Raw genomic sequence first — 72,089 nt, forward strand, 5'->3', positions numbered from 1 at the left:
TTCGTCCCCTCACTCCTACTAACCCTCTTATACATATTCCAAAGATTCAAGGGTGATTCCAAAGTCATTACCCCATATTTCAACATCAAAAGTTAGTTCTAGTGAAGAACAACACCTCTTTGAGGTTGTGAATTCATTGAGGATTGTTGTGAGCTGTGTTTTGCAGAAATTTCACGTGGTTTGATATATGGGCACTTGAGGTGCGAGTTGTTATTGTAATATGATAGTGATGCGCATACGGCAGTGTAAGGCTTGATTTTAATGTGCATGTGATGGTATAACATGGGAACTTATGTGCATGTTGCTTGTAAGGGAACTACGTTAAGCGACGCGTCATCATAGGGTGGAATAAATGAGTGAAGCTATTTCGGGAAAACTATTTTCAAAACCTATTTCAAATGTTTCATGATGTTAATTGTTTCGTATCAGTTACTTCTCCGCTTTCCCTTCTTTATCCTTATTAACTTTTTATAATGTTTATTTACATCCTATTTGGTGTCTTGACCTGGCCTCGTCACTATTCTACCAAGGTTAGGCTTGATACTTACTGGGTACCGTTGTGGTGTTCTTATACTAGGCTTCTATATAATATTTGTGCAGATCCAGGTACGTCTGCCCGTGCCGGACGCTAGAGTTGATTTGAGTTGCTGCTAGGAGACTTCAAGGTTTAGTTGCTCTATGTCCACAGGCCACAAAGTCGCCTTCACTTATTCTTATTTATTGTTGTATTTTTTTTCAGACAATGATGTACAAGAAGTTTATATGACTCTGTAAAGCTTATGATTCTGTTCCACCATTCTTGGGGAGTGTGTTGTTAAGATTCTATTTTTCAGAAGTTTATATGAGTTATTCAGACTGATTTTTAGTATTTTGTTAATTATTTCTGTTCAGCTGTATCAAATGTTAGGCTTACCTAGTCGTAGAGATTAGGTGCCACCACGACATCCTACGGAGGGAAATTGGGGCCGTTTCAAGGTGGTATCAAAGCTCTAAGTTCATTGGTGTTACGAGTCATAAGAAGGTTTAGCAGAGTCTTGCAGACCGCTCAGAGACGTCTGTACTTATCTTCGAGAGGCTACATAACTGTTAGGAAAACTTCACTTCTTTGATTCCTTATCGTGCGAATTGGTTGACTTCCAAAACTGAATCTTTGACTTTTTATTCTCTCACAAATAGTGAGGACACGCATTGTTAGATCCGACGACTAGACACTTGTGCCCCTGCTAGATCGCGAGTGGCTGGGGCCGGGGCAGAGGCCGAGGAGGGCCACGTGCACAGCCAGAGCACCTGCCCGAGTTGCGACGAAGGAGCCACTAGTAGCTCCAGTTGGGGGACAGGCACCCGAGGCGCCTGTTGCCACCCTAGCACTTCAAGAGACCCTCGTACAGTTCTTGAGCATGTTCAGTACCTTAGCTCAAGCGGAGTTAATCCCACTTGCAACAGCCACATCTCAAGCTAGGGGAGGAGCTCAGACTCCCGCGGCCCATACCCAGAGTAGCAGTTCCAGGTCGATCAGGTCCTAGAGGTTATACCAGTACAGTCTGTTGTTCTGGTTCAGCACATGGTTAGGGCAGCAGCATCTGAGAAGGACTAGCTTAGGCTTGAGAGGTTCAATAAGTAGCAACCTCCTACTTTCAGTGGTTTAGCTTTAGAAGATGCACATGGTTTTCTTGAGGAGTGACACTGTATTCTCCGCACCTTGGGTATTATGGAGATGAGTGGGGTTGCTTTTACTACGTTCCAGCTGTCCAAAGCGGCATATCAGTGGTGGCGAGTGTACGAGGAGGGTAGCCCAGCCGATGCAGCTTCACTTATATGGACTCAGTTTTTAGAGTTGTTTTTGAGAGAGTTTGTTCATCACAACCTTCGGGATACATGGCGTGCAGAGTTTGAGCAGCTGCACTAGGGTACTATGACAATGTCAGAGTATGTTGTCCAATTCAATGATTTTTCCATACAGGCACCTACCTTGGTATCTATAGTTAGAGAGTGAGTCCGTCGATTTATGGAAGGGCTCAACTATGGTATTAGGTTCAGCATGGCTTGAGAGTTAGAGACAAATACCCCATATTAGCAGGTGGTAGAGATTGAACGAAGGTTGGAGGGTATGCGGGGCTATGAGAGGGAGGACGCCAAGAGGCCTCATGGTACGAGAGGATTTAGTGGTGGTCACGTTGCAGCTACAGCCCGCCATGGTAGAGCCTATGTGAGCTAACTCGTTCACTCAGCATTTCCATTTTCCAGTGGTGCTCCGGTTGTTCCAAGGTTTGAGGTTGCACATTTTGCTCAGCCACTTTCTAGCGCACCTCTTGCAAGGGGTGCCTTCAGCGATCAGTCCAACCGACCAGGCCCGAGCCAGTCCTAGCACCCACTCCCACTGAGAGCTTGCTTTGAGTTTGGTGATAACCGTCACATGATTAGAGATAGACTCATGAGGGGTGCACCTCCATAGACTACTCAGGCTCCATAGATTTAGTCAGGTCCACAGACTTCTCAGGCCATGATTGGTGCCCCAATTGCCGCTCCATCCACACAGATGACTAGGGGTGGGGGATGGGCGGGTAGAGGTCTCCCTAGAGGTGGAGGCCGAGCCATATTCTATGCTTTTCTGCGTAGGACGGAGGCAGTTGCTTTAGACTCAGTCATTACAGGTATGGTTCCGATTTGCCATAGAGATGCATCAGTATTATTTGATCCGGGATCCACTTATTCATATGTGTCATCTTACTTTGCTCCGTATTTTGATATATCACGTGTTTTTTTGAGTGCTCCTGTTTATGTGTCCATGCTTGTGGGAGATTCTATTACTGTGGACCTTGTGTATTGGTCATGTTTAGCTGTTATTGGTGGTTTTGAGGCCAGAGTTGATCTATTATACTTAGTATGGTAGACTTTGATGTTATCTTAGGCATGTATTGGTTGTTACCCTATCATGCTATTATAGATTGTCACGCCAAGACTGTGATGCTAGCTATGCTAGGTTTACCCCGGTTAGAGTGGAGGGGTACATTAGATTATGTTCCTAGTTAGATTGTATCATTTCTAAAGGCTCATCAGATGGTTAAGAAGGGGTGTGATTCTTATCTACCCTTTGTGAGAGATGTCAGTGTTGATACTCTTACCGTTGAGTCAGTTCCAGTAGTGAGAGACTTCCCAGATGTATTTCTAGAGGATCTTCCGAGCATGCCGCCCGATAGGGATATCGATTTTGGTATTTACTTGTTGCATGGCACTCAACTCATTTCTATTTCACCATATCGTATGGCCCCAGCTGGACTGAAGGAGTTAAAAAATCAGTTGCAAAAGTTTCTTTATAAGGGTTTTATTTGGCCTAGTGTACCGCCGTGGGGTGCTCTGGTCTTGTTTGTGAAGACGAAGGATGGTTCTATGTGCAAGTGTATTGATTATCGGCAGTTGAACAAAGTTACGGTGAAGAACAATTATCCATTACCACGTATTGATGACTTATTTGATCAGCTATAGTGTGCCAGAGTGTTCTCAAAGATTGATTTGCGGTCAGGTAGGTTATCATCAACTGTAGATTCGGGATCCGGATATTTCGAAGACTGCTTTTAAGACTTGGTACGGTCACTACAAGTTCCTTGTGATGTCGTTTGGTATACTCCTAATGAACAGTGTATTCCAGCCTTATCTTGATTCATTCGTCATTGTGTTTATTGATGATATCTTTCTGTACTCCCGCAGCCAGGAAGATCATGAGAAGCACTTGAGGATCACACTCCAGACCTTGAGAGATAAGAAGTTGTATGCAAAATTCTCAAAGTTTGAATTCTCGCTTGATTCTATGGCATTTTTGGGTCATGTGGTGTCAAGTGAGGGGACCAAGGTAGATCCGAAAAAGATTGAAGTAGTGCAAAATTGGCCCAGCCCATCTTCAGCCATTGAGATTCTGAGTTTCCTTTGTTTGGCCGGGTATTATCATTATTTTGTAAAGGGCTTCTCATCTATTGCTGCACCTATGACTGATTAACCTAGAAGGGTGATCCTTTCAGATGGTTCGAGGAGTGTGAGGTGAGATTTCAAAAGCTCAAGATTACTTTGACAGCCCCAGTGTTGGTGTTGTCTATGGGCTCGGGGTCTTATACTGTGTATTGTGATGCGTCACGTATTGGCCTTGGCGCGGTGTTGATGCAAGACGGTAGGGTGATCGCCTGCGAGTTTCGACAGTTGATGACCCATGAGAAGAATTATCCAATCCATGACTTTGAGTTGGCAGCCATTGTTCATGCATTAAAAATCTGTCGGCATTATTTGTACGGTGTTCCTTATGAGGTATTTACCGACCACCAGAGTCTACAGCATCTGTTAAAATAGAATGTTCTTAACTTGCAACAGCGAAGGTGGTTAGAGTTGCTTAAGGACTATGATATTACCATTCTATATTACCCCTGGAAGGCCAACATTGTGGCCAATTCTTTGAGTCGAAAGGCATAGAGTTTGGGTAGTTTAGCATATCTACCGGCAGCAGAGAGGCCATTAGCATTGGATGTACAGGCCTTAGCCAACCAGTTTGTTAGATTGGTTGTTTCGGAGCCTAGTCGAGTTTTTGCCTATTTGGTTTCTCGGTCTTCTCTATATGATCATATCAGAGAGCGTTAGTATGGAGACCCAATTTGCTTTTCCTTAAGCACACGGTTGAGCACAGCGATGCCAAGGAGGTTACTATTGTAGTTGACGACGTGTTGCGGATGCAGGTTCGATTATATGTGCCCAATGTGGATGGGCTACGTGAATTGATTCTTTAGAAGGCCCACAGTTCGCGGTACTCCATTTATCCGAGTGCCGCTAAGATGCATCAGGCCTTGAGGTAGCACTATTGATGGAGGAGGATAAAGAAAGACATAGTGGAGTATGTAGCTCGGTGCCTCAATTGTCAGCATGTGAAGTACGAGCATCAGCGGCTGGGTGGTTTGCTTCAGTAACTTGACACCATGAACTTCATTGTTGGGCTCCCACAGACTCAGAAGAAATTTGATGCGGTGTGGGTGATTGTGGACAGATTGACCAAGTCGGCTCATTTCATTCCGGTAGTGATTACCTATTCTTCAGAGTAGCTAGCTCAGGTTTATATCTGGGAGATTGTCCGACTTCATGGCATACCGGTATCCATCATCTCTAACTGGGGTACGCAATTCACATCGCATTTCTGGAGAGCCGTACAACGTGATCTAGGCACACGGGCTGAGTTGAGTACAACATTTCACTCTCAGACGAACGGACAGTCCAAGCGTACCATTCAGATATTGGAGGATATGCTTCACACTTGTGTTATGGATTTCAGGGGTGCTTGGGATCAGTTCGTCCCACTTATAGAGTTTTCCTACAACAACAGCTACCAATCGAGCATTCAGATGGCTCCTTATGATCCCCTATATGGGAGATGGTGTCATTCTCCAGTTTGGTGGTTTAAGCCAGGAGAGACTAAGTTATTAGGCACAGATTTGATTCGAGATGCTTTGAAGAAGGTCAAGATGATCCAGGATCATCTTCGTACAACCCAATCTAGACAGAAGAGTTATGCACATCGAAAAGTTCGCGATACTGCATTAATGGTTGGAGAGTGAGTGTTGCTCTGGGTTTCACCCATTAAGGGTGTGATGAGGTTCGGCAAGAAGGGTAAGTTGAGACCCAGGAATATTGGACCTTTAGAGATCTTTGAGAGGATTGGGGAGGTGACCTACAAGCTTTCTTTTCCACCTAGTTTATCTGCGGTTCATCTGGTCTTCCATGTTTCTATGCTCCGAAAGTATTATGGTGATCTGTCACATGTTCTAGACTTCAGCACAGTCCAATTGGACGAGGATTTAACTTATATTGAGGAGCTAGTTTCTATCTTGGATAGACATGTCCGGAAGTTGAGATCAAAGAATATTTCTTCAGTGAAGGTTCAATGGAGGGGTCATCCGGTCGTGGAGGCGACCTGGGAGATCGAACACGACATGTGGATTCGTTATCCTCATCTATTCACCACTTCAGGTATGTCCTTCTGCACGTTCGAGGATGAACGTTTTCTTTAAGAGGGGGAGAATATAATGACCCGATCGGTCATTTTGGGTAATTGTGCTCCGTTACCCCTTTCTATGATTCACACATGTGTGTTTATGATTTTATGACTTGCGGGGTCGGTTAGTTTCATTCCTGGAAGCTTTCGGGTTGATTTGCACCTATTGGTTCTTCACTTAGAAGTTTAAATAAGAAATGTTGACCAAACTTTGACTTTTTGAAAACGACCCCAGAACTGTGTTTTAATGGCTTTGATAGCTTCGTATTGTGATTTCGGAATAGGACGTATGCCCGGAATTGATTTTGGAAGTCCGTAGGTTGATTTATGTTGATTTGCCGAAATTTTGCAATTTGAAGTGCTAAGGTTTGACCATAGGTTGAATTTTAGCTATCGAGCTCGAAATTTTATTTTGGTAATGAAATAGGTCTGTTATAGTATTTGGAACTTGTCTGCAAAATTTGGTGTCGTTTGGAGTTGATTTGATAGGATTCAGACGTTTAGTTGTAATTCTAGAAGTTCTTGAAAATTTCTTCGAATTCATGCGTTTTAGAGTTCAATTCATAGTTTTAGATGTTATTTTTGTGTTTTGATAGTGCGAGCGAGTTTGTATGCTGTTTTTAGACTTTTGTGGAGGTTTGGTTTGGAGCCCCGAGGGCTCGGATAAGTTTCGGACATGTTGCAGAGTGGTTTGGACTGAAATTTGCAAAAGAATCTGGTGTCTCGTGCTTTGGTGTGGCAATTGCGAACACCAAGGTCGCATTTGCGAGCTTAGCAGGGGGGCCTCAGGTATCGCAATTGTGATACATGGCTCAAAATTGTGAAGTAGCTACACGTAGAGGGTAGTTCGCATTTGCGACAAAATAGTCGCTTTTGCGATGGAGACAGGCTTTGCAAATGCGACCTCCTCATAGGACGGACAGTGGCCGCATTTGCGAGAAATACTTCGCAATTGCGAGGGTTCGCAATTATGAACCCATGTCGCAATTGCGACATCTGCAGCCGAACAAAAGGGCTGGAAGTCGGGATTTCATCTCTCATTCTCACATTTTTAAACCCTAGACTCGGTAGGAGGCGATTTGGAGAGGGGATTTTCACCTACCAACTTTGTGTAAGTGATTCTATTCTATTTCTAATCATATTCCATCAACATATCTGTCACGCCCCAACCTTGGGAAGCACGACCGGCGCTCAACCGAGTGAACCCGGTCGAGCAAGCCTGTTAGATACATTCTACCCAACTCACCCATGATCAAGAGAAGACATGATTTCATTAATTAGACAGTAGTAAGATCATATATACAATACTAAATCGTCTCATTGGTTACATCATTTTTAAGTTTCAAGATACTCACATTCTTATGATTCGAGTGGAACAAGAGATCAAATACAACATAATCTTTTTGACTTTTCTAGCACCCATGTACAACCCACATAGTGTCTACGAAACCTCTAAAAGATACAAAAGAGTTTTATGATAGTGCCGGCAATAAGGCTCCGGCTATACCTCGAGATATGATAATAATATGAACAAAAGGTACAATATGTGACCCCGGGATGAAGTGGGGCTCACCAAGTCTGCTGGGAAGAGGATGTACCACTATCACTGATCAACACTGCTTGCTATAGAACCACATGCATCATTTAAAGATGCAGCGCCCCCGGTAAAAGAGACGTTAGTACTGTCGAATAGTACTAGTATGTAAAACTAAACACCATCTTAATAGAATGAATAATAATACAAGGGGGGACAAACAAAAATTCAATAAGAGCTTCAAATAATACCAAAACATCAAGTTAAGGATCACATAAGTTTTCAAGTCAATTTCCATGTTATTAGGTTGGGTGATCTTTAATGCTGATATACCATAATTTACAATACCACCGTATTCTTACACGGAGTCCGATCACAACCCAATCGGCTAGGTTATCTCATTTGAGACATCAACCATAACCACAATTCCATTATAATTTACAGCACAGTAACCACCATGTGTGCGCCATGGCGTCCGATCACTGCCCGATCGGCTAGGCCGTCTCACCCGAGACATTACCTTTTTCAGTCAATCATCACACATCATACTTCTTTCATATCCTTTAGATTCATTGGTACTAGTGGCCACAATTATAAAGTCATTCTTGGCACTTGGCCGTATTTCATAATTCCAATTCCCCTTTCCACATTCAAACATCATTATCATTATCAACAACAATAAGGCTTCCCATTCAAGACATTAAATTCACATATGAGCAATTTGGAAATCTTAGGCACATAGAGGCTTTTCATACAATTTGGCATAACAACCTTTAGTTCGATCTTGACTTGAAGTCTTAACATTTTTAACACATATTCCAAATTTTGAACACATCCTCAATGATAAGGTGATATGATGAAATATTTATAATACATATTGAGCATATATCCTTCAACCCAAGCACATTCGGAATAGCCAATTCTATTATGATCAATTGGGACTTACACCAATTACATGAACACTGTGGGATTCGATTATAAGAAGAAGGAGGTTTAGCCAACATACCTCAATTGAGCTTCCTTTAAACATTAAAACGTTTCGAAATTCTTAGCACTTCGATCTATTTTAGAAATATAACAAGTTGGACCAAAATTAGGAAGATGATCATGATTCTAGCTCATTGGAGCATATTATCAAGCACTAGGTGTGCATTAAGGTTTTTAAGGCCCTTTTATGAAAGATTCCATCATCCCTCAACCCATTCTCTATCATTTTTAGCTCACAACCTTCCTACATTATTTGATAACACATGCATGCAAGATAGCAACTCCCACACCCAAAAATTGTCTTTCTAATTATCCCCTTTTTAGTAGATTTTCGAAATTAAGAGCTAGGGCATAGATTCTTACCTTTAAGATGAGGACTTTCTTGATAATCTTCAAGTATTGAGCAAGAATTGTTGGATATTAGGTTGAAGGTTACTTCCCCACTCTAAGAACTCTTTCTCACACTAAAAATATCAGAAATATGCTAAAAATGGACTATGGCATATGTTTTAATAAAATAGGGTCGGGTTTAAAAACCCCAAAAATGAAGCCCCAGGACAGGATCTGCGGTCGCATATGTGACCGCATAATGCTTATACGGTCCGCAGAATAGGCCGCATAATTGCCCCCCAGAACTGGGCAAATCTGACTCGATTTGCGTTCATTATGCGGCCCGCAGACATTTTCTGTGATTGCATAATGCGTCGCAGAACCTCCCTCCAAAAAATCTCAAAGCTGGATATGCGATCAAAGTGCGGCCCATGAAACGGTTGTGTGGCCGCATAACTGGCCGCGAAATTGACATAAAAAATGGCCCAAATAGGTGCTTCACTCTACGGCCATTCTGCGGCTCGCAGAGTGATTATGCGGCCGCATAATGGGCCGTAGAAATGCCCAACCCTGCAAAATATTTTCCTTCAACTCCTTAGTGCACTGTTCAATCCAAAAAGTCCAAACCGCGGCGAGCAAGCTAGCCGCGAAGAATTTCTACTATTATTAACCTCTACGCCTACTCCGGCATCACGGAACCCCGGTTTTTAGGAAACATTTCATGGGGCCTTACAATATCTTAGGTTTTAACATCAAATCATGTGAATCAAAGTGAAAATTTGCGAAACTTTGTCAAGTTTTTGAAAAATAAGAAATTGAGTTTTGAGAGTTGATTTGGACTCGGATTTTGAAACTAATCACATATATGAACTCGTGGGGTCATGGGTAGTCAGAATCTACCATGGGACACAGGTTTTGACAGGGCGACCCCTAGGTTGACTTTTGTTGACTTTTTGTAAAAAGTGTAAAGATCTTAGCTTTATCTATTGCAATTGGTTTCCATAGCATTGTTTGATGATATTAAGTCGATTTTGGTTAGATTTGAGCCTTGTGGAAGCAAATTTTAAGGGAAGATCTACTTCCGAGTGTTGAATTGGGCTAGTTGAAGTAAGTATCTTGCCTAACATTGTGTAGGGGAACTATCCCTTAGGATTGATATTGATTGATTTATTTGTGCTATGTGAAAGAGGTGTACGCAAGGTAACCAGTGGGTACAAGGGTAGTATGTGGTAATCGACCGACTTAGACCATTTAGACTATTTCCATGCTTTAATCTAATTGTAGTATCATGTCTAAATTCTCATAGTCAATCCATTCCTATATGTGTTAGTCTATCCTTACATGCCTTAAATTTATTTCGTTAACACTTGTTCTACATCCTATTTTATAAAATTCTCTCAGGCTTTAGTTTAAGTTGATGCCTCTATTATTGTTCATCTTATCATTTCCCTTGTTGATTTCCATTATTTGAAGTCATTATTACACGTTATCCCTTCCCTTGTGCGTTATTCTTATTTAATAGCGTAGTTATACATTATCTCTAATTATTGAGTTATTGGTATTGAAGTTGTGAAAGTCGTTATCACGTTGAGGCAAAATTGTTATTGTTGAAACATCTTCCTTGTTGGCCATTTTACATTCATTGTTGTTGTTGATATTCTTGTACACGTTGTGGTGGAGCCGTGGGTTATTGTTGTGGAAACATTGATATTGTTGATTGTTGGCAAGTTGTGATATATAGTCACTTGAGGTGCGACTTGTTATTATAATATGATATTGACGTGCATGCGGTGGTATAAGGCTTGGGTTTAATATGCATGCGGCGGTATAAGGTGGGAACTTATGTGCGTTTTGTTTATAGGGGAACTACGTGAAGCCACACATCGTCATAAGGTGGCCTAAAGTGTGTGTGTCTATTTCGGTAAAACAATTATCAAAACCTATTTCAAATGTAAGGCTCACGCGCTGGTATAAGGAAAGATTGTGATTGAGATTGTGAATTGTGAATACAAGGCGGTACCTCGGTTGTGAGTCTTGATATATATATATATATATACATAAGGCGGTACCTCAGTGGTGATTCTTATTGTACACGAGGCGGTACCTCGCTGTGATTCTTGTTGTTTTATTCTTCCTTGTTCTAGTAGTTGTTGCATGTATATGATCATTTCAGTTATCTTTAGTTTCTTCTTTATGTTATTTCCATGCTTGATTCCGGTATTAGTTCATGATGTTAATTGTTTCGTATCAGTTACTTCTCCGCTTTCCATTCTTTATTCTTATTACCTTTTTATATTGTTTATTTACATCTTATTAGGTGTCTTGACCTGGCCTCGTCACTATTCTACCAAGGTTAGGCTTGATACTTACTGGGTACTGTTGTGGTGTTCTCATACTAGGCTTCTGCACATTTTATGTGCTGATCCAGGTACGTCTGCCCGTGCTGAACGCTAGAGTTGATTTGAGTTGCTACTAGGATACTTCAAGGTTTAGCTGCTCCACATCCGCAGGCCTTAGAGTCACCTTCCCTTGTTCTTATTTATTGTTGTTTTTTCATTCAGACAGTGATGTACTAGATGCTTTAGCTTACTCTACAGAGCTTATGACTCCGTTCCACCGTTCTTGGGGAGTATGTTGTTAAGATTCTATTTTTCGTAAGTTTATATGAGTTATTCAGACTGGTTTTTAGTATTTTGTTAATTATATCTATTCAGGTTTATCAAATGTTAGGCTTACCTATTCGTAGAGACTAGGTGCCATTACGACATCCTACGGAGGGAAATTGGGGTCGTGACAACAACATAACTTAATCAATAAATCCCTAACTTTACAGTGAAATAGCATGTAAAGTGTATATGGTCAAAGTCGAGCTCGACTTCAACTTGGTAGATTAGGTTTTGAACATGGCGACCACGAACTGAAGATCGACCTCGTGTTTCACCGAGCTAGAACCCGAGGTCGGAAAACCTGCCTTCGAGGAAAATTGAGTCCGGTGTCGACCTTAGCCTCGAACGAGCTCGAGGATAAATAATAGAAGACCGAAATATCCGTGACCGGACGGATATTACAGCGAGCATCTGGCACATATCAATAAGGAACTGGTAATCAGCAAATTAAGAGATTTTTACCTTTTATAGAAATATACCTAGAATATGACTCATCTACTATATAAAGGGGGTCTGATTATTCATTCAACACATTGTAACATGCATCACAATGTAATATATTATTATTTCTAGTTCTTATTATCTTGTCATTCTATTTCCGATGTCGATAAAAGCAGTTCTAACTCGAGCATCACTAACCTTCAAGGCTAAGATTGTTCAATTGGCATGGTTTGCATTCCTTTTTTCATTGCTTATTTCCACATCAATCTGATTTCTCATTTTGTATCAAGTTAGATCACGTATCCTTAAAACCACGTACAAATTCAATTGTTATCCAATTTTGAGGGTAAACAGTTTGGTGCCCACCGTGGGGCTAAGTATAATAGTGGTTATTTGATATGAATTTCCATAACACACACTACTTTACACTTGCTCTTTGAAGTGTCCTTGATTCCAGGCTAAAACTAATGTCTAACTCTCAATCAACACCCCAGTATGTTGACAACAAGTCCGGTAATCAAGGTGAAAATAACAACATAGCACCTGGAAACAAGATGCAACCTGTTGATCCCATTGGAATTCCGATCGCAGACCCGATTGACGCTAATTCACATGTGGCTATCGATGCAAACTTGCCTACCAACCCATAATATAGCGTTCGTGGGGGAGTCCGATTGGCAACTAGAAACACACAAAATGTTGAATGAGATGGGATTAGTCGATGGTTGATCTTCAAAATGTTGCAGGCTCAACAGGTGGCAATAGCTCAATTACATAACTAGAGTCGTGCACCGAGATGGGTCGAGCCCGATCTGCCCGGGAAATCACCCGAAGGGATGGACCAGTCATAGAAAGGTCAAATGAACATGAATCGGGGGCTAACCCCGAGATTATAAAGATGCTCGAGGAGCTGACAAAGAGGATAGAATCATGGGAGAAGAAAATCGAAACTAACGACAAAAAGGTGGAGACCTATAACTCCATAGTAGACAAAATCCCAGGAGCACCTCCCATATTGAAAGGACTGGATTCCAGGAAGTTCGTGCAAAAACCTTTTCCACCGAGCGCAGCTCCAAAGCCGATCCCCAAAAAGTTATGTATGTCCGAAATACCTAAGTATAACAGAACGACTGACCGAAACGAGCATGTGACCTCTTATATATGTGCCATCAAAGGGAACGACTTGGAGGACGACAAAATCGAGTCTGTTCTGCTGAAAATATTTGGGGAGACCTTGTCAAAAGGAGCTATGATATTGTATCACAATTTACCTCCTAATTCTATTGACTCATTTGTTATACTTGCAAACTCTTTCGTAAAAGCACATGCTGGTACCATTAAGGTCGAGGCTAGGAAATCAGACCTTTTCAAAGTCAAACAGAGGGATAACGAGATGCTCAGGGAATGCGTGTCCTGATTTCAAATGGAATAAATAGATCTGCCACCGGTCGCGGATGATTAGGATGTTCAAACTTTTACTCAGGGACTCAATATTCGAAGCCCGGTGGCTTCACAACTGCTGAAGCAGAACACCAAGGCTATTGGAATACAACTTGAATATTACATCCCGCATTTCGTACGTTAAAGTTTCGCCGTAAGTTAATCGACCTAAGCTCGGGAATGAGATTATTTTTTAGGTTATAAGTATTTATGTTATTTGCAACAAGTTATAAGTGAGTGCCGTGAAGATTAGAGGGTAAAAAAATCATAGAATGAGTATTCGTTGAAATTTGTCAATTTGGGATAAAATACGGTCCAAGCTATAATACCCCGTATTTATGGACTAGTGCCATACAAGGTACCACAGGACCATGGTAGTAAGGTGTATGAAGTGTATTAGTATTTAAGTAAATTGTGTGCTAGAATTAATTATGTGAATAATTGATTAATTGTGGGAATAATATGGGAAAATAAGGAAATAATTATGGTATTAAATATGATTAAGTGGATAAGGATTTTTAATGGGCTGCCACATGGAATTAAGTTGGCCAAGGGTGGCACCAATGTGCATAGATGAGTCATAGCACTTGATGTGCCTTGTTTACACGTAAAAGTGCAAGGCATATCCCTTAAGCTTTCAAGTTATTCTTCTTTGGCAATTTGAGATATAGAAAGGATGTTGAAATCTTTCCTTCTATTGTTGGGGATTCTCTTACTTTAGAACATATCCAAAAACGTACACACATAATACTCCATATGTTCAACAACATGAAGTATGCCATGATAATAAGAAGTGCTTAGTTCTTGTTCAAAGATTTAGAAGGAGCAAAACTTAATCTTGGCAAGCTCAAGTAAAAGTGTTTGATAAATTCGTCAAGTAAGGTATGTTAAGGCTGTCCCTTCTTTCCTTTTGGCATGATCCATATGATACAAATGAAATGAGTAAATGCACAACTTTCATAAATGACTCTATTCATAGAAGTACTAGGAGTGTCTATGTTCTTGATTCCCCATGTGCCTTATTATTATATCTTCTGTTCATGGGTCTCAGAAAAATACGTAGTTGATAAAGTATATGCGAAGGCATATTGATCTTATGACATTTCGAGAGATCTTATAGACTTACTTCTTATGCAGTGCATTCATTTATACATGTATATTGACCCATGACCATATGGAGTTATATACGCATATATTATATGTATATGGGATATGGGAAAAGGTTATGGCGTTTTATACGCACCACCACCTGATTAGTTGGTATATGTTGATGATTTCTCCTACAGAGGCCGACATGATATGATGGTGTCAGGTTCCAACCTCGGGAAGCATCACCGGCGCTTAACCGAGTGAACCCCGCTGAGCACGCCTGTTAGACACTTCCTACCCAACTCACCAATGATCCAGAAAAGACGTGATTTCATTAATTATACAGTAGGAAGCTCATTCATGCAATACTAAATTGTTTCATTAGCTACTTCACCTTTCAGTCTCAAAATACACATATTCTTATAGTCTGAGTGGAACAAGTGATCAAACACAACTTAACTTGCTGAACATTTCCAACACCCATATACAACCCACGCAGTGTCTACAGAGCCTCTAAAGATACAAAAGAGTGTAAAGAAGGTGACGGCAACAAGGCCCAGGCTATACCTCAATAAGTACAACAATATAAACAAAAGATGTATTACATGACCCCGGAATGAAATGGGGCTCACCGAGTCCGCTGAGATGAGGATGCAGCACCTATCTATGATCAATACTGTCTGCTATGGAACCACCCGCATCCATTTAAAGATGCAGCGCCCCCGGCAAAAGGGACGTTAGTACTGACGAATAGCACTAGTATGAAAACTAAACACAATTTCAATAAATGAATAGTAACACAAGGGAAAGAGTCAAGAAGCAATATGAACTGTAAGTAAGACTAAAACGTCAAGTTAAAAATCACTTAGATTTTCAAGTCAATTGCCACGTTATTTGGTTGGATGGTTTTATGTTTAAGCCAATATACCGCAGTCCACAATACCACCGTATTCTTACACAGAGTCTGATCTCAGCCCGATCGGCTAAGCCATCTCATTTGAGACATCAACCATATTCACTATTTCATTCACAATACCACTGCATTATTACACGGAGTCCGATCTCGGCCCAATCAGCTAATCCATCTCATTTGAGACATCAACTATGTTCGCAATTGGACTCACAATATCACTGTGTTATTACATGCAGTCTGGTCTCGGCCCAATCGGCTAAGCCATCTCATTCGAGACATCAACCATTTCAATCGATCATCTTACTTCGTATTCCTTTCCCATATTTTCAACACATTGGCACAAGTGGCTTAAATTATAAAGTCGTTCTTGGCACTTGGCCTTATTTCATAATTCAAGTTCTTTTCCACAATCCAACATTATTATTATCATCAATTACAACACAACTTTCATTCAAGACTCCTGAGTTCACATATGAGCAATTTAGATTTCAAGGCACATAGAGGTTTTTCACACAATTAGACATAATAGTCTTTAATCGAATTTGACATGAAGTCTAGGCATATTAGCACGTATTCTAAGTATTGAACATTTCCTCAGATGAAGAGATAATATGATGAGGGCATGGGAATATATATTACACATACATTTTCAAAGCAAGCACATTTGGGATAGCAATTTCTAGGACGTTCAATTTGGTACTTATGTCGATTGCATGAATACCATGGGATTCAATTCTAAGAAGATGGGGTTTAGCCAACATACCTCAATTGAGCCTCTTAAAACTCTAAGATGTTCCGGAATATTAGCAACTTCAATCTATTTTAGCAATATAGCAAAATTGAACCCAAAATTAGGAAAACAATCATAATTCTAGCTCACTTGAGGTTTCTATCAAACACCATGTGCGCTTTAAGGTTCCGTGGCCCTTTCATGAAAGACTTCACCAACCCACACCCCATTATTTTCTATCTTTAACTCACAACCTCCCCACATACCTTATGAACACATGTATGAAAATTAAGCACCCCATCCCCATGAATTACCTTACTAATGGCCCATTCTAGTTACATTTTGAAATTAATTGGCCGCGAAATTGACATAAAAAATGCCCCAGAAAACTGCCTCACTCTGCGACCATTCTGTGGTCTGCAGAGTGGTTCTGCGGTTGCAGAATGGGCCGCATAAATGCCTACTTCTGCCCCACATTTTCCTTCAACTCCCCAACGCGCTCTTCAATACAAAAAGTCGGAACCGTGGTGAGCAAGCTCGTCGCGAAACATTTCTACTATTATTAACCTCCATGCCTACTTCGGCATCACAGAATCCGGGTTTTTAGGAAATATTTTACGGGGCCTTACATCCTCCCCCACTTAAGATCATTCATCCTCGAATGAGAATCAGGGTCCACTATTAGCACCTTATGCAACTCAGTTTTTCATTCCCCACACTAGCAGACCCAAATTTAACTAACTCCCCAATTTCCCAAATATTTCGCAAGAGTTTCCTTTGTAACTAGGCCTATCCATTTGTCAGAGAGCCCCAGAAACACATCTTACAAACATATGCACAACCCCAATGATGTAACAAAACTCATAACAATACCAACCGTGGCTTCATAAGCAATATATAATCAAAAGGAACACATTTACTTTAAATGAATAAGTGATACAAAATTCATAGGCGACAATGTTCATAAAAAGAAAGGATTACACAGCTGTTCAAACAAGTAAGGATACTTCCTCTTCATCTCCTCCTCGGCCTCCCACGTGGCCTCTTCAACCTGCTGGTTTCACCATAACACTTTCATAGAGGCAATTTCTTTATTTCTCAACCTTTAGACTTGTATACCAAGAATGGCAACTGGAATTTCTTCATATAACAATTCTTCACTAACCTCAATGGTCTAAACCGACATAATGGCTGGCGGATCCCCAACTACCTTCTTCAACATTGACACATGGAATACCGGGTGGACTAATGATATTTTGGGTGGTAGATCAAGCTTGTACGCCACCTGGCCAATTCTTTGAATGATTTTGTATAGCCTGACATACCTCGGACTCAATTTCCCCTTTTTCCAAACTGCATAATACCCTTCTGGGGGAAACATTCAAGAATACCCAATCATCTTCTTTAAACTCTAAGTCTCTGCGACAGGCATCCGAATAGAATTTTTGATGACTCTGGGTAGTTTTCAACCGCTCCTTTATGGTCTTAATCTTCTCCATAGCCTAATGCACGAGGTCTTGCCCTATCAACTCAGCTTCCCCAATCTCAAACCACCCAATGGGAGATCTACATCTCCTACCATACAATGCCTCAAATGGTGCCATCTGAATACTCGCATGAAAGTTGTTGTTATAAGAAAACTCTATGAATGGCAAATGATCATCCCAGCTACCCTTGAAATCAATAACACAAGCATGCAACAAGTCCTCAAGCAACTGAATAGTCAGCTCTGCTTGCCCGTCAGTCTATGGATGGAAGGTTGTATTAAGATTTACCTGAGTACCAAAACCTTGCTGAAATTTCTTTCAAAATTTGGCCGTGAACTGAGCCCCTCGATCGGAAATGATGAAAACTGGAGTGCCATGCACCCTGACTATTTGCTTGATATACAACTGAGCATACTGTTCCGCTGTGTCGGTAGATTTAACTGGCAAGAAGTGTTCTGATTTCGTGATTCGATCCACGATCACCCAAATTGAGTCAAACTTGCGCGGAGTGCGCAGTAATCCTACTACAAAATCCATATTAATCATTTCCCACTTCTACATTGGAATTTCTATGTTCTATGCCAACCCACCATGCCGTTGATGTTCGGCCTTCACCTGCTGACAATTAGGACACCTTGCCACAAAGTCCGCCACATTCCTTTTCATGTCATTCCACCAATAGATTTCCTTGAGTTCATGATACATCTTTGTAGAACCTGGATGCACGGAATACCTAGAAGCGTGAGCGTTGGTCATGATTCTTTTTCGGAGACCATCTACGTTCGGAACACATAGCCTCCCTTGGTACCTTAGTGTACCATCATCCATGCCAAGAGTAAAATCCATAGTTTTATTTTTTTGAATCACCTCTTTCAATTGCACCAAAAATGGATCGTCGTATCACTTCTCTTTGACTTCCACAACAAACGATGATTCAGCCCTATTTTGCACAATTACCCTTCCTTCAATAGAGTCTACAAGACGAACTCCCAAACTGGATAGCTGATGAACCTCCTTGGCCAACGGCCTTTGACATGCCTCCAAGTGAGCTAAACTACCCATAGATTTCCGGCTCAGAGCATCTTCCACAACATTGGCTTTCCCCGGGTGATATAGAATATCGATGTCGTAATCCTTGAGTAACTCAAGCCATCTTCTCTGCCTCAGATTTAGCTCCTTTTGTTTGGAAATATATTGAAGACTCTTGTGGTCCGTGAATACATCCACATGGACCCCATACAAATAATGACACCAAATTTTCAATGCAAAAACCACCGCCACAAGTTCTAAGTCATGTGTTGGATAGTTCTTTTCATGATTCTTGAGTTGCCTAGAAGTATAAGCTATAACCTTGCCATATTGCATTAATACACACCCAATCCCAATTCTCGAAGCATCACAATATACTACAAATTCATTTGTACCCTCTGGCCGGGCCAACACCGGCGCCGTAGTCAATCTTGATTTCAACTCCTGGAAGCTCCTTTCACCAGCATCAGACCATTGGAACTTAATCGCTTTCTGAGTCAATTTAGTCAATAGAGAGGCAAGAGTAGAGAACCCCTCCTCAAACTTCCGATAATACCCTGCTAAGGCCAAGAAACTACAAATCTCGGTTGGCATTGTAGGTCAAGGCCAATTCTTTACTTCTGAAATATTTTGTGGATCAACCTTAATTACTTCTCTAGAGACAACATGACCCAAGAATGTGACAGATTCTAGCCAAAATTCACACTTTGAAAACTTCGCATACAATCGGTGCTGATGAAGAGTCTGCAAAACTGCCCTGAGATGATCGGCATGGTCCTCTCGACCTCGTGAATACACAAGAATATCGTCAATGAATACTATCACAAAGGAGTCGAGGAAAGGCTTGAAAACCCGATTCATAAGGTCCATAAAAGCTGCCAGGGCATTTGTTAGCCCGAAAGACATTATCAAAAATTCAAAGTGCCCATACCGGGTCCAGAATGGTGCTTTCGGAATATCCTGCTCCGTGATCATCAATTGGTGGTACCTAGCACCCTGTAACTGATTAAACAAATAATCTATTCTTGGTAACATGTACCTATTTTTGATTGTGACTTTGTTGAGCTACCGGTAGTCAATACATATCCTCATCGATCCATCTTTCTTCCTTACAAAGAAAATCGATGCGCCCCATGGTGACATACTCGGTCTTATGAAACCTTTCTCTAACAAATTCTTCAATTGCTCCTTTATCTCCTTTAACTCTGCTTGTGCCATCATGTAGTGTGGAATAGATATAAATATGTGTCTGGCATCACATCCGTGTCTGGCGGAATCCCATGGAGCTCGTCAGGAAAGATCTTTGAAAATTCATTCACAACTGGCATAGATTTGAGTGTAGGTGCCTCGGTAGTGGTGTCCGTAACTCAAACCAAGTGATAGATACACCCCTTCTTAATCATCTTCATGGCCTTAAGGTAAGAAATAAACCTACCCTTTGGCATCACATTATCCCCCTTCCACTCAATAACTGGCTCATTTGGAAATTCAAACCTCACATTTCTAGTTTGGTAGTCGAGCTTAGCAAAACATGCATAAAGACAATCCATCCACATAATTACATCAAAATCGACCATCCCCAATTCAATGAGATCGGCCAAGGTGTCCCAACCACGTACCGTGACAACACAACCCCTATACACCCTTGCGGCCACAATAGACTTGCCAACCGGAGTAGATACAAAGAACAGCTCATGAAGCTATTCCGGTTCTATCCCAAATTCCATAGCAACATAAGGGGTAACATAGGACAGGGTGGAACCGAGATCAATAAGAGCATATACATCCTGAGATTGGACAGTCAATATACCTGTGACAACATCTGGAGAAGCCTCTGCAATCTGCCGACCACTCATAGCATAGAAATGGTTGGGTCCTCCTGAACTCTGCTCACCACCCCTAGCTGCACCATCTAGTGCTGGAGAGCCTCGAGCTGGAGGGGGTGCTGAAGATGCAGCAGTTGCAGAATTGGATGGCTATGTTGTGCCCCTTCCCGCACCCTGACAGGATGAACGACACTCCCTCTAAATATGACCCCTCATTCCGTACCTGTAATATACCGGTATGTCCTGGTAGCAGATCCCCATATGCATCCTCCCACGCTTGGGGCATGGAGGCCTCCGCTGCTGCTGGAATCTCCCTCCTTATCGGCCCTGATGATGGGATCCCCTTGCTACCCTGATTGGGCCTGAAGCGACTCCCCTGCTGCTGACTGTACCCCGCTGGTGGTACACTGGCTGAAGACTGAACATAAGACTGGGATGGCCCTGATGACCCTTCCCTAAAAGCTGATCTCCCACCACCAAATGAATCCCCAGGTTTGCCCGCAGATCGGTCCCTACTGCTACCCTCTCGCTCCATCATGTTCTTGAACTTTCGTGCCTCTGTAGCTTGAGCAACTGCCACCATCTTACCATAGTTCATATAAGAATTTAAGGCAGTTGTGGCAGCCTCATTAATAACAAAAGGGATAAGGTCCTGCACAAATCGACGCATTCTGGCCTCCATGGTGGGCATCATGTGAATAGCATATTTTGACAGGTGCGCGAACTCCATGTGATACTCCCCTCCTCCCGAGAGTCCTCCCACAACTCAAACCAAGAATATGCCTCCCCTTTCAGGCAGTAGGCGGCCAACTCCACTCCCTTTGTCTCAGTAGCGCGCATAACCCAGAGAGACTTATGCATCTCGTCAATGAAGTCATGTGGGTCCTTCTCGGGATTAACACATGTGAATACCGGAGGATCCAACTGCAGAAACCTGTTCACTCTAGAACTAGTGGAATCCTCTGGTTGGCTAGAAGATGTGGGTGTAACATTCGACCTTTGGGCCTGAGAAGCCACTATCTGAGACAACATTTGAATAGCTCCCCTAAAATCCCCATCAAAAATACCAGAATCGAAAGTTGGGGCTGGAGGTGGAACCGGAATATCGGGTGGAAGAACCGTCGCACCCTCAGTTTCTATACGTTGATGATTTCGCCCACAGAGGCGGAGATGATATGATGGTGTCATGTCGTAACCTCAGGAAGCGCGACCGGTGCTCAACCGAGTGAACCCAGCCGAGCAAGTCTGTCAGACACTTTCTACCCAACTCACCCATGATCCAGAAAAGACGTGATTTCATTAATTATATTGTAGGAAGCTCATTCATGTAATACTAAATTGTTTCATTAGCTACTTCGCCTTCCAGTCTCAAAATACACATATTCTTATAGTCTGAGTAGAACAAGTGATCAAACGCAACATAACTTGCTGAACATTCCTAACACCCATAAATAACCCACATAGTGTCTACGGAGCCTCTAAAGATACAAAAGAGTGTAAAGAAGGTGCCGGCAACAAGGCCTCGACTATACCTCAAAAAGTACAACAATATAAGCAAAAGATGTATTAGATGACCCCGGAATGAAATGGGGCTCACTAAGTCCGCTAAGATGAGGATGCAGCACCTATCTGTGATCAACATTGTCTACTATGGAACCACCTGTATCCATTAAAGATACAACGCCCCGTCAAAAGGGACGTTAGTACTGTTGAATAGTACTAGTATTAAAGCTAAACACCATTTTAATAAAATGAATAGTAACACAAGGGAAACAATCAAGAAGCAATATGAACTGTAAGTAACACTAAAACGTCAAGTTAAAGATCACTTAGATTTTCAAGTCAATTCCCATGTTATTTGGTTGGATGGTTTTATTTTTATGCCAATATACCACAGTCCACAATACCACCGTATTCTTACATGGAGTCCGATCTCAGCCCAATTGGCTAAGTCATCTCATTTGAGACATCAACCATATTAACTATTTCATTCACAATACCACCATGTTGTTACACGGAGTCCGATCTCGGCCCAGTCCCCTAAGCCATCTCATTTGAGACATAAACCATGTTCACAAGTACACTCACAATACCACCGTGTTATCACATGGAGTCCGATCTCTGCCCGATCCGCTAAGCCATCTCATTCGAGACATCAACCATTTTAATCGATCATCTTACTTCGTATTCCTTTCCCATCTTTTCAACACATTGGCACAAGTGGCTTAAATTATAAAGTCGTTCTTGGCACTTGGCCTTATTTCATAATTCAAGTTCTTTTCTACAATCCAACACTATTTTTATCATCAATAACAACACTGTTTTCATTCAAGACTCTTGAGTTCACATATGAGCAATTTAGATTTCAAGGCACATAGAGGCTTTTTACACAATTCGGCATAATAGTCTTCAATCGAATTTGACATGAAGTCTAGGTATATTAGCAAATATTCTATGTCTTGAACATTTCCTCAGATGATGAGATAATATGATGAAGGCATAGGAATACATATTACACATACATTTGCAAAGCAAGAACATTTGGTATAGTAATTTCTAGGATGTTCAATTTGGGACTTACGTCGATTGCATGAATACCGTGGGATTCAATTCTAAGAAGATGGGGTTCAGCTAACATACCTCAATTGAGCCTCTTAAAACTCTAAGATGTTCCGGAATATTAGCAACTTCAATCTATTTTAGCAATATAGCAAAATTGAACCCAAAATTAGGAAAACGATCATAATTCTAACTTACTTGAGCATTCTATCAAACACCATGTGTGCATTAAGGTTCCATGGCCCTTTCATGAAAGACTTCACCAACCCACACCCCATTCTTTTCTATCTTTAACACACAACCTCCCCACATACCTTAGGAACACATGCATGCAAAGTAAGCACCCCCATCCCCATGAATTACCTTACTAATGGCCCATTCTAGTTACATTTTGAAATTAAGAGTTTGGGAGATAGAATTTACCTCTTAGGAAGAAGACCTAGGTGCCTTTCCTGATAATCTTCAAGGTTTTAAGTGAGAATTGAAGAGCAATTTGGTGAAGATCACTTTCTCCCTCTAATACCCTCTCTCTCACTCTAGAATATCATAAAATAAGCTCATAATAGTCCTAGGTAGGTGTTTTAATGGAATAGGGTCTGGTTTAAAAACCCCAAAAATGAAGCTCCAGAACAAGTTCTGCGGTCGCATATGCCGTCCGCGAAATTGGGGTGCCAAAACTAGAGAGGAACTAACCAGGTCTGTGGTCACTATGCGGCCCGCAGACCTGTTCTGCGGTCACATAATGCACCGTAGAATGATTCTGCGGTCGCATAGTGTACCGCAAAACCTCCCTCCAAAAAATCCCAAGGAGGGATATGCGACAAGAGTGCGGCCCTCGAAACGGTTATGCGGTCGCATAATTGGCCACGAAATTGACATCAAAACCCCCCTAGAAAACTGCCTCACTATGCGACCAATCTGCGGTCCGCAAAGTGTATCTGTGGTCGAAGAACGGGCCGCAGAAATGCCTACTTCTTCCCAATATTTTCCTTCGACTCCCCAGCGCACTGTTCAATCCAAAAAGTCTGAATCCGAGTTTTTAGGGAAAAATTTACGGGGCCTTACAAATGGGATGCCCTCAGAGGCTCGATGATGTTTTGTACATATATACCTAAGCATAATATGACACTTATACGCACATGCATGACTTTATAAATATTGCAGGATTCACAAAGTTATTCAGACTTACAGGCGGATGTCTTTTCCTCCATGTTTCTTTTATGTCTTTTATGTACTGATTTTTATGCCTTACATACTCAATACATTATTCGTACTAATGCCCCTATTTCCTGGGGCATGCATTTCATGCCTGCAGTTGCAGGTAGGCAAGCTGACGGTCCCCCTTTTTAGGATCCTTGATCAGCGAGAGTTGGTGTGCTCCACTTGATTCAGAGCCGTTATTAGTTTTGGTACGCTATTTTTGTATGTAGATATAGGCACGGTGGGTCCTAGTCCCGTCCTTCAAATAGTTGTACACTCAATTAAAGGTATGTAGACAATCATGTATCGTTGGATAGTATGTGGCCTTGTCGGCTTCTAGTTTTGGATATATAGTTGTCTATAGCAGCCTTGTCGGTTCACCCTACCGTATTCTGCATGTATATGTATATATGTCTTTTGGACATATTTTCCTCACATATGTTATTCACGCGATTCAGCAAATTATTGATAGGTGTTATTCATGACCTACCCTTAATTCATGTTTATATCTTAGATGCATGATTAAGGGTGCTCGACAGGTAGGACTCGGGCACTCATCATGGCCCATCAGTTTGGGTCGTGAAAAAAGTGGTATCAGAGAATTCTATCCTAGGGTTGTCTACAGACCGTGTCTAGTAGAGTCTTGTTTGTGTGTGTGTTGTGCACCACATTTATAAATAGGAGGCTACAGGACATATAGGATGTTATCCGCTTTTCTTATCTTTGATTGTGCGATAGATTCATTTCCCTAACGATATGTTATGTTTTTAGCGATGCCTAAGAAGGTTACAGCTGCCCATAAGGGCAAGTCCGTGGCTGATGAGACTACTAATCGAGCGCCACGAGTTAACATGGCTCGGGGAGAGTCTCATAGTGAGATTCCATCTCAGACTTCACATACCCCGCCCTCTCCAGAGGAGCGCCAAGGGGCACCAGCTCCCGCGCCTGCCCTTGTGCACGCAGCTCCTCAGTCAAATGAGACGGGGCAAGAGTTGAGAGATTATATTCAGCTATTGACTCGCTTAGTAGCTGCACAATCTCGGCGTCGGGAAGGAGGTATTGGTCATGCAGATAGGGCCATCAGTGCGAGGGTTTGTGATTTCCTAAATTTGGACCCTTCGGTATTCACTGGAGCAGATCCAAACGAGAACCCTCAGGTATTTATCGATAGGATGCAGAGGACTTTTAGGGCAATGAAGGCCACTGTGACTGAGTCAGTTGAGCTAGCTTCCTATAGACTTCAGGATGTTGCAGTTAATTGGTATGGGTCTTGGGAGTTGTCCAGAGGTAAGGATGCCCATCTAGCGATATGACATGAGTTTACAGAGGCTTTTCTTCATCATTATCTGCCACCAGAACTTAGACAGGCCAGAGTTGATAGGTTCTTGACCCTTCGGCAAGGTAATATGAGTGTTCGGGAGTACAACCTTCAGTTTGATTGTTTGGCTAGGTATGATCCCACTATTAAAGCTAATATGGAGGATCAGGTTCACCGGTTCGTGATGGGGTTGGAGCCGCACCTACTTAACGACTGTATGTTAGTCTCACTTCAGCCAGGAATGGATACTTCTCATATTCAGGCATACGCTCAAAGTGTAGAGGGGCATAAGCAGAAGCAGAGGGCCGATCATGAGCATGATAGGAGCCATAGTAAGAGAGCGAGATCTTCGGGTCCTTCGAGTAAGTTTTGAAGTGGTCAGAGACAATAATACCCCAGGTATCCAGCCTAGCCATCGGCCAGCGCACCCCCCAGTTTTTCGGTAGGAGATTTGATCGTTCCATATATTCAGGGCCTAGTTAGAATTCCAGGGCCTCAAGTTCTCAGTATAGGGGTGAGTCAAGTCAGATGAGGCCGCCCTTGCCATGATGTGCTCAGTGTGGTAAGCAGCATGCCGAGCAGTGTTGTAAGAGGTTGGGTGTTTGTTATACTTGTGGTTATCCAGGACACATAATGAGAGATTGTCCAACGAGAGGTGTGCAATCATAGTTCAGCCAGCGAGATCTGTAGTTGGTTCGTCATCATTAGTACGCCCCCTTGGGCAAGATTCACAAGTACCAATCGGCTGTGGTAGAGGAAAATGTGGAGCATCTAGCTCGAGCGGTCCTCAGAATCGTATTTATGCATTAGTAGGTCGACATGATCAGGAGTCGTCACCTAATGTTATTATAGGTGTATTATTAGTCTCCTCATATGGTGTATATACATTGATTGACCCAGGTTCCACCTTATCATATGTTATTCCATTGGTTGCTAGAAAGTTTGGAATAGAACATGAGTTGGTTAAACCTTTTGAGGTGTCCACACCTATTGGGGATCTAGTGATAGCTAGGCGAGTATATAGAGATTGTACAGTAGTAGTTCATAGTCAATCTACAGTAGCAGACCTAATTGAGCTAGATATGGTAGAATTTGATGGTATATTGGGTATGGATTGGTTGTCTTCTTGTTATGCCAACGTTTATTGTAGATCAGAGATGGTTTGATTCCAGTTTTCAGGGGAGCCTATTTTGGAGTGGAAAGGTAATACGGCATCGCCGAGAGGTAGGTTTATTTCCTATCTCAAGGTAGGGAAGATGATTAGAAAGGTCTATATTTATCACTTAGTTCGAGTACGGGATGTGAAGGTAGAGTCACCAACCATTCAATCTATAACTGTGGTTAATGAGTTTCCCGATGTTTTGTCGATGAGCTTCCAGGTTTTCCACCAGAGCGAGAAATTGAGTTTGGCAAGTTATTACAAGAGATTTGTGGAGGGATTTTCTTCTCTTTCAGCACCATTGACAAAGTTGACTCAGAAAGGAGCTAAGTTGCAGTGGACCGATGCTTGCGAATGGAGTTTCCAGGCATTAAAGGACAGACTAACTTCAGCACTGGTTCTAACACTCCCAGAGGGAACCGATGGTTATGCTATCTATTATGACGCTTCGGGCATTGGATTGGGTTGGGTACTGATGCAGCATGGTAAGGTTGTAGCTTATGCTTCTAGACAACTATGAAAGCACGAGAAATATTACCCGACCCACGATCTAGAGTTAGCCGGTGCGATTCATGCACTAAAAATGTGGAGGCACTATTTGTATAGCATTTATGTTAATATCTATATGGATCATAAAAGCCTTCAGTATATCTTCAAGCAAAAGGAATTGAATTTACATCAAAGGAGATGGTTGGAGCTACTGAAAGACTATGACATTGATATTTTATACCATCCATGAAAGGCGAATATAGTAGCCGATGCCCTCAGCCGTAAATCTACAGGTAGCCTATCATATTTATAGCCAGTGAAGAGGGGGATAGCCCATGAGATTTATCAGCTAACTAGTCTTGGAGTTCGATTACTAGACTAAGGTGATACCAGAGTTACTATTCAGGACACGACAACATCCTCTTTAGTAACTGAAGTGAAGGAACGCCAGTACGAGGATTCTGCGTTAGCTCATTACAGGGATACAACCCCTCAGAAGGAGAAGACACCATTTAAAATTACAGGAGACGAAGTCCTTAGATATCGAGGATGACTATGTGTCCTTAATGTTGCAGGGTTGCGCCGGTAGGTTATGGGAGAGACTAACTATTCTCGTTATTCTGTCCATCCAGGAGCAACAAAGATGTATCATGATATCAGGGAAATATATTAGTGGGACCGAATGAAAAAAGATATAGCGGAATTTGTTGCTCAGTGCCCTAACTGCCAGTAGGTTAAGATTGAGCATCAATAACCCGGTGGATTATTGTAGGCTATAGAGATTTCGACTTGGAAATGGGAAGTAATTAATCTGGATTTCATCATAGGCTTACCTCGTACCCAGCGTAAGTTCGATTGTATATGGGTGATTGTTGATAGACTTACAAAATTAGCCCATTTTCTGCCTGTTAGGACTACATATACCGCAGAGGATTATGCAAGGCTTTACATTAAGTAGATAGGACGACTTCATGGTGTACCTATATCTATTATATTGGATAGAGGAGCTCAGTTTATAGCCAATTTCTAGAGGTCCATCCAAAAAGGATTGGGAACTCAGGTAAGTCTTAGTACAATATTTCATCCCCAAACAGACGGACAGGCTGAGCATACTATTCAGAAACTTGAGGATATGTTACAGGCATGTGTGATAGATTTTAGGGGTAGCTGGGATAATCATCTGCCGTTTATTGAGTTCGTGTATAATAATAGCTATCATTCCAGCATTCAGATAGTTCATACGAAGATCTTTACGGATGGAACTATAGGTCGCCTATCTGATGGTCCGTTATTGGGGAAACTAAGTTAGGACCAGAGCTGGTACAACAGGCAATCTAGAAGATTAAGCTCATATAGGAAAGGCTATCAGCAGCTCAAAGCCGTCAGAAGTCTTATGCGGATAATCGACGATGAGACTTGGAGTTTCAGGTTGACAACTAGATATTCCTAAAGGTATCACCGATAAAAGGTGTTATGAGGTTCGGTAAGAAAGGAAAACTTAGCCCTCGGTACATTGGACCATATAAGATCATACGCAAGGTAGGTCAGGTAGCATATGAGTTAGATTTTCCTTCTGACTTGGAGTCTGTACGTACAGTCTTTCATGTGTCTATGCTCCGAAAATGTATCGGAGATCCTTCTAGAATCATGCCAGTTGATAATGTTCAAGTCACAGAGCACTTATCATACGAGGAAACTCCCATTGCTATACTAGATAGACAGGTTCGAAGATTGAGGACTAAAGACGTAGCTTCGGTGAAAGTACTTTTGAGAAACAATAATGTGGAAGAAATGACTTGGGAAGCTCAAGAAGACATGAAGTCTAGGTATCCTCACTTGTTTCCTCTTCTAGAGGAGGATCCCGCTGAGACATCATAGCCTTAAGGTTCGTGTATGGATTCTTGGGTTTGTTATTGTCATTGGTCGTGTGAGGCTATTGCCATTATTGATGATTGTGGCCCTATGTGGCATTGAATTATTTAGTTTTCTACAAGAAGGGTTGGTAGTAGTACTGTTACAAAGGTGATTCTGCAAAAACATTATATAGATCTCGGGGAGTTAAACATTCGAGGATGAATGTTTCTAAGGGGGGAAGGATGTTACATCCCGCATTTCGTATGTAAGCTCGGGAATAAGATTATTTTTAAGGTTATAAGTATTTATGTTATTTGTAACAAGTGATAAGTGAGTTCCGTGAATATTAGAGGGTAAACAAATAAAAGAATGAGTATTCGTTGAAATTTGTCAATTTGGGATAAAATACGGTCCAAGCTATAATACTCCGTATTTATGGACTAGTACCATACAAGATACCACATGACCATGATAGTAAGGTATATGAAGTGTATTAGTATTTAAGTAAATTATGTGCTAGAATTAATTATGTGCATAATTGATTAATTGTCGGAATAATGTGGGAAAATAAGGAAATAATTATGGTATTAAATAGGATTAAGTGGATAAGGATTTTTAATGGGCTGCCACATGGCATTAAGTTGGCCAAGGGTGGAACCAATGTGCATAGATGAGTCATAGCACTTGATGTGTCTTGTTTACACGTGAAAGTGCAAGGCGTATCCCTTAAGGCTTATGTTATTCTTCTTTGGCAATTTGAGATATAGAAAGGATGTTGAAATCTTTCCTTCTATTGTTGGGGATTCTCTTACTTTAGAACATAGCCAAAAATGTACACAGATGATACTCCATATGTTCAACAACATGAAGTATGCCATGATCATAAGAAGTGCTTAGTTCTTGTTCAAAGATATAGAAGGAGCAATTGTTGTTCTTGGCAAGCTCAAGGAAAAGTGTTTGATAAATTCGTCAAGTAAGGTATATTAAGGCTATCCCTTCTTTCCTTTTGGCATGATCCATATGATACAAACGAAACGAGTAAATGCACAACTTTCATAAATGGCTCTATTCATAAAAGTACTAGGAGTGCATATGTTCTTGATTCCCTATGTGCCTTATTATTATATCTTCTATTCATGGGTCTCAGAAAAATACGTAGTAGTTTATCCGAAGGCATATTGATCTTATGACATTTCGAGAGATCTTATAGACTTACTTCTTATGCATTGCATTCATTTATACATGTATATTGACCCATGACCAGATGGCGTTATATACGCATATATTATATGTATATGGGATATGGGGAAAGGTTATGGCGTTATATATGCACCACCACCTGATCAGTTGGTATACGTTGATAATTTCGCCCACCGAGGATGAGATGATATGATGGGATGCCTTCATAGACTTGATGATGTTATGTACACATATACCTACGCATGATACGACATTTATATGCACATGCATGACTTTATAAATATTTCAGGATTCACAAAGCTATTTAGACATACAGGTGGATTACTTTACTCCATGTTTCTTTTATGTCTTTTATGTACTGATTTTCATGCCTTACATACTGGTACATTATTTGTATTGACGCCCCTATTTCCTGTGGCCTGCATTTCATGCCCACAGTTGCAGGTAGATAGGCTGACGGTCCCACTTTTTAGGATGCTTGATCAGCGAGAGTTGGTATGCTCCACTTGATCCGGAACTGTTATTAGTTTTGGTACGCTATATTTGTACGTAGATATGGGCACGACTGGGCCCAGTCCGGTCCTTCATACAGTTTTACACTCTATTAGAGGTCTGTAGATAGTCATGTATAGTTGGATAGTATGTGGCCTTGTCGTCTTCTAGTTTTGGATATATAGTTGTCTAAAGAAGCCTTGTCGGCTCGCCCTACCGTATTCTAAATGTATATGTATATATGTATTTTGGACATGTTTTCCTCACGTATGTTATTCACGTGATTCAACAGTTTAATGACAGGTGTTATTCATGACCTACCCTTAATTCATGTTTATATCTTAGACGCATGCTTAGGGGTGTTCGACAGGTAGGACTCGTGCACTCGTCATGGCCCATCGGTTTGGGTCGTGACATCTAATGTCGATGCTGCCGCCATTGTATCAGCTATCGGGCACATCAAAGATACCAAATGGCCTCGGCCTCTTCAGTCCAATCCAAACCAAAGGGATCCTAACCAGATGAGCAAATATCATGGCACTCACGGTCATAGAACGGAAGATTGTCGACAGCTGAGTGAGGAAGTAGCCCGTCTATTCAACAATGGGCACCTTCGAGAATTCTTAAGCGACCGAGCAAGGAAAAATTGCAGGAATATGGATTCTAACAAACAGGCAGCACAAGAAGAACCTCAACACGTCATTAGCATGATCATCGGTGTGGTTGATACCCCAAAGGGGCCGATGTTGAAACGGACTAAAGTATCTATCACTAGGGAGAAACGAACTTGAGACTACATTCCGGAAGGAACTTTATCTTTCAATGACGAGGATGCGGAAGGGATCAAGGAGCTCCACAATGATACATTGGTAATATCTATACTCGTAAGTAAAATTCGGGTTAAGCGTGTGTTAATTGATCCAGGTAGCTCAGCCAACATCATTCGATCAAGTGTCGTAGAGCAACTCGGTCTACAAGATCAAATCGTGCATGCAGTTCAAGTTCTAAACGGATTCAACATGGCATGTGAGACCACTAGGGGCGAAATAACATTACCGGTAAACACCGCCGGGACCATCTATGAGACTAAATTTTATGTGATCCTAGGACATGAGGTACAATGCTTTATTTAGGAGGTCACGGATCCACAACATGAGGGCGGTGCCCTCGACGCTGCACCAAGCACTGAAATTCCCAACACCTAGCGGAGTCAAGACAGTCTACGGTAAACAACCGACTGCAAAGGAAATGTTTGCAGTCGGGGAAGTGATACCAGCATCTGTAATCTCAACATCGAAGGATCCGAACCAGATGGTAAAAAACGGGGCCAAATAGCAATCACTGATACCATCCTCGGCAGATTTGGACAAACAAAGGGAAGTCAAGGATGATGATTATGGGGTTCCCAAATCAATTATAGCCCCCGATGATTCTGACGCCACTAAATCGATGGTCGAAGAGTTGGAACAAGTCATACTGTGAGAACGCCTGCCCGATCGAAAGGTATACCTGGGCACGGGCTTAAGCTCCGAGCTCATGGAAAAACTCATTCAATTTCTTATAACTAACGAAGATTGTTTTGCTTGGTCCCACCTTGACATGACAGGGATCCCGCCGGAGATAACCACTCACAAGCTGAGCTTGGACCCAAAGTTTTACCCGTTCAAACAAAAGAGGAGACCCTAGTCTGAGATCAAGCATGCTTTCATCAGGGACGGGGTATCTAAACTTCTTAAAATAGGGTATATTCGGGAGGTTAAATACCCAGATTGGTTAACAAACGCAGTAGTAGTCCCTAAAAAAGGGAATAAACTAAGAATGTGTGTAGACTACAAAGATTTGAATAAGGCATGTCCCAAAGACTCCTTTTCTTTGCCCAACATCGACCGTATGATCGATGCCACGGCCGGACACGAGATCCTCAGTTTTCTCGATGCCTATCCTTGGGACAACCAAATACGGATGGACCCGGGTGATCAGGAAAAATCTTCCTTCATCACTAAATACGCTACATACTGTTATAACGTAATGCTATTTGGATTAAAAAATGCCGGTGCCACATACCAACGCCTAGTAAATCAGATGTTCGAGGAAAATATAGGAAAATCAATGGAAGTTTACATTGAAGACATGTTAGTTAAGTCCCTGCAAGTAGAGGACCATTTAAAACATTTGCAGGAAACCTTCCGCATACTAAAGCGATACAATTTGGTGGTCTCAGAGATAGCAGTAAGTGGAGTCCTAGTTCGAGAAGAGCAAGGTACGGAATTTCCAATTTACTATGTTATAGAAAATAGGTATGCTTTTTAGGTGTTACAGTAAAACCCAAATCTTTCGCCGAAGTCACCAAAAAATGAGCATGTCAGAAAAACTGTGATTTTCCCAAAAACTTTCAGCAAAGGATAAGATGCTCCATTATCAGATACCACGAGGAAAATACATCTCTATGCCTACATGTCAATGCGTATGAGAAGTCATAAATGTCAATATACCGTATAGCATGAGGAAATGCATTTCTATGCCTATATGCCATGTATGCATGTCAAATGTAATGCACCATAGTGATAAACTCATGTGCTCATGCTCTCGGAGTATTCAACCTCACTCAACACACTCGACCACTCAGCACCTCCCAATCACTCAACACTCTCAATCGCTCAGCACCTCTCAATCTTTCAACACTGTCAATCACTCGGCACTCACCCTCGGCACTCAGTACATTCGCTCACTGCTAGTATGTCAGACTCCGGAGGGGCAGATCCGGGCCAAGCGCTAATATAATCCAACAAGGCATGCTGCAGTGTACAGCCTGATCCTATAAATATCACTCATAATCAGGCCCTCGGCCTCACTCAGTCATCAATCTCTCCAGTCTCTCGGGCTCACAAATCTCATGCCAATAAGCCCAAACAATGATACATGATGTAACAATAAATGATAACAGAGACTCAGATATGATATGCAAATAATGAATGTGACTGAGTACATAATTGTAATTTATACAAATAACTCAACAGCAAAGATGACCTTAGTGGGTCCCTACAGGATAAGCATATAGCCTAAACATGGTTTCTAACATAGATCACAGTTCAATTACTCTAGCACATAGGAACTACATAGATAGAAATATGATTAGGTAGCTACACGGTACCTCATAAACAAACGAGTCATAATTCACATGGTGCATGCCCACATACCTGCCACCTAGCATGTGCGTCACCTCAACACCAAACACATAACACGTATATTCAGGGGTTCATACCCTCAACACCAAGTTTAGAAGTGCTACTTACCTTGAACACGCCGGAACCAATACTGAGCAAGCCAAACAATACTATAGAAATGTCATCCCGTGCCTACCGACCTCCGAACGACTCGAAACAATCCAAAAGCAACTCAAGAACATCAAATAATGCAAAATGAAACAAACCCAATCGATAAAGGTGGAATCTTTAATCAAAAGCCAAAAGCCAACCAAAAATTCAAACCCGAGCCCGCACTTCGGAACCTGACAAAACTCACAAAATCCTAAAACTCATTCAATTACGAGTCCAGCTATGCTAGTTTCACTTAAATTCGACTCTGAATTGATGTTCAAAATCCAAGAATTCACTTTATGGAAATTTAGTCAAAAACCCTCAATTTCTCTTTAAAATTCATAATCCAAATGACAAAATCGAAGATAGATTCACTAAATATAATCAAAACTGAGTATACAACACTTACCCCAATCCATGTGGTGAAAATTGCCTTCAAAATTGCCTAAATCTGAGCTCCTCAACTCAAAATATGACAAAATGAACCAACCCTCAAATTAACAGTGTTCTGCCCAAACCTTTTCACAGCTGCGATAAATGAGGCGCTTCTGCGGTGTCACTTCTGCGGTGTTGCTTCTGCGACAAGACATCCGCTTCTGTGAAAACAGCTAAAAAATCGATAAAATATCTGCTTCTGTGGCATTGTATGTGCGATGAAAAGCTCCGCATCTGCGCCCTATCCGCTTCTGCGCCAAAGCCACCACATTTGCCCTTTCGCAGATGCGAAGAAACCTTCGCATTTGCGGACTCCAGCTCCCATCTGCAATTTCCGCTATTGCGCTTCAATTACCACTTCTGCGACACTGTACCTGCGCCCGAGGCTCCGCATGTGCAGTCACACCAGAATCCCTTCCAAGCCAGCATAGCCAAAATGATCCAAAACAATCCGAACTCGTCCGAAACCCATCCGAGCCCCTCGATACCCAGTTCGAATATACAAAGAAGTTCCATAACATAACGCGGACTTACTCGAGGCCTAAAATCATGCATAACAACATCGAAATGATAAATCGCACCTCAAATCAAACTTAATGAACTTTTGGACTTTCCACTTCCAAAACCCGTGCCGAACCTTACCAAATCAACTCGTAATGAACTTAAATTTTGCACACAGGTCCCAAATGACATAACGACGCTATTCCACTTCCCAGAACCACAATCTGAACATGGAGTCATCAAAGTCAACTCTCGGTCAAACTTATGAACATTCCAAACCTTCAAATTTGCAACTTTCGCCAATTTGTGTCGAAACCTTCAAGAAATATCAAAATGCAAATCCGAGCATACGCTCAAGTCCGAGCATACACAAAAAGCAAACTTGGCCAAATATTCCAACTTAAAGCTTCCTACTTGAGAATCATTCTTCCAAAACAATTTCGAATAACCTGAAAACCAAAACCGACGATTCACACAAGTCATAATACATCATACAAAGCTACTCAAGACATAAAATAGCTGAACACAATGCAATTTCTCAAAACGACCGCTCGGGTCGTTACATTCTCTCCCACTTAAACATACGTTTGTCCTCGAACGTGCCTAGAGTCATTCCAAAAGACATCAAATAGCCGTATAACCCATGCACATACCCGGGGGTGATCCAACGCTACCCTAATCCATATAGCCTGACAACACAACATAAATAAAGATCATTACTTTATCCTTAGCCCGCAAACCTTAGAACCCAATTTCCAACATCCAAAATTTCGTGCAAGCCCCGAATCTCGCATCTACACACTGTGCAAGTCTAAACAAGCTGTATCAAGCCATATCCATAAACCAAGATTTAATCACATGATATACCACATAACTCGCGTTCTCGTAGCAACAATTCCCGATCATAGTAGTTGCTCAAAACAAACCCAATACCGGTAATAAACCTCATATCAAATAAAACCTCATTCAAAACCTTAGTACATTGCCGATAATTAAAGAAACACGCAAAAACTCATAACCACTCATCAGCTCAACAAGTCATTGAGCTCCCTCTCGTCCGACAATAACCAAAGCCAAATCCTAAGCCAACTTCTGATATTATTCCTCTATACATACTGTAATCAAATATGATAGTACCCATTCTATGTCCAATGACCTCATCTCCTCAAACGCACCCATTCTATTGACAAGCCACACTAATAAAACCTAAAGCCACAAACCGTGCAATCAGTGCACCAATAAGCAACAATTCCAATGTACTCAATCATGGAAAATGACTCAAATGAGAGAACCGTCCAGCAAGCTCAACAAGTACCACCCCAACAAAATGCTATGAACCCATCACACATAGTAGGACCAAGACACACGAATTTAACACAAAGGATCATCTCCCAACATAGCCCCACTGAAATGGGCCTACCAATGGGTCCCAAAATCAACTCCGGTCATCCTCGAATGGATAAATGGCCCTCAAAAAGTCCAAAATGACCTAACCATTTCATGTACTACCATCTAGCTAACTTTGGCCACATATTCACAGTCCGCAACCCTAAGACAGTCTGCTTCTGAGTACTCCCAGTCTCCAAATCCATAGAGCCCATGAATTACCAAAGCTGATCCCAACTCCACCACTCGAATGACTAACACATATCTCATACATAATCATCCCCATGAGAAATACTTCCGTAATTCTTTCATGCCACACAGCAAAATCTTAGCATCAGCAGTCGATCAACCAGGCGAGTACCGTAATACCAATGATGCATCCGTAAGTTAAAACACAGTGCGCCTTCTGAAATGCGCACCCTTCATCTAATCACCTGAAATCGTCCATGCTGTCTAAGAATTCATGACCCTCCTTTCAGAACTGAACTGCCACCTTGTACATGCAAATCTCAATCCCACAAGACGCACCGCATCTATCATGCCATCATATAAAAAGTACAAAAATCTCATAATCAACTCTGAGTCACCAGCAGAATACATACCCGATCAATCAAAAACCTTCAATTTGATTCCATCTAGGTGAAAATTAGAATACGCAACATGTTCCTCACGCCGGTAGGAAATATCCATCTCAGACCATGGTAGAAACCACTGAGAACTCTTCGAAACCCATTTGCACATAACCAAGCCATTATAAGTGAGTCTCCCTAACTCAACCAAGCCACACAGGTCGCCAAACCCAAGAGTATTGCCACAAAACACTTGTAGAGACTCACCATATCATAAGTACCCAAAGAACCGATCATATCTGTTACCGTGCTGATCCAACCTACTACCGAGTTGTCCCATTTCTATGAGTTCCTTACGAATTACCCTCAAGTTGACCCTTCTCCTTGCCAGAACACCACAATCCTTACCCAAAGATCCTAACATAAAACCACACCACCCTAAGGCCCATAAGTCGCTGCATTCCCTCTTAAGCACCCCAAAAGCACCACAACCGAGACACCCACTCTGAAGAGATCTTCTGTGAATCTAAAGTCATTTTGTTCACCTTCTTGATACTGAAACATAGAATCCATAATGATATAAAAATACTGCGAGTCATGACACCATCTAATGCAAATCTCAGATTCTAACCATATAAAAATCCGAAAAATTCTCGATTGCTACATGTGAATCTTGAATCCATTAGAACTTTCTCGAGAGTCATTCACTCTGCTCAAATCTCAATTGCACCGCCCAAACGACCAAACAGCATGTGCCCCATTAGCATGACAACACCCAGAGAAGTAATACAGTCTTAACACAATCGAGCAAATTCCTACTCCATGCATACTATATCCTTCACGAATAACAACTCAATCATCCCATGATTCCCATATACCTATAAAGTGTAATACACCATACATCCAGAAATTTCCTTGCTTATACCATCCTTAAAACTAGCATATGCAAGTCATAACCGATCCACAAGTATGACTCAAACTGAAACCAGTACAACACATAACCGTGCAATCAAATCGCCTGATAACTCACAATACCTGATAACTCATAATACCCATACTCTATCACTGCCATAATCCCGGAGTGAGATTCAATTAAATCCTTCCCAAGCTCATGTAGCACAAACTATATAATACCTCAAATCATATGTTATGCTCGCATTAATCCTTATGACGGTTAGATAAACTTTCTTAACCTATCAAAACTCAAATCGCAACACCTATAACCCACTGGTAGCAAAGAAACCCTCCACACTACATCTTAAGGATCACAGATTCGTAGATTACCTCGCAGGTGATAACACACATGCTTAGCCTCAAACTGACATCTCTTTATACCCTTTCATAGTTGCCCCCTCCTTTCTGGTCCGGCCGCAGTACGACACCTGAAATCGAGGCTACGATCAAATTAGATTGGATCTGGTCCTATCCGACCCAACTCTGGAACTTAGAACGGCCGGCCATCTTCCTGAGTCTGAACTCATAAACGAGACATGAGAATCTACTTCGTTCCACAAATGAAATAACATGAAAGAATCCCTCAAAACCCTTCGTAACTCAAGACTGTATGACGCATCCACAGAATTTGAGCATCCAATAGTCCTTTTCACATCTCCAACAAACTTTTCTCGTCATATTTCAACCATCTGAACACATCTCGCAGTCACATCCTACTCATCCTATAGACATCCAACCACTTATCAAGCCATCAGTCCCACTCATAGTGAAACAACCAGAATATAAGCCCAAAAACACACGCTCAAACAATTGGAACCACCAAGCCCAAGCTATGGTCTAAATTGGGCCTCAAGCACTCTAGACTGGCCCATCACCAAAACACAAAAAACACGCCTCGCACTCATCCATGTAATCACAAGCCATCGATGAACAAATGATACTGAACGCTCACATACGCATACGAGTGAGTGGAATGAATTTCAAGAGATATGCTTCAAGCTGAATCAATGTTGCACGATAAGGAAAGAAAGATGGGAAGTTTATCATAAATGACCTGTAGCCTCTCGAAGATAGGTATGAACGTCATCATACCGATCCGCAAGACTCTACTAGATACTTGCTCAGGACTCGTAGAACCTATGAACCTAGAGCTCTGATACCAACTTGTCACGACCCAAAAATCTAACTAGTCGTGATGGCATCAAATCCCAACCCGCTAGGTAAGCCAATTAGCAACAGATCCGACTCAAACTAGATTTATAGAGAAAATAAATGATGAAATAACAGAACTTTTATACAAAAGTCCCAAGGATTGGTAGTACAAATCATGAGCTACTAAGTATTAGTGTACAAAGTTGGTATGAAATAAATACATTATTTGTTAGAAATGTACATAAACAGATTCTTAAAACGCTAAAGCTACCATGAACAAGAGGCAGCTACGACCGAAACACAGATACATCTTCAATCCCAACTCCCGCCATACACAGCAACATCAGCTACAATTTATGACACAAGGTGTAGAAGTGTTATAAGAGTACAACTAACCCCACGTACTTAATAAGTAACAAACCTAACCTTAGGTTGAAAGCAGTGACGACCTTCGACAACGGTCATTGTCCAACAATAATAGCCAAGAATAACTCGTAACAATATAATGAAAACAATACAAGTAATACTCAAAGATATGATGCTCAGCTCGTTCATAGTTATGAAAAACAGGCATGCTTTTCAGGTATAACAGTAATACCCAAATCTTTCACGGAAGTCACCAAAATTTGAGTATGTCAAAGAAACTGTGATTTTTCCCAAAACCTTTCAACAAAGGATAAGATGCTCCATTATCAGATAGCATGAGGAAAGTACATCTCTATGCCTATATGTCAATGCGTATGAGAAGTCATAATTGTCATAATACCGTATAGCATGAGAAAATGCATCTCTATGCCTAGATGCCATGTATGCATGTCAAATGTAATGCACCACAGTGATAAACTCATGTGCTCATGCCCTCGGAGTATTCAACCTCACTCAACATGCTCAATCACTCAGCACCTCCCAATCACCCAACACTCTCAATCACTCAGCACCTCCCAATCAGTCAACACTCTCAATCACTCGGCACTCGCACTCGACCCTCAGTACATTAGCTCACTACTAATATGTTAGAATCCAGAGGGGAAGATCCGGCCCAAGCACTAATATAAGCCAACATGGCATGCTGCGTTGTGCAGATCTAATCCCATAAATATCACTCACAATCAGGCCCTCGACCTCACTCAATCATCAATCTCTCTAGTCCCTCGGGTTCACAAATAACATGCCAATCAGCACAAACAATGATATATGATGTAATAATAAATAATAACAGAGAGTGAGATATGATATGCAAATGATGAATGTGACTGAGTACATAATTGCAATTCAAGCCAATAACTCAACAGTAGACATGATCTCGGTGGGTCCCTATAGGATAAGCATATAGCCTAAACATGGTTTCTAACATGGATCACAGTTCAATTACTCTAGCACGTAGGAATTTCATAGATAGAAAAAGGATTAGGTAGCTACATAGTACCAAAGAAACAACCGAGTCATAATTCATACAGTGCACGCCCGTCACCTAGTATGTGTGTCACCTCAACACCAAACACATAACACGTATATTCAGGGGTTCATACCCTCAGTACCAAGTTTAGAAGTGTTACTTACCTCGAATATGCCAAATCTAATACTAAGCAAGCCAAACAATACTCTAGAAATGCCATCCCATGCGTACCGACCTCCCAACGACTCGAAAATAGCCAAAAGCAACTATAGAACATCAAATAATGCCAAAGGAAGCAAACCCAATCGATAAAGGTGGAATCTTTAATCAAAAGCCCAAAGTCAACCAAAAAGTCAAACCCGTGCTCGCACCTCGAAACCCGACAATACTCACAAAATTCGACAACCCATTCAATTATGAGTCCAACCATACTAGTTTCACTCAAAACCCGACTACGTATCGATGTTCAAAATCCAATAATTCACTTTAGGAAAATTTAGTCAAAAACCCCCAATTTCTCTTTAAAATGCATAATCCAAATGACAAAATTGAAGATAGATTCAAGAAATATAATTAAAACCGAGTATAGAACACTTACCCCAATCCATGTTCTGTAAATCGCCTCCAAAATTGCCCAAATCTGAGCTCCCAACTCAAAATATAACAAAATGAACCAACCCTCAAATTAATATTGTTCTGCCCCAGACCTTTTCACATCTGTGATAAATGAGCCGCTTATAGGGCATCGCTTCTGCGACAAGACATCCGCTTCTGCAGAAATCGCTAAAAAATAAACCCTTGCACCTGCGGACAAAATATCCGCTTCTGCGACATCACAAGTCCGATGAAAAGCTCTGCATCTGCGCCCTACCCGCTTCTGTGCCGAATCCACTACATCTGCCCCTTCGCAGATGCGAAACAATATCCGCATTTGCGGACTCTTGCTCCCAACTGCGCTTTTCGCTCATGTGATTCAAATACCATGTTACATCCCGCATTTTTCGTACGTTAAAATTTTGTCTTCAGTAAATTGACGTAGACTCGAGGATGAGATTTTCTTAAGATTATAAGCATTATGCTATTTCAAACACATTATGAGTAAATTCGTGAAAGAGAGAAAGTAAGCAAATAGAAGAAAATGAGTTTCATTGAAGGTTGTCGATTTGGGATAAAATACGGGCCGAGCGATAATACCCGATATTTATGGATTAGTACCATACAAGATACCATATGACCATGATAGTATAATGTATAAAGTATATTAAAAATAAGTAGAATTTTAAGTAATTTGAGATAATTCTTAATTATGCGGGTAATTGGTTAATTACCGGTAACGGAATATTACCTAATTATTTAATTGGTTATGGGATAAGATTAAACTTTCCCCCCACCCCACCTCCACGTGGCAGCAAGCCACTTCCTAAAGATATGACTCTTAGTCATTTTGATTAGGTGGCACGATAATGTGTTAGTTACCAAAACACTTCATTTCTAAGATTTTCAATACCAAGAATACTACAAGATAAATAATGTGTTAGTTACCCAAACACTTCCATTCTAAGATTTTCAATACAAACCATACTACAATCAGACATGAGGTTTTGGAGATTAGCAAGGTGATTTGTTACAAACTGTTACAAATTCGTAGAAATTCCTAAAAAACACCACAACGTGATTTCTTCAACCAACGAGATTTCTTAGCACAATAACAACATGGGATTTTGTGATTTTAAGGGAGTACGATGCAACATTTTCCAAGAATATCATACGTATTTTTTCCTACTCCAGGTATGTTAAGGCTAAGCCCTTCCTTCATTTTGGCATGATCTCGTGATTACATATATTTGATAACGAGACATAAATAGAAGTTCATTCTCCCTTATTTATACATTATCATAGTCTAATAAGTTAAAATATTCTCCCTTATCGGGACTTTATGTTCAATTAAGAATTATCTTCTTCCAGTCAAGTGTGCAGAGAATCTATATATACAGAATTACAGTATTTTCATTACCATCGAGCTATAATCGATGGGCAGGCCCCTATTGGGCAACCTCTGATCAGATGGTAAGTCATATACCGAGGCTACTATAGCCGAGCACCTATGAGCGAGCCCAGTTGGCCAAGATACAGAGCCTAGTATGGCCGAGCGCCTATGAGCGAGCCTACTACGGCAGAGAAGATATATACATATATTGAGCCTTATAAAGCCGGACATCTATTTTACTTACTATATTGAGAGAGTTGAGTCAGTATCAGTAGGTAAGCATATCTTTAGATTATCTTTGACTCCCAGTTACTTTCAGCTATTATATTATCAGTTCAGTTTCAGCTTTCAATATATTACCTTACATACTCGGTATATTATTTCGTACTGACGTCCCATTCTGGGGGCACTGCATTTCATGCGTGCAAGTTCAGACAGACAGATCAGTAGACCTTCTCAGTAGGTGTTGCCCAAGTTCATCTTTATCGGTAAGCTCCACGCCCTTCGGAGTTGTTTGGTCTAGAAGCTTTATGTATATATGTATATAGGCTATGGGTAGGTTGGAGCCCTGTTTTGATCACAGTACATCCATCAGTAGAGGCTTGTAGACATATCCTGTCAGTTAGTGCAGTAGGTTGGGCTTGTAGGCCTTGTACGTATATTTTGTTGGCTTGTCAGTTGTAGTAGTTATGACAGCCTTGCCGACCTAGCTTTATGTCGACATTTACTCAGCGTTAGTCTCTATTCAGTTCTATATTTTTCTTCGCACATTATCTTGTAATGTTGCCCATGGACAAAGTATGACATTACATGTTCAGAGACTCTTAGTTGCAAGTGGTACGTAGGAATAGGTGAGGCATCGGGTGCCTGTCTCGCCCCCAGGCTCGGGGCGTGACAAAAGTGGTATCAGAGCAGTTATGTCCTAGGGAGTCTACAAGCCGTGTCTAGTAGGGTCTTGTTTATAGATATGTGGCGCACCACATTATATAAGTAGGGGACTATAGGGCATTTAGGAGTTGGTTACCCTTCTTTCAAATCTAAATCATGTTGTAGCACTGAGTTATAGGAAATTTTGGTTAAACTAACGTGTTGGCATTTGCATGCACATATGATGGTAACTAGGAAGACTACGGCTAGCCAGAGGAGAGAAACAACAGCAGGTGAGGGGACTAGCATGGTAACCCTAGTAGATGATGCCCAATCTGAGGCTCAGGGAGAGACCCCTACCCAGCCATTACCGGCTCCTCCGCCACCTGAGGAGATTCCTATGGAGACCACACATCCAGTTCCCCCTCCGCTTCAATCAGATCAGGACTTGAGGACTACAGTGCATTTGTTAACATAGTTGGTAGCTACCCAGCAACAGGCTATGGCATTTGCTAGTGCAGGACCTTCTGAGGGTTCTAAGAGTTCAAGGGTCCGAGAGTTTATTGCTTTGAGTCCCCCAGAGTTCACGGGGACAGATCAGAGGGAGGACACGTAGGATTTCATAGATCAGCTTCACAGGATCTTTCGGGTTATGCATGCCATGGAGAAAGAGGCAATTGAGCTAGCAGCTTTTCGACTCCGAGATATAGCCATCCTTTGGTACAACGGATGGGAAAGGTCTAGGGGACGTGATGCACTTCCAACTAATTGGGAGAATTTTTCAAATGCCTCTCTTGACCAGTACTTACTGTGAGAGATCCGACAGGCCCGAGTAGATCAATTTCTAGCCCTCAAGCAGGTCAATATGAATGTTCGAGAGTATAGTCTTTGTTTTGACTCATTGGCCAGATATGCACCATCCATAGTTGCTACTATGTGGGACATGATCCATAGGTTTATAGCAGGGTTGGCCCCAGAGTTGACCGAGGCATGTGCCACCGCTGCATTGCAGGATAGTATGGATATCTCCCGGATTCAGGCATTTTTCCAGAATATAGAAAGGGGTAGGCGTCAGCAGCTAGGTACGGAGAGGACCGAGTTAGGGCAGCGTAAGAGGATGAGATTTTCCAGGTCTCAGGAGCAGTCTCAGGGTAGTTATAGGCCCTAGTACTTCGAACGGCCACCTAGGCCTCCGCCACCTCAGTTACAGGGTTACAGGTATGATCGTTATACTTAGTCAGGACAAGGTGAAAGCTTCCAGGCATCAAGTTTGCAGTGATAGTGACGGTCGGGGTAGACATGGCCATTTCCGCCACGGTGTGCCATCTGCGGTAGAGAACACTTGGGCCAATGCCGAGCCGGTTCCGATGCTTGTTATAGGTATGGACGTCCGGGGTATATGATGTGAGATTGCCCAAATAGATATTCCGGGGGTATGGCATAACCAGTGAATTTAGCAATAGGATCATCTATGTCCGTGTATTCTTCGGGGCGCGAGTGTTAGTCTTTGGCTGGTAGAGGTCGAGGTAGAGGTAGAGGTTCCAGTTCAGGTGGTAACCAGAATCGTAGCTATGCGTTAACGGGTCGACAGGACCAGGAATCCTCACCAGACGTTGTGACCGATATGTTGACCATTTATTCTCATGATGTGTATGCCTTGATAGACCCAGGATCTACTTTATCGTGTATTACCCCATTTTGTCGCGGGGGAAGTTTGGTATAGTACCTGAAATACTAAGTGATTATTGCTAGATAGGTATACCGAGGTTGTACGGTGTCAGTTTGTGGTCATCAGACCTCAGCCGACTAGAGATGTTGGACTTTGATATTATCATAGGCATGGACTGGTTGGCAGCTTGCTATGCCACTATTGATTGTTGAGCAAATATAGCTAGATTTCATTTTTTGGGTGAACCAGTCATTGAATGGGTAGGTAATATAGCGACACCTAGAGGTAGGTTTATTTCCTATCTAAAGGCAAGGAAAATGATCGCAAAGGGGTGCATTTATCATATTGTGCGAGTTAGAGATGTAGATGCCGAGATACCTACACTTCAGTCTATTCCAGTAGTAAAGGAGTACACGGATGTATTTCCAGATGTACTTCCAGGTATTCCTCTAGAGCGAGAGATTGATTTTGGCCTCGATTTGCTTCTGGGAACACAACTGATATCCATCCCTCTGTATAGAATGGCACCTGCCGAATTGAAGGAATTGAAGGAGCAGTTAAAAGATTTGCTGGAGAAAGGTTTTATCAGGCCCACTACCTTACCTTGGGGTGCACCTGTACTGTTTGTACGGAAGAAAGGCGGCTCGTTAAGGATGTGTATCGATTATAGGTAGCTAAACAAGGTAACTATTAAGAATAAGTATCCACTTCGAAGGATAGATGACCTGTTTGATCAGTTGTGGGGGCTAGATGCTTTTCAAAGATAGAATTGAGGTCAGGGTACCACCAGGTCAGAGTTCGGGAGATAGATATTCCCAAGACAGCTTTCAGGACCCGATATGGCCACTTCGAGTTCCTTGTCACGTCCTTCGGATTGACGAATGTATCTGCCGTGTTCATGGACTTGATGAATAGCCTATTCTGGCTATTTTTAGATCTGTTCGTGATAGTATTTATTGATGATATTCTAGTTTATTCACGTTCAGAGGATGAGCATGCGGACCACCTGCGAACGGTGCTCTAAACCCTCAGTGATAGTAACTTATATGCTATGTTTTCTAAATGTAAGTTCTGGTTGAAGTCTGTAGCATTCTTGGGGCACATTGTATCCGATGGAGGTATAAAGGTAGACAATCCGAAGATTGAGGCTGTGAAATCCTGGCCAAGACCTACCACTCCGACAGAGATTCGTAGCTTTCTAGGCTTAGCAGGATACTACCAGAGGTTCGTAGAGGGTTTTTCTTCTCTTTCAGCACCATTAACGAAGTTAACACATATAGAAACTAAGTTTCAGTGGACAGAGGGCTGTGAGCAGAGTTTCCAGGAGTTTAAGAACAGGTTGACCTTAGTGCCAGTTCTAGCACTTCAAGAGGGCCCAAATGGTTATGCTATGTATTGCGATGCCTCGGGTGTCGGGTTAGGATGTGTCTTGATTTAACGTGGGAAAGTAATTGAGTATGCTTCAAGGCAGTTAAGGAAGCATGAGTGGAATTATCCGACCCACGACCTCGAGTTAGCTGCGGTTGTCCATGCACTTAAGATATGGCGGCATTATTTGTATAGTGTTCATGTCGATGTATTCACAGATCATAAAAGCCTGCAATATATCTTCAAGCAAAAAGGGTTGAATTTGCGACAGAGGAGATGGCTTGAGTTATTGAAAGATTACGACGTTAACATTCTCTACCATCCAGGGAAAGCTAATGTTGTAGCAGATGCCTTGAGTCGCCAATCTATGGGTAGCTTAGCACATGTAGAGGACGAGAAAAGAAAATTAACTAGAGAGATTCATCAATTGGCTTGTTTGGGGGTTCGGTTAGTAAACTCTGGCAATGGTGGAGTTGTACTCCAAAATACTACAAAATCATCTCTCACAGCTGAAGAAAAGGAGAGGCAGTACGAGGACCCAGGGTTGGTCGAGTTGAGAGAGCAAGTTCCGCAGTAGAAGAAGCCATTGTTAGAGCTCAAGGGAGATGGGGCTCTCAGATACAGGGGTCATTTGTGTGTTCGAGATGTAGCAAGGCTACGAGACAGGAATATGTCAGAGGCACATTATTCGTGGTACTCCATTCATCCTGGGTCGATGAAGATGTATCATGACATCAAGGATGTGTATTGGTGGAACGATATAATGAAGAACATTGCTGAGTATGTCACTCAGTGTCCTAGTTGCCAGCAGGTGAAGATAGAGCACCAGAAACCCGGAGGGCTAGTGCAGACAATAGAGATCCTGACATGGAAATGGGAGGCGATAAACATAGACTTTATCACGGGTTTACCTCGTTCTTATTGTAAGTTCGATTCCATGTGGGTGATAGTCGATAGGCTCACAAAATCAGCTCATTTCCTACTGGTCAGATCTACATATACAGCCAAAGATTAAGCAAAGTTATATATTAAAGAGATAGTGTGACTACACGGAGTACCAATATCTATTATATCTTACCATGGGGCCCAGTTTACAACCCTTTTTTGAGGTCATTCAAGAAAGGTCTAGGGACTCAGTGAATCTCAGCACAGCTTTTCATCCACAGACTGATGGACAAGCCGAGTGCACAATTCAGATGCTCGAGGATATGTTACGAGCATGTGTATTGGATTTTAAAAGACATTGGGATGAACATCTACCTCTTATCGAGTTTGCATATAATAACAGTTACCACTCCAGCATCCAGATGGCTCCGTACGTGGCTTTGTATAGGTGTTATAGGAGGTTTGTGAGAGACTTTAGCACCATTGCTTCTCCTTTAACTGAAGTTATTAAAAAGGATAAGATTTTTAAATGGGGAAAAGAACAAGATGATACTTTTAACTTGTTGAAAGAAAAGTTATGTTCTGCTCCATTGTTACAATTGCCTGATTTTTCTAAATCTCTTCAAATTGAATGTGATGCTTCTGGCAAAGGAATAGGTGTTGTTTTGATGCAAGATTCTAAACCTAGTGCCTACTTTAGTAAGAAGTTGAGTGGAGCCACATTGAACTGTTCCACTTATGACAAAGAGCTATATGCTTTAGTAAGGGCTTTAGCCACATGGCAACATAACTTGTGGCCAAGAGAGTTTGTCATTAAAACTGACCATAAATCCTTGAAATACTTGAAGAGTCAAGGTAAGCTTAGTAGAAGGCATGCTAAGTGGGTTGAATTCATTGAAATGTTTCCTTATGTAATTTCTTACAAACAAGGGAAAGAGAATGTTGTTACGGATGCACTTTCAAGAAGGTATGTCTTAGTTTCCACCCTGACTTCTAAATTAATGGGTTTCGATCAAATCAAGGGACTTTATGCTAATGATGTTGATTTTGGCAAGATTTTTGCAGATTGTAAGTTGGGTCCTTTTGAGAGGTTTAACCTCCAAGATGGGTTTCTCTTTAAGGAAAATAAGTTGTGTATCCCTAATTGCTCTTTACGTGAAGTATTTGTAAGGGAAGCACATTGTGGAGGGCTTATGGGTCACTTTGGAGTCCCAACGACACTAGACATACTTGCTGAAAATTCCTTTTGGCCTGGAATGAGAAAAGATGTTGAAAGAATGTGTGCATAGTGTTTGGAATGTAAACAAGCTAAATCTTAAGTTAACCCACATGGTCTTTACACGCCATTACATGTTCCTACATAACCTTGGATTGATATCTCTATGGATTTTGTATTAGGTTTACCTAGAACAAGGTATGGTAAGGATAGTATATATGTTGTGGTAGATAGGTTCTCCAAAATGGCTCGTTTTATTCCTTAGTTAAAGACTAATGATGCTTCACATGTTGCTGATCGTTTTGTAAAAGAAGTTGTCAAATTGTATGGTATACCTAGAACTATTGTTAGTGATAGGGATGCTAAGTTTTTGAGCCACTTTTGGCGTGTATTTTGGGGGGAAGTTAGGCACTAAATTGTTGTTTTCTACTTCTTATCACCCACAAACTGATGGAAAAACTGAAGTAGTTAATAGAACCTTAGGAAACATGTTGAGGGCTGTTTTGAAAGGAAAATTAACTTCTTGGGAAGCTCACTTACCTATGATTGAATTTGCTTACAATAGAACAATCCATTCTTCTACAGGTATGTCTCCTTTTGAGGTTGTTTATAGTTTTAATCCCTTCAACACCCCCCTGATTTATTACCATTACCTACTAATGATATTGTTAATCTTGATGGTAGGAAAAAGGTTGAGATGATAAAAAAAATTCATGAACAAACAAGGTTTGCAATTGAGAAGAAAAATGAGCAAACTGCCTTGAGAAAGAATAAGGGTCGAAAACAAGTTACTTTTAAACCTGGAGATTTAGTTTGGGTCCACATTAGAAAGGAGAGATTTCCCTCCAAAAGGAAGTCAAAGTTGCATCCTAGAGGAGATGGCCCATTTCAAGTCGTTGAAAGGATTGGAGACAATGCTTACAAGTTGGACCTACCTGGTGAGTTCCAAGTAAGTGCTACATTCAATGTTGCTGACTTGTCTTTGTTTGATATAGGATCGAATTCGGGGACGAATTCTTTTCAAAAATAGGGGAATGATAGCATCAAGGACAAGGATAGATTATTTACAAGATCTCAAGCTAAAGAGTTGCACTCTAAGGTTGTTGGACTTCAATGGCAAATAAAGAAGCTTTTAATTGTAGAGGAAGAGCTCAAGCCCAAAGTAGATGAATTATCCAAGTTTTATAATTATTTGGTGATCCAAATTGAAGTCCATGAAGAGGAAGATTGGGCCACCAAATCAGCCCTTAAAGTCCACCAAAGGGGCTCAAAATGAGCTTAAAAGAGGTCCAAAAGGGGGTGTTTCAAAAGGAGCCCAATTGGAGTCCAAATCAATGGCCCAAACTAGTAGTTTTAAGGTCCAAATATGCTCCAAAGGGAGTTGGCCGCCCCCCCCCCCCCCACACCTACTTTTAATGAGCTTTCTTACTCCTTAGCAATCACTCTACCTAATTGTAATGACTTTTTATGCCTTAGCAACCACCCTACCTAATTATAAGGATTTTTTGTGCCTTAGTACTCCTATAAATAAGGAGTTCTTCTCATTCATTGAAAAACTTCATTATTGATTAAGTATATCATACTTTGAGAGTTTTTTTGAACCTTTGTTACTTTTACTTTGATAATTATCTTTCAACCTTTACTAATTCATAGTTCAAGGTAGTAAGATTACTTCTCTATTGTGATATCTTTGACTCCTTTGTGGTATTATTAGAAGATGATTAATACTAGTTATTAATTGTTGTCTCAAGTTACTCGTAAAGCGGTCAAGATCCGAATTTATTATTTTTATTTGCTTTTAAGTAAAGGCGTTTGATTTCTTCAATAAATCAAGGCGCTGTTGCTTTGATCTTGTCAAGGCTATAGAATTTGCGTTCTTGGAAGTTCTTGGAATTCTTTCCTTGAATTTTTCCATATCCTTTATTTTCTGCCCTTTAGTTCTAGTTGTTCAATTCCTTATTGTTATTACTTCCGCATTTACTTTTTAAATTCTTACTCTAGTTTGGATTCCCGACCATGTCGTTATCATTTGAGACCGTTGGGAACTTTGAAGTGTCGGGGGATTCAAATAGGGCATCGGCCTTGAGTAGAAATCTCTCCTTAGCCTTTAATTTATTGACACTTATTACTCTCTTTGGGTTTGGTGTTTAATGGCAACGAAAGATATTCAATGTGGGTCATTCATCATACATGACCTCCACATTAGCATGATTCCCTTAACATTTAGGTAGTGTTAGTAACATATTCTTTTAATCTTTGTTTAGTATGATTCCCTTAGGATTTAAATACTGTCAGTGATTACTTTAGTTTGTTTGAGAATTTTATATGTGGATATGTATACAACATTGTTATTCTAATGACCTTCTATTTTATTTTTGGGCATGTACAAATGATTTGGGCCTATTGAGTTCTTTAAGAACTTAGGCCCAAGTCCAGTTCTACTATGGTCCAAGGGTCTGCCGTCGCTCGTCATTTGTTACTGCTGGGCTTGACTTTTGAGGCCCAAACCTCCCAGAGTCACTTCTTTCCTTTCACCTCTTTACTTACTGTTTCGTCATTCTACAGTTGCACTACGTCATTGATCGTTGATGTTTTTCCTGTTGTTATATCTCATTATATATATGACAAGTATATATTGAATTGAATGTTTATCCTTATATTTTAATTCATATAATGACTTAGGCAAGCCTAAATAACTTAGGATTAAAGAGGCATTAGTTAGAAATTAATTTCATATCCGCTAATCATAAGATGTTATTAATTTGTCATGCTTTACTAACTCTTTTCTTGAAGATTTTTTAAACCCAAAGTCTAAACAAAGGCAGTTGTCCCTCTTTCAAAAAATCAAAATTGTCGCGAGTATGATCTTTCTAAAAAGAAATCAGCTAATTTCGAAAGATTAAGGTGTTGCTGCCCTAAAACAAAGGCTTTCAAATAGTTTTCTACTTCAAAACCAAGGTATATCTTAGAATCATTTGCATAACATTTTTTTACCACGTTAAAATGACATGAACCTCCATGATTTAGGAAACAAAGTGCTTTAATTTGGCTTCCATTTCACCTTTATACAAACGTTTCCATCTTTCAAAGTTCTTTTTTTCTAGATTATATATACTAACACTAATTTCATAAAGGCTTTTCTTTAAATCCATCTTATTTAAACCATACTCTCCTTTTGTAGATATTATGTCCTAATATAAGGTAAGTTATACCATTAGAACACTAGTTTAAGGCATAGTACAAATAATTAATTCCAAATCTAGTCTAAGTCCTATGGAGCTACCTCAGGTAGATTTTAAGAGGTGCCTAACACCTTCCCCTTAGAAGAACAAGAACCCTTACTCATAATCTCACCGGTTAGCAAACCAATAAAGAATATAACCTTTAGTAATTAAATAGGTTCCCTATTATACCTTTAAATATTAGGTGGCAACTCTTTTTCATCAATAACAGAGAAACCAGAAGTTGAATCTTATTTTGACTCGTGCAAAATAGGGTGCAATGCCTGGCGAACCATATCCTTGGGAAAAGCAGTTCCTAGGAGCAATTTGACCACCTATGTACTCAAATCATCATCATGAGGGATCTTTTGGTACCTACCCAGCTGGCGTAAAACCTGATGTGGGGTGTAAGGCCGAACACTCCAAAGATCCATCGATAGCAAAAAACAAACGCAGGTAGACATGTAAATAACCTCTTTGACTGAAAGCCAACTGAAAGACCATTTGCTTTGACTTGCGGTTAATGAGCAAAGGTGCGTAAAAAAAGACTCGATACCTTCCAGCAATTCATAACCACTTATCATGCTTTCATATTCCTCGATGCAACTGACATCACCTAACCTATAGGTCATGTATCTAGGATGATGACAAAGATGCTCTACCAACCACATTTGCAACAATAAGTTGCAACCCTCAAAAAACCTAGTACTAGCTTTGCAGTTTGTCAAAGCTCGATAAATATCTGTGAGAACCATTGGCACGAGAGTACTGTTGGCATGCTTGGTGAAAAGGTTGGCGTTTCCTACTATGCACAGGTCTATATTTCTGTCTTCCCATGGGAACAACAAATTTCCTAAAAATTCAACTATGAAAGTCAGGCCTCTGCATCACTCCCATTTATCTTTCTTCCCTTTGTGCACAAACCGATGTCTTGAACCTCAAATCCCTTAAGGTCCCTATACCGACTGTATAAAAAATTGAAGGAACACGACCCTTCATCCAAATCCGCACTTTTCGCCTACCGGCTGATGCTCAGGAGATCCAAAAACTTATGAGGGGTAATAGCACAGGGGGCTACTTGATATTTATGCCTAAGATCTTCGTCAGATCCGAAATGTCCTACTATATCCTCCTATGTAGGGGTCAACTCAAAATCCGAGAAGTGAAAAACACTGTGTGCTAGGTCCCATAAAGGTATCACAACCTCTATCAAATTGCCCCTGGATTAATCTTCAACAAACCAGTGAGACCCCCCAAAGCCTTGGTCACTGAACTTTTCCCCTCTTTTCCCAAGTCATCCCACTATATTTGGAGTCTCAAGGGAACCTCATCTATGACCCGAAATTGAAGACTTTAAATGGTGCTCATCCTGCACACAAAAATATGACAAAGGGGCCAAAATTCGACACTATTTTCAAAAACAAAAGAGGGTGACTTAATTATGAAAACTTCATTTTAATGAAAACGGTGACGAAAGAAGCCTGTTTTTGCAAATACGACCCTTCAGCATTTGAGAAATGTTTTTAGGGTTGTATCTTCCAAATGGTATGAATTTTGGGGGGAAAACACTAACTCAGGTTGACTTATGGCTATTCTTGCAAAGGCAGCCTTATGTCATCCTGGGAGAACACATTGAGGCTTTATCAATAAGAACGGCTCGGGGTGATGAAAAAGGTATGACATGACTCTATTTGAAATTTTTTGCTGTACTTCATTTTTGGGTTATTTCTGCAATAGTGGGAACCCGATGAAGATTGCCTACCTATCTCATGGCCAATGAGAATCAGACCTGCATTGCTTGGTGCATTTTCAAATGAGGGGATGCATGATACTTTTTGAAAGATTCAAGCTTATATTTTTAACAGCCTTTAGAAAAATTTGGCAGGGTTTCGAGGCTTTTCAAATACTGAGATTTCATAGGAACCGGGTGAATTCAAATCTCCTACTTTCTCTCCTTTAGTTTTCTCAACTTCTTTCCCTATTGTAGAAGCCAGTCAAAATGAAAAAGTGAATCAAACAAATGGACAAGTAGCACGTAAGATACAACAAGATTTTCTTTTGATTTTTGGAACACCTGACCTAGACAGACCCAGACCCTATGCTGAGTCCCCAGTGTCAATTGCACATGATGAAAACAAACATTCCTTCTAGGGATCCGAAATGAGTCTATGTTCTTCTCGGTTTAAATCCTAAAGGGTGTGAAGTTCTAAACCTGGCTTACCCGAGCAGACAACTTGAGCTAAGGGGGGGCAGCGTACCGGGAATACAGAAGCTTTACCGGCTTTGCAACTAGTCCTTTCCTCATACTAAAATTATGGGTGCAACACTTCTAACAGGAAAGATCTACACGTAAGTGCGCTCCCAGTAGATGTAGAAGTCAGAGAGAAGACGAGTGGGCGAACAGTTTATATATACAGTTCACAAAATTATCAAAGCGGTAAATGAGCGGCAATTAGCACATTAGGCCAAACATATGATATCAGACAATAGAAAAAAGTCAAGTATAAAAAGCACTGTAAGCTCGAATTTTAAACCCAGAACTAGAGATTTTAGGTTCAATTTCCCCAGCAGAGTCGCCAGAGTTGTCACACCTTCTTTTGTTTTAAAAGAGATTTAAGTGATATTATTTAAAAAGAGATTGATTTTATTTATTATTAAAGAGTCATCTCACGACCCAAAAATCCAACCAGTCGTGATGGCACCTAACCCTACCTACTAGTTAAGCCAATAACAGTAAGCATAATCTAAAGATAACGATAAGAGTCAAAAAGTGAAATAACTGCATTTCATAAATTTTCTCCAAGGACCGGTAGTACAAGTCATGAGCTTCTAAGACTTAGAATTTACAAAGCTGATACGAAATAAATACATCCTCTGTTCGAAATATACATAAATAGATTTACAAATCTAAAGATACCATGAACAAGAGGCAGCAATAACCGAAATCCAAGTACATCTTCAAAGCCAGTTCCTGCCATACACATCAACATCAACTCCAAAATATGCGTGCAATGTGCAGAAGTGCAGTATAAGTACAACCGACCCCATGTACTCAATAAGTAACAAACCTAACCTTAGGTTGAAATCAGTAATGAGCTCAGAAAACAGTCAGAGTCCAACACCAATAGCCAAATAACAATTCGTAATAATATAATGAAGGCAGTACAAGCAATAACTCAAAAGATATTATGCTTAGTTGGTTTACAATTACAAATAAAATAGACATGCTTTTCAAGTATAACGGCAAAGCCTAAATCTTTCACCGGAGTCACCAAAATATGAGTATATCAGAACAGATGAGACATTTCATTATCGGATAGCATGAGGAAAGTACATCTCTATGCCTGCATATCAATATGCATGTCAAGTCATCAATTATCATATACCATCTAGCATGAGGAATATACATCTCAATGCTTACATGTCAAATGTACATGTCAAATCATGAATGTCACAATATCGTCTAGCATGAGGAATATATATCTCAATGCCTTCATGTCAAATCATGAATGCCACAATACTGTCTAGCATGAGGAAAATGCATCCCTATGCCTACATGCCAAGTATGCATGTCAAATGAATGATTTCACGGTGATAAATCCAGGTACTCTCACCCTCTACATACTCAAGTTGTCTGTCTCAATTGCCCACTTCATCACACACACACAATCACTCAGCACTGTACGGGTGCCTGGCTCATAAGTCCCTCACAAAAGCACGTATATATATATATATATATATATATATATATATATATCACTGTGCCTACGCTCACTGCTGGTATATCAGACTCCGGAGGGGCGGATCCTGCCCAGGCGCTAATCAAAAGCCTATAAGGCCTGCTGCGGCATGCAACCCGATCCATAATAATAAATAAGATAATAAGGCATGTTGCAGCGTGCATCCCGATCCACAATAATAATAATAGTAATAAAGCCAATAAGGCCTGCTGCGGTGTGCAGTAAAAAACATCTAATAATGCCTAAGGAAACAATTCCAAAGGATAAAGTTCGAGTCGTTACACATTTACTCAAAGTTAACCAAAAAGTCAAACCTGGGCCCATACCTAGGAACCCTACAAAACTCACTAAATCTGACAATCCATTCAATTACGAGTCCAACCTTACTAATTTCACTCAAATCTGACTCTGAATCGATGTTCAAAACTCAAAACTTCACTTGAGGAAAGTTTAGACAAAACCCCCCCAATTTCACTTTAAAATTCATAATCCAATTACTAAATCAAAGAGAGATTCATGAAATATAATCAAAACCGAGTAGAGAATACTTACTCCAATCCATGTGGTGAAAATTGCCTCAAAAATCGCCCAAATGCGAGCTCCGTAGCTCAAAATATGATAAAATGAACTCAAAATCCCGAAATTTGATATTTTAATGCACTTCCAGTGGTCCTTCTTCACGATCTCACAAACCACGCGATAGCGATTCCAAAATTTTCCATCACAGTTTTTACCTTTCGCGATCGCGACCATTTCTCCGTGACCGCGCTGAACAAATTCCATTACCTTCCTCAACTATTTCCAGACAGCCTGTAGTAGAACGGCCATAATATTTTGTACAAAACTCCAAATGACAAACGATTTGACATTCTGAAATCTTGAAACAAAGGGACTACAACTTTCATTTTCGGATCATCTCGAAATTCCTAATAGATTGCAAGATATAAGCTTGCAAAGTCAGCTCAGTGACAACAGAATTTCTTCTTCGCAAATGCAAAGCTTCCTCCGTGAACGTGTTTCACTGGTCCAATTTTTCCATTTTACTCTTCGCGATCGTGACCACTATAGCCAAAAACAAGTAGTAGAAAATGGCCTAAATATGGTCTGAAACCACCCCGAAACTCACCCGAGCCCCTCAGAATCCCGTCTGAACATACAAATAAGTCCCAAAACATAATACGGACCTATTCGAGGCCTAAAATCACACAGAACAACATCAAAACCACGAATCATAGATCAAGATCAATCTCTTAAGTTCATAAACTTCAAACTTCAAACCAAGCGTCTCAAATTTTGCATACAAGTTCAAAATGACATAACGAACCTATTCCAACTCCCGGAATAATAATTCGAACCCGATATCATCAAAGTCAACTCTCAGTCAAACATATGAACATTTCAAACCTTCAAATTTTCAACTTTCACCAATTAGTGCCGAAACCTTCTCGAAACATCCAAATGCAAATCCAAGCATACAACTAAGTCCAAAATCACTATCCGATTTGAGGTCAAATATACAAAAAGTCTAGCGTGGTAAACGCTTACAACTTAAGGCTTCAAACATAAAAATCATCCTTCCAAACTAATTCTGAATCAATCAAAAACCGAAACAGACGATACACACAAGTCATAATATATTATATGAAGCTACACAAGATTTTACACATCTGAAAGGAATGCAAATGCTCAAAACGATCAGTTTGGGTCGATACATTGTCAAGACCCAAATTAGCCCTCCGTAAGGTGTCGTGATGGCACCTAGTCTTTACGACTAGGTAAGCCTAATATTACAAAAAATATAAAGAAAACACAGCATTTTTAAAGATAAACAGCATATCGTGAATAACCAAGAGTAGTACCACTCGGCATATACAAAATAATTTCCCAAGACCCGGAATATCACTAAGTCACAAGCTGCTATAATCTATGTAGCTCTATACAAAAGTCTGAAGGTAATAAAGAAAGTCTCTAGGCGAGGGAGTAGAAGGGGACTCCGAAGATCTACGGACGCAAGCAGAAGTACCTTGAAGTCTCCTAGAATCAGCAGCACGCACTAACCCCAAGGCTGATAGCTCGTACCTGGATCTGCACACGAAAACATGTGCAGGAAAGGGCATGAGTACACCACAATGGTACCCAGTAAGTGCCAAGCCTAACCTCGGTCGAGTAGTGACGAGGTCAGGTCAAGGCCCTACCAGAGTAAATATAATAAATTAAATAGTAAAAGATATAAGTAAAATTTACCGTAACACAGTTAAAAAAATTCTCAAAAATTTAACAGTTAAGGGAGTCATCAACTCAGAACAAGGTAAACACAGCGGGGAATCTCCCGGGATACAGTCCGGTAGTTCCAAATGAATATGCAGAACAGGGGGGATCTCTCGGAATACGTCTGTAGTCCCAAAGTAAATATTCAGTGCTGGGGGATCTCCCGAAATACGCCCGTAGTCCCAAAGTAAATATGCAGTACAGGGGGATCTCCCGAAATACGTCCATAGTCCCAAAGTAAATATGCAGTGCTAGGGGATCTCCCGGAATACGTCCGTAGTCCCAAAGTAAATATGCAGTACAGGGGGATCTCTCGGAATACATCCGTAGTCCCAATTTAAATATGCAACGCAAGATGAAAGGGGAGGTATGGCATAGAGTTATACAGTTTATACTGAACACATACAAGGAAAGTAGGGACTTAACTAAGCATGGCACACATAATGTCAAATAGGCAGTTAAAGCACATAAGCATGCTTCTCTAGTCTAAATTTAACAATTAAACATATTAGTGCAATTTAATAAGGAAAAACAGTTTATGATTTAAAAGGGAAAAACGGGATTTTTGCAATAATAGCCCGTGTACGTACTCGTCACCTCACGAACATGGCGCCCACACATTAATTAATATCAAACTTTTTAAAGGAAAGTCCCCAACACAAGGTTAGGCAAACCACTAACCTCGAACCGCTCAAATCACCTCGATAACACGTTCTTGCCACGAGTATTCGACTCCAAATAGCCTGAATCTATTCAAATAAATTTCATAATGTAAATATAACTACAAGTAACTAATTTAGCTAATTAATTCGAGGCTAAAGCGTGAAGTTAGGAAAAATGCCAAAACACGTCTCCCCGGGCCCACGTCTCGGAACCAGGTAAAAATTACAAATTTTGAATACTCATTCACTCACGAGTCTAACCATATCAAATTTACTAAAATCCGACACCAAATGGTCCTCCAAATCCACAAATCAATCTTCCAAATCCCTAACCTCCAACTTCCAATTTCCACCTTAAATACACACTAACTAGGTGAAAAAATACATGGCAAAGCAAGATTATTGATCATAAATAAGCACAAGAGACTTACCTCAAGAAATGCCTCGAAAATACTCTCCAAAAATCGCCCTAAACCAAGTTTGCAAAGTCAAAAATGACAAAAATCGCGAAGCCCTTCGGTTTTAACCACTGCCCAGGTATTTCCGCACCTGCGGAACCTGGGCTCGCACCTGTGGGTGCGCTTGTGCGAAAAAAGTGCGCATCTGCGCAATTCACTTGCCCCCTCTACCTTCGCACCTACGACTAAAGGGCCGCACCTGCGCGTGTGCGCCTGCGGAAATCCCTTTCGCTTCGTCGTAACTTGCGCACTTGCAAACAGTCTTGCGCATTTGCGGGTATCGCAGATGCGACCTTTTCCCCCGCACCTGCGACCCCTGACCAATCCACCAACTCCGCTTCTGAGCCAATTTTCTCGCACCTGTAGGCATCCTTGCGCAGGTGCGATTACAGTAGAACCAGCAAAAGCACCTGATGTTTCCTAAGTCCAAATTCATTCCGTTAAGCATCCGAAACACACCCGAGGCCCCCGGGACCTCAACCAAACATACCAACCAATCCTAAAACACCATACGAACTTAGTAGAACCTTCAAACCACATCAAACAACACCAATATCATGAATTAAGTACGGATTCAAGCCTAAGAATTTAAAATTTTCCAAATTCTACAAACGACGCAGAACCACATCAAATCTAGTCCGAATGACATCAAATTTTACACACACGTCACAAATGACATTACGAACCTACAGCCACCTTCGGAATTCCATTCCGAGCTCGATATCAAAATTTCCAATATCGGCCGAAATCGCCGAAAAACTAACTTTTGCCAATTCAAGCCTAAATCTACTACAGACCTCCAAAACACATTCCGGATGCGGTCTTAACCCCAAAATTACTCAACGGAGCTAACGGGGTTGACGGAATTCCATTCCGGATACGTCTTTACACAGTTCCGACTACGATCCAAACTCTAAGGCTTAAACTCACAACTAGGGACTAAGTTTTCCAAAACTCTCTGAATTCCATAACCAATCACTCCGGCAAGTCCCAAAAGCAGAAACAAATATGGGGAAAGCAGATATTAGGGGATCGGGGTTCTAATTCTCAAAATGACTGGCTGGGTCGTTACATACATTCTCCCTCACTTAAACATATGTTCGTCCTCGAACATGCTAAGAATCGTTCCAAAGCCATCAAATCACAGTCTGAGTAAAGTCACCATGCACATACCCGTGGGTGATCTCACGTCACCCCAATCCATATAAGCCTTATAACACAACCCAACTGAAGATCCATTTTTCAACCTTAGCCCATAAATCATAGAATCAAATCTCCAACATTCGGAATCCATTGCAAGACCCGAATCTCACATCTATACACTGTATAAGTCCGAAAAAGTTGTACCAAGCCATAACAATAACCAAAGATGTAATCACATGATATGCCACATAATTCAGATACATACACCAATAGCTTCTGACCACGATAGTTGCCTAAAAACAAACCTGATATCGGTAATAAAGCTCATATCAAATAAAAACCTTGTTCAAATTCTTCCTACACTGCCAATGATGAATGAAACACGTAGAAACTCATAACCACTCATCAAATCAACAAGTCGTGGAGCTCTCTCACCCGATAAGAACTATTGCTAAATATAAGCTGACTTCCGATATTATTCTCCCAAATATACAGTAATTAAATCTGATAGCACTCGTTCTAGGTCCAATGACCTTATCTCACCCAATTCAAGGTGCCCTACTGACATACCACACCAATACTACCTAATCCACAAACCATGCAAATCCGTGCACAGATAAGCAACAATTCAAATGCACCCAAAACGGAAAGTGAATCAAATAAGAGATCTGTCTCGCAAGCTCAACAGGTACCACCACAAACGCAATGCTATGAACCCATCATACATAGTAGAACCAAGACACGCGAATCTAACACAAAAGATCTTATCTCAACATAACTCCACTATAATGCGTGACCCCATCCAAACACCGGTCCATATGAAATACCTCGAGCCACAATGCTCAAAATCAACAACCATATGCAAGTCAAAACCAACCACACGAAGTGCATGACCATAACCATGGTGAAACAGATAGCATAATATACCATCAACAGGAAAGACCATAACCAAGGCACAACCAGCCATTCAACACCCCAATAACCATCTTGCTCGAATTTTTGTCGTAGGGTCCAAACAGAAACGCATCTAGTGTGCGAATAACCAACAAATCACAACACATTAAAGCATAGAAGAGTAACACATAAAACATATCGGAACACGAACAAGCTCAACTCTAACTGAATGACATACCCCTTAACAATAACGATGTTGAGTCAATAAATCCAACCCGGTATAAAAAAACCTTAACATCAGCAGTCGACCGACTAGGCGATTACCGCAATACCAATGAAGCATCCATAAGTCAAAACACAGTGCGCCTTCTGAAATACGCGCCCTTATCAGGTAATACCAAGTAGTACTAGCATTCATCTAAACATCTGGAACCGTCCATGACGTATAAGAATTCATGACCTTCCCTTCAAAACTGAACCGCAACCTTGCACATGCAAATCTCAATCCCACATGATGCACCGCATCTATCATGCCATCATATGAAAACACGAGAACTATATTATCGACCCCGAGTCACAAGCAAATTACATACTCGATTAGCTAGAAACCTTCCACTTGATCCTATTAAGGAGAAAATCATAACGCAAAGCAAACTCCCCGTGCGTGTAGAAATTATCCACCACAAGCCGTGGTAGAAATCATCGAGAACTCTATGAGACCCATTTGCACAAAACCAGCCATCACAACTGAATTCCTCGAAGCCATCAAAGCCACGCAGGTCGCCAAGCCTAAGAGTATTGCCATAAAACACATGTAGAGACTTACCACATCATAAGAACCAAAAGAATCGATTATACCCATTACCTTGCTGACCCAATCTATCTCAAAGTTGACATATTTCTCTGAGTTCCTTCCGAATTGCCTTCAAGTTAACACTTCTTCTTGCTAGTACACTACGATTCTTAACCCAAAGTTCACTACAAGAGATCCTACCATGAAAGCACATCGCCTTGAAACCCATAAGCTGATGTATTCCCTCATAAGTGCCCCAAAGTACCACAACCGAGATACCCACTCTGAGGAGACCTTCTTTGAATCTGACGTTGTTTCCTTAATCTCTCTAATGCTGAAATATAGAATCAATAATGATATAGAAATGCCGCAGGTCCCAACACCATCCAACGCAAAATCTGATCTAAGCCATTTACAATTCCCGAAATTCCTCAAATGCCACATATGAAACTTGAATCCGTCAGAACCTCCTCGAGGGTCCTCCACCCTATCCAATCTCAAATGCACCGCCCAAACGAGCCGAACGACCTGTGCTCTATTAGCACACCAATACCCAAAGAAGTAATCCATACCTCTAAGCAACCAAGTGAATCCCTTTTCTCAGTACATTACATTCATCATAAACAACAAACCTAAGCCATTCCATGTCACGACCCAAAATCCAACTAGTCGTGATGGCACCTAACCTAACCTGCTAGGTAAGCCAATTTATAAATAATTCAACTCAAGGAGATCTACTGAGAAAATAAATGATGAAATAACTGAACTTTTATGCAAAAATTCCAAAGATTAGTAATACAAATCATGAGCTTCTAAGATTTAGAGTTTACAAAGCTAGTATGAAATAAATACACCATATGTTCGAAAAGTACATAAACAAATTATAAATCTAAAGCTACCAAGAATGAGAGGCAGCTATAACCGGAACGCAGATAAATCTTTAATTCTAGCTCCCGCCATACACAGCAATATCAGCTTTAAAATCTGCACGCAAGGTGCAAAAGTGTAATATGAGTACAACCGACCCAGAGTCGTTCCCAAGCCAGCAAATCGACGTATAACCTTACCATGCGCATACCCTGGGGTGATCCCACGTCACCCCAATCCATGTAAGCCTGACAACATAACATAACTGAAGATCATTACTTTAACCTTAGTTTGTAAGCCTTATAACCCAGTCTCCAACATTCGGAATTTCTTATAAGACCCGAATCTCGCATATACACATTGTATAATTCTCAACAAGCTATATCGAACCATAACCATAACCCAAGATGTAATCACAAGATATACCACACAACTCGCATACTCGTAGCAATAATTCCCGATCACATTAGTTGCTCTAAACAAACCCTATACCGGTAGTAAACCTCATATCAAATAAAACCTCGTTCAAAACCTTCGTACACTGCCAATGATGAAAACAACACACAAAAACTCATAACCACTCATCAGACCAACAAGTCATGGAGCTCTCTCTCTCGTCCGACAAGAACCAAAGCCAGATACTAAGCGGACTTTCGATATTATTCTTCCAAACATACCGCAATCAAATCTGATAGTATCCATTTTAGGTCCAACGACCTTATCTCATCAAACACAACTATTATATTAACATGCCACACCAATACAACCTAAAGTCACAACCGTGCAATCTGTGCACCACTAAGCAACAATTCAAATGTACTCAAACATGGAAAATGACTCAAATGAGAGAACCGTCCCGCAAGGTTAACAACTGGCCCCACAAACACAATGTTAAGAACCATCACACACAGTAGAACTAAAACACACGAATCTATCACAAAGGATCATATCCCGACATAACTCTACTGCAACGCGTGACCCCATCCAAACACTGGTCTTATGAAATACCTCAAGCCACAATGCTCAAAATCAACAACCTCACGCAATTCGATATTACGTACACAAAGTGCATGACCATAACCATGGAGAAGTGAGTAACACAATATACCACTGCCCGAAAAGACCATAACCAAGGCGCAATCAACCATTCAACACTCCAATAACCATTTTGCTCGAATTCTGCTACAAGGCCCAAATAGAACCGCATCGCATGTGCATATAACCAACAAGTCACAACCTATCGTAGGATAGAAGAGTAACACATAGAACATCTCAGAACATGAACAATCTCAACTCTAACCGAATGACACACCCCTCAACACTAACAGTTCAGAGTCCACAAATTCGACCTAGTATAAAATACACATCCTCATTGGGCCTACCAATGAGCCCTCAAACTAACTTCGGTCATCCCCAACTGGATAAATGGCCCTCCAAAAGTCCACAATGACCTAACCATAGCACATACTACCAACTAGCTAACTTTGGCCACATCTTCACAGTCCACAACCACGAAACAATTCGCTTATAAGAACTCTCAGTCTCCAAATCCATAGAACACAATCATAGCTGGTCCAAACTCCACCACTTGAATGACTATCACATCTCTCATACACAATCATCTACAAGAAATACTTCTATAATTCTTTCATGCCACATAACAAAATTTGGACATTAGCAATCGATCAACCAGGCGAGTACCGAAATACCAATGAAGCATCCGTAAGTCAAAACACAATGCGCTTTCTAAAATGCGCACCCTTCTCAGGCAATACCAAGTAGTAATAACATTAATCTAGTCATCTGAAACCGTGTATGTTGTCTAAGAATTCATGACCTTTCCTTCAAAATTGAACTGTGACATTGCACATGCAAACCTCAATCACACACAACACATCGCATCTTCATGCCATTGTATGAAATGCACGAAAATCTCATAATCAACTCTGAGTCACCAGCAGAATACATACCCGATCAGTCAGAAACCTTCCATTCGATCCCATCTAGGAGAAAATCACAATATGCAACATGCTCTTCACGCCGGTAGGAAATATCCATCTCAAACCGTTGTAGGAACCATCGAGAACTCTTCGAAACCCATTTGCACATAACCCATCCATCAGCACTGAATCTCTCTAACTAATTCAAGCCACACAGGTCACCAAACCCTAGAATATCACAACGAAACACTTGTAGAGACTCACCACATCATACGTACCCAAAGAATCGATCGTATCCATTACCGTACTGATCCAACCTACTACCAAGTTGTCCTATATCTCAGAGTTCCTTCCGAATTACCCTCAAGTTGAAACTTATCATGGCCAGAACACCACGATCCTTACCCAAAGCTTGCCACCAGAGATCCTAGTTTAAAACCACACCGCCCTAAGGCCCATCAGCCGTTGTATTCCCTCTTAAGCACCCCAAAAGAACCACAACCAAGACACCCACTCTGAAGAGACCTTCTGTGAATTTAAAGTCGTTTTCTTCACCTTGCTGATACTGAAATGTAAAATCCATAATGATATAGAAATACTGCAGGTCCTGACACTATCCGATGCAAATCTCAAATTCTAGCCATATACATGTCCGAAAAATTTTCGATTGACATATAAATATTGAATCCATTAGAAAGTTCTCGAGAGTCATCCACCGTGCCCTATTAGCACAACAACACCAAAAGAAGTAACCCTGCCTTAATGCAAACGAGTAAATTCCCGCTCCATGCGCACTGCATCGGTCATGAATAACAACTCAAACCATTCCATGATTTCTATATACCCATAAAGTATAATATAACCCGTATCTATAAATTCCCTTACTCGAGTCATCCTCGATCTCAACCTCTGCAAGTTATAACTGATTCACATGTATGCCTTAAACCGAAACCAGTACAACACATAATTATGCAATCAAATCGTCGATAGCAGACTCCCCTACTTGGCTAAAAGCCATAGAACAAAATACTCGATAACTCACAATGCTCATACTCTATTACTTCCATAATACCGCAGTGAGATTAAACTAAATTCTTCATAAGCTCATGCAACACAAACAATAAAATACCTCAGACCATCTGCTAAGCTCGCATTCACCCTCGTGACAGTCAGGTCAACCTTCACCAACGATCCAAACTCAAATGGCAACACATATAATCCACTGATGGAAAGAAACTCTCTAAACCATCATCATAAGGAGTACGCATCCGTAGATTACTCTGCAAGTTATAACCCACCTGCTTAGCCGTAAACTGACATCTCTCTATGCCCTTTCACGGCCACAACTACTACGCAATCACTTAATCTTCCCGAGTCTAAACTTGTCAACAAGACATGAGAATCTACTTCATTCCATAAATTAAATAACATGAAAGAATCCCTCAAAATCCTCATAGCTCAAGACTGTATAACACATCCACAGAAATCGAGCATCCAATAATCCTTTTCACATCTCAAACAAACTCTTCTCGTCATATTCAAACCATCTAAACACATCCCACAGTCACATGATGCACATCCTATAGCCATCCAACCACTCACCGAGCCATAAATTCCACTCATAGGGATACTACCAGACATATAAGTTCAAAAGCACATGATCACCCAACTGAAACTACCGAGTGTACGTTGCGGTCTAAGCCTTGCCTCAAGTCCTCTAGACTGGCCCATCATCAAAACACAGAAATGCATCTCGCACCTCATCCATGGAATCCACAAGTCGTCAATGCACAGATGATACCGAGTGCTCACATACCCATACGAGTGAGTGGAAGGAATTCAAAGAGTTACGCTTCAAGATGAATCAATGTCGCACGAAAAGGAAAGAAAGATGGGAAGTTTATCCTAGATGCCTTGTAGCCTTTCGAAAATAGGTATGGACGTCATCATACCAATCTGCAAGATTCTACTAGACACTTGCTCATGACTCTTAGAACCTATGAACCTAGAGCTCTGATACCAAATTGTCACGACCCAAAATCCAACTAGTCGTGATAGCACCTAACCCAACCATCTTAGGTAAGATAATTTATCAATAATTCAACTCAAGGAGATCTACTGAGAAAATAAATGATTAAATAACTAAACTATTATACAAAAATCCCAAGGATTGGTAGTACAAATCATGAGATTCTATGATTTAGAGTTTACAAAGGTAGTATGAAATAAATATATCATCTGTTCGAAATGTACATAAATAGATTTATAAATCTAAAGCTACCAAGAATGAGAGGCATCTATAACTGGAACGCAGATATATTTTCAATGCTAACTCTCACCATACACAACAACATCAGCTCTGAAATCTGCACGCAAGGTGCAGAAGTGTAGTATGAGTACAACCGACCACATATACCCAACAACTGACCCCATGAACTCAACAACCGACCCCATGTAATCAAATCGTCAATAGCAGACCCCCCCCCCCCCCCCCACTTGGCTCACAGTCATAGAATAAAATATCCTATAATTCATAATACCCATGCTTTATTACTGCCATAATCCCACGCTGAGGTTCAACTAAATCCTTCATAAGCTCATGCAACACAAAGTATAAAATACCTCAAATCATATGTTAAGCTCACATTCATCCTCGTAGCAGTCAAGTCAATTTTCTCAACTTACCCAAACTCAAATCACAACACATATAATCTACTAGTAGAAAGAAACTCTCCACACAACATGATACAGATCAAACATTTGTAGACCACCCCGCAGGAGATAACCTACCTGCTTAGCCTCAAATTGGTATTTCACTACACCCTACCATGGCCACAACCATCATACAATCACTTAACCATCACATCCCAATCAACCCTTCTCATTACATCAAGCCATCTGAACGCATCCCGCAGCCACCTTACATTCATCATATATCTATTCAACCACTCACCGAGCCATAAATCCCACTTATTGGGACACTACATGATGTATGGGTCCAAAAGCACATAATCACACAATAGAAACCACCAAGCCCAAGCTGCAGTCTGAATACATCTTCAATGCCAGCTCCCGTCATACACAGCAAAACCAGCTCCAAAATATGCACGCAAGGTGCAGAAGTGTAGTATAAATACAACCGACCCCATGTACTCAATAAGTAACAAACCTAACCTTAGGTTGAAATCAGTGATGAGCTTAGAAAATGGTCAGAGTACAACATCAATAGCCAAATAAGCACTCGTAATAATACAATGAAGGAAGTACAGGCAATAACTCAAAAGATATAATGTTCAACTCATTCACAGTTACAAAACAAATTGACATACTTTTCAGGTATAACAATAAAGCCCAAATCTTTCACAAGAGTCACAAAATATGAGTATATCATAAAAACTATGATGATTCCCAAACTTTCAACAACATATTAGATATTTCATTATCAGATAGCATGAGGAAAGTGCATCTTTATGCCTACATGTCAATATGCATGTCAAGTCATTAGTTATCATATACCGTCTAGCATGAGGAATATACATCTCAATGCCTACATGTAAAATCATGAATGTCACAATACTGTCTAGCAAGAAGAATATACATCTCAATGCCTACATGTTAAATGTACATGTCAAATCATGAATGCCACAGTACTGTCTAGCATGAGCAAAATGCATCTCTATGCCTATATGCCAAGTATGCATGTCAAATGGATGATTTCACGGTGATATTCCCAAGTACTCTCACCCTCAACATACTCAAGTTGTCTGTCTCAATTGCCCACTTCATTACACACACACAATCACTCAACACTATACGGGTGCCTGGCTCATAAGCCCCTCACAAAATCACATGTATATATATCACTATGCCTACATTCATTGATGGTATGTCAGACTCCGGAGGGGCGGATCCTGCCCAAGCGCTAATCAAAAGACTATAAGGCCTGTTGTGGTGTGCAGCCCGATCCAAAATAATAAATAAGCCAATAAGGCCTGCTACAGCATGAAGCCTGATGCACAATAATAATAATAATAATAATAAAGCGGCGGCATGCAGCCCGGTCCACAATAACACTGACAACACGGCTCTCAGGACCACCTCATTCATCAATCTCTTATGTCTCAGGGGCTCGCAATCTCGTACTACTCAGCCCAAACAATGATAACATGTGATGCAACAATGAATAATGAACAGAGACTGAGATATGATATGCAAATGAAGAATCATGACTGAGTATATAATTACAGTTAGAGCAGATAACTCAAAACAAAAGAAATAGCCTCATTAGGTCTCAACCGAATAAGCACATAGCCAAAATATGATTTCTAACATGAATCACTGCGCAATTACTCTAGCAAGTAGGAATTACACGAATAGAACAAAATATAAGAGCAAAACAAGTCCGGTCAAAGCCTAATAGTCAACTTGAATCATGATTATCGCGGTGCACGCCCACACGCTTGTCACCTAGTATATGTGTCACTCTAATACATCTCTTATAACATAGTTCCTAGGGTTAAGTACCTTCAAATCCAAGTTTAGATATGTTACTTACCTCGAACAAGTTAAATCCTATACCGAGCAAGCCAAACAATACTCTAGAAATTCCATCCCGCGCGTATCAACCTATGAACGGCTCAAAACTAGCCAAAAGCAACTCAAAAAAATCAAATAATGCCAAAGGAAAAAATTTCAAATAATAAAGGTCGAGTCTTTACACATTTACTCAAAGTTAACCAAAAAGCCAAACCCGGGCCCACACTGCAAAATCTAACAGAACTCACAGAATCCGACAACACATTCAATTACGAGTCCAACCATAATAATTTCAATCAAATCTGACTCCGAATCGATGTTCAAACTGAAAAACTCACTTTAGGAAAGTTTAGACATAACCCCCAATTTCTCTTTAAAATTCATAATCCAACTGCCAAAATCGAAGATATAATCATGAAATATAATCAAAACCTAGTAGAAAATATGCCCCAATCCATGTGGTGAAAATCGCCTCCAAAATCGCCCAAATCCGAGCTCCATAGCTCAAATTATGATAAAATGAACTTAAAATACAAAAATTTTATGTTTTAAAGCTAGTGGTCCTTCTTCACGATCGCATTCACAAACCTCGCGATCGCGATTCCCAAATTTTCAAGCACAATATTTACCCTTCGCGATAGTGGCCATTTCCCCGAAATCGCGCTGAACAAATTCCATTACCTTCCTAAACTCTTTCTAGACAGGCTGTAGTATAACGGCCATAGCTTTTTGTACAAAACTCCAAATGACAAACGATTTGATTTTCTGAAACGTGGAAACAAAGGTTAGAGCTTTCATTTTTGGATCATCTCAAAATTCGTTATATATTGCAAGATATAAGCTTCCAAAATTAGCTCAATGATAGCAGAATTTCTTTGCGGACGTGAAGCTTCCTCCGCGAACGCATTTCACAAGTCAAAATTTTCCAATTTACTCTTCGCGATCGCGATGTACACCCCTATGGCCAAAAATCAACGGCTGAAAATGGCCTAAAAATGGTCCGAAACCATCCAGAAACTCACTTGAGTCCCTCAGAACCCTGTCCGAATATACCAACAAGTCCCAAAACATAATACAGACCTATTCAAGACCTCAAATCACACATAACAACATCAAAACGACGAATCGTCGATCAAGATCAATCTCTTAAGTTCAATAAACTTCAAACTTCAAACCAAGCGTCCGATTCAAGCCTAACCAATCTGGAATGAACCCAGATTTTGCATAAAAGTTTCAAATAACATAACGAACATATTCCAACTCCCGAAACAATAATTCGAACCTGATATCATCAAAGTCAACTCTCGGTCAAACTTATGAACACTCTAACCTTCAAATTTCTAACTTTCATCAATTAGTGCCGAAACCTTCTAGAAACATCCAAATGCAAATCCCGGCACACGCCCAAGTCCAAAATCACTATCCACACCTAATGGAACCATCAAATACACAAAAGTCAAACTTGGTCAACTCTTACAACTTAAGGCGTCAAACATGAAAATCATTCTTCCAAATTAATTACGAATCACCCGAAAACATAAACCGACGTTACACACAAGTCATAATACATTATATGAATCTTCAAACAGATGAACGGAATGCAATTCCAAGCCATAAATGATTTTAAATCGCAATTCAATTAAATTTAAGACTATGTTTACAGTCTGTGAAACATAAAAGACTGCGTAAGAAATTCTGTTAACTCGGGAGAATGTGTAAAGCAATCCCGAGTTCTGTTGTTTTAGCACAGTCGCTTTACAAATTACATATGGCTTGTTTATCTGAATTATTACAAGTTTTAAGACTTATGTGCATTTTAACTCTCATGCTTTTAATTGTATATTTTAAGTGATTTTGAAGTTTATTTGAACAAGTCACAATGTCGCACACTTGTAATTTTATACATATTGCAAATTATGCCATGCGAAAGTACCTGTAATTTACCATATTTTTATTATTATTTAATTGAAATTGATGGTCAAGGCACATGAATGTACACTTGAACTTAAGGATTAGACATCACAGTTGTGCCACGGGAATCGAACCCACGACTATGACAACTATTTTATTAATCGCACCTAAAGCATCTAACGATATTTTGAAATTGATTATTTACCTAAAGTGAATTTGAGATTTGTTGTGAGGTCATTGATCATGGAAGGCAATTATGGATAAAGTGTATAAGGATAAAACTTGCTTGAAACTACTGAATGGAGTATGCAAGTGTATGGGAACAATTTCAGATAAATAAATTTAAATGGCTTGTCTACACTAATTAAGAGAATCCGCATTAGGTGATTAGTTTTAAGGGGTTGAATTTGATTAAGTGTTCACGTTAAAACAATTCCAATAATAATATAATTGGGCTTGAAAGGTGACGCCCAAGGAGTCAGGCCTTTCTGAAAGTGGCAGGTCTTTTACACATGATGCTATAGGCCATTATTGGGCCTTGATCATTGAGTGAGGACGAATGTGAGGCCTAGAGTCTTCTCAACTCCAAATTTGCACACAGGTCTACTTGGGCCAAGCACTAGGCCCAACCCATTATTAGCAACAACCTCTAGTTTAGCAGAAAAATAATTGAACGAATTTAGACGGTAATCTATCAATTCAGCATTCATGATTTATGTAAATAACCAGTCGAATAGCCGTTTATATGTGGCTACAATACAAATTACAGAATACACCATTTTATTTCTAAATGTAGATTACAAAATGTTTATATCACCAATTATGAACAAAACCTTTGATCATTTCTCATAACAATCATGATGACATCATTTTCGGCTGATACCTAGTCGAATTTATAAAGTTGCAACCTCCACATTATCACCCATCAAAGATGAAGACTTATCTAGGTCCTAAGCTTACAATCAAACCAACTTGTGGCTAGATCTGCAGTTATTGACATTCAAATCATTTACTTGATCATCATTGAGCTAACAGTTAAGCGATTACTTCATGCAACCAAAGCCAGAACATTCATCAAGGAAAAACAGTGCGTGAAAAACTTCAGAACATTTTCGCACCATATTCAGTGTTATACACTAATCCACAATTGAATGCAAAATAAACAGATACTCATACTTTTCAACTAATA

General features: G+C 40.7%; 1 protein-coding gene and 1 long non-coding RNA gene across 2 annotated transcripts in view; one reads left to right on the forward strand and one right to left on the reverse strand.

Annotated features, from left to right (window-relative positions):
- The first annotated feature begins 43,990 nt into the window (after window positions 1–43,990).
- LOC138899851 (uncharacterized) lies at window positions 43,991–46,943 on the forward strand. Its single transcript, XM_070186548.1, has 4 exons — window positions 43,991–44,130; window positions 44,239–44,480; window positions 45,248–45,577; window positions 46,693–46,943. The coding sequence occupies exons 1-4, from the start codon at window positions 43,991–43,993 to the stop codon at window positions 46,941–46,943; spliced, it is 963 nt and encodes a 320-aa protein (XP_070042649.1).
- A 24,635-nt stretch (window positions 46,944–71,578) lies between these two features.
- Window positions 71,579–72,089, reverse strand: part of LOC104100993 (uncharacterized) — a 2,301-nt gene continuing 1,790 nt past the window's right edge. The window contains exon 2 of the long non-coding RNA XR_687374.4: window positions 71,579–71,884. This is a non-coding gene — a long non-coding RNA (uncharacterized lncRNA). The remainder of the gene's footprint in view (window positions 71,885–72,089) is intronic.

Source organism: Nicotiana tomentosiformis, chromosome 10 (genome assembly GCF_000390325.3).
Source record: "Nicotiana tomentosiformis chromosome 10, ASM39032v3, whole genome shotgun sequence".
NCBI lineage: Eukaryota > Viridiplantae > Streptophyta > Magnoliopsida > Solanales > Solanaceae > Nicotiana > Nicotiana tomentosiformis.

Excerpts from the sequence above, each read along its gene's own strand:
- LOC138899851 (XM_070186548.1), top strand. The coding sequence starts at position 43,991 with ATGGAGAAAGAGGCAATTGAGCTAGCAGCTTTTCGACTCCGAGATATA. Across the intron at positions 44,481-45,247 it reads GTCTCAGGAGCAGTCTCAGG|TCATTGAATGGGTAGGTAAT; the intron begins GTAGTTATAGGC and ends TGGGTGAACCAG. Across the intron at positions 45,578-46,692 it reads AAAAGATTTGCTGGAGAAAG|GGAAAGCTAATGTTGTAGCA; the intron begins GTTTTATCAGGC and ends TCTACCATCCAG.